A 72,089-nucleotide genomic window follows, 5' to 3' on the forward strand; every position below is an offset into this window, starting at 1 on the left:
CTCATATGGTTGGATGGAAGATCCTAAAAGAAAACATGACTTGGAGGAGGTAGTTGTATAAAGGAAAGCTAGATGTGGACTAGAATATCACTTTTTGATGAAGAGAGGGATGACATGACTGATATTGTTCTTGAAGGAAAGTGATGGATGGCTGATGCCCTATGAAAGATGAAGACTCCATAATGAAGATAATGTACTTCATGACATCGAAAGGAGTCCTACAAGCAACTAATAGTACCATGATCTCCACCAAGAAGCTAAGAGTTGTTGTTGATAACAAGTCCCTGATTAAGAGGGAGCTTGGACAAGTCCCTGGATAAGAGGGAGCTTGGGTACATTCCTTTTATGGGAATGGTTACATTCCTTCATAGGAATGGGTAAATCTTCCCTAGTTAATAGGGAGAGAAAGACACATCATTCTTGTCTTCATATTGAGAAGAAAGAATGGATGATGGGGTAGGTATCTAGCATTCGATACTCTTTGAGGATGTGGTAGGGCATCCAAGATAAGATTAGTAGAAGAGGACCAATATTCTTTAAGGACTGGGAATCCAAGATAAGAATAGTCTTGGAAGGACATACCCTATGAGCACCCGGATGGGATATGTGCCTTGAGAGACAATGATGATGGTGTATATCAGTCATTGGTCTTGCCAGCATTGTGCTCGAATCTTGTGGAGAGATAGAGTTATTAGTCAAGGCCTTGCTATGTGACAATGTTGGTTGGTATGATGAAAATAGATGGTTTACCAATTCGACTCTTCTTATGAGAATTGTTCGAATTGATAATGTCCAAGTACCTTGTATGGATTATGAATACGTCCCTAGTTAAGAGGGAGTGTTGAAAATATGTAACTGGGTTCAGTCTTCACAAGGACATATGTAATCATGATTTTATGTATTTGATATAATGCGAAAAATAAATTTATTATTGTTATTCTTGAGGCATGGGTTTCATGCTCAAGGAAATTTATTTTATAGGTCAAGCTCCCATTGAGAGCTTTTAGGGCTTGTCATTGAGTCTACAAGTCAAGAAAGTCATTGTTATGTATGAAAGAACCTTCTTGGGCATGTTACATATTGTAAAGATAATTTATTTAAGTCAAAGTTGAGTCAAAAGACCCTCCAAGAACTCGTCATGATGCGAAGTTCAAGTTGCCCTGCACAAGGTGACTTGTCGACCTAAGAGCAATGTCAAGTCGACCTCTTAACATGAGTGAGAAGCCTATATAAAGGGGACCTTGACCTCACTTTGAAAACTCTCACTCAACACTCACAAGTTCGATCGAGAAAGAGAAAGTAATACGAAGAAAAGGACGAAGAGAAGGAAAGAAAACAAAGATTTTTGGATTTGTTTTGGGTTATTACTCCCACATGTGCAAAGGAATTAGGGCATTTATTGCAGCAGAAAAAGGATGAGTTGCAGAAGTCGAGTTAGGGCATCAAGAAGGTCACTTTGCAAGCCGAATTCTATAGGAGAGAGAATCAACTCAAGCAAAGAGGAAATAAAAGTCTACCATTATTTTCCACACGTGCAAAGATTAGGGTTTTTGCTGAAGAATCTGTTGGGAGGTCAAAATCGTAGAAGAATTTGTTAGAGGATGAAGTTGTAGAAGAATCTGCTCATGGGTCAAAGTTGCACAAGAATTTGTTGGAGGTCGAAATTCCAAAAGTTGTTGAGGAATTGTTGAAAGGTAAACTCGTCAGAAAGGAAAGGTTTGACTTGGTCTTGGAGGGTCTTGTTCAAGGGTCATAGGCCTTGGAATTCGTCAATTGAAGTTCTATAAGAAGAGAAGAATTATTGTGGGTTTTCTCTCAACGAGAGAGGTTTTGGTCCTAACTAATCGCCTATATCTTGTGTCCTCCTGTTTTATTGTTTGGTAGTTGTTTGATGATAAAAACATAATAATAATCAAGTTGAAGAAGAAACTAATGAAGATAAGTCAAAAGACATCACAAGCAGTTATCAAAGTAAGAGAACTCACCTAACTTGCTGCCCCTAGATTTCTCAACATTTCATGCATTATGCATCTTTGATTTGAGATTTATTAAGAAATTTGATGGCCTCATGTTAGCATTAACTAATACAAAGAAGGATCAATTCAGTTGCACAAAAGTAGTGGTGGTGACATTGCAACATATAAAGAAGATAATGGTTTACAATCTTGTACTTGTACTCATAGATTTCTTAGAGTCCTCTGTAGTGGAATCAAATGTATGAGGAATCAACTTTGGGGCCATCCTCATGCAAAATCATTTGCCAACACTCTTGAAAGTTAGTTTTTTTTTTCCCAATGGAAAATACCTGTAATTTTATTCATCTTGAAACAGAGAACAAAATTATGTTATGCATATGCTGAACGCATTCCAATAGGTATGCCTCATTATGTTTGATCTAAACAAAAAAAATTGTAAAAAAAATTACAAATGTAAACATTGAAAGTTAAGTGTGATAATAATCACTTAACTTCTCTTTCTTGCCTTTCTGTTTTTGCACTTTTTGACATCCCATTGAGTTTCATTCAATGGGAACCATTTCCAATTCTCTTCCTGTTGCCTTTGGTGGGGATTCTTTGTCTGAGTTTGAACTCTCAGAAACATGTACTCTTTTTGTGCCCCATCCCATTTTCTGTATGTGCCTAATTTCTCTGTAGATCTAATGCCTAGGTCTCTTGTGTTTTGATGTCATTTTGTGAGTGAGATACATTTTCATTTTGGTCTTTTGCATCCACTTCTGCTTGGTTTGGAGGGTTCTCCGTGGTTTCTTCTGCTTCTTCTTCAAAGAAGCGGTGATCTAATGGTTGCCATCCTTTTGATTTGTGGGCTTGACCCTTTTTCTTTTTTGGGGACTTTTTTGCCTGTGGACACGTGTTCTATAGGTGACCTGATTGATAGCATATATGACATCTGAATGTCATGTTCTCATAATATAATTCTTGGTTCCATTGGATGTTTTTATGTTTCATTTGAATGTGATTAGGTAGAGCTTGGCTGAGGTCCATTTTGACACAGATTTTGGCGAAGGTAAATAGACCTTTCTTTGTTCTTTCATGGTCCTTCTTTTTGAATTTCCCAGTGCGTTTCCAATTTCCTCTAAAACCTTATGATTCCAGAAAGGGAGGGGGAAATTTAGTAGCCTAAAACATATTGATATTGTTGAGAGAACCATTTTTGTGGCATCAAAATATGGAAATAAAGGAGTGATGAAGAGCCCAACTCTTCCCCAAAACCAGGGCCCCTCATGTAGAACGTTCTCTAAATATTTTTGACTATCAAATTGGACAATATAAAAACCTTTAGAGCATAAATAGATATCACAGTTGGGGGTCCAGGAAGAATAGACCCACTAGTGTAAAGCATAAAATTTAGGGAAGAAGCCATTGAACCTACATATTATAGCCTTGGATTGGAGCAGAAAAATGGTGGTTTACCTCAGGAAGTTTGACCTCCATGGAAGGCGCTTGTTTCATTTGTTCAACAATATAGGGTCCAAGGTTGTATTGAGGTTGATTTACAGGGAGGGAAATCCTTTCTTTGCACCGCATCCTTGTAGAAGGTTGATCTGCTAGATATCTTGGGTCCCAGAGTTCCTTCTCCTAGCCTCTAGTTCAAGAATATGGTTGAGGTTCTTGTGATGCAGTAGTGTTTAATCTAGGAAATGTCTCAAAGCATATTCCCTTCAAATAGCAGGCATTGATTTTTTCAGGGTTGCCCAACGAAGCATGTTCCCTTCAAATAGCAGGCATTGATTTTTTCAGGGATGCCCAACTTGTTCTTTATGCACTGCTTCATGTTTTTGACTAAGTCTGAGCTCCCTGTCCAAAATAGGGTCCTTCACATTTATGTTTTTTAAAAATATTTTGTAGATTTCCTATTCCAACTCTTATTGTGGTTCATTCTGCTCAAACCTGTTGGGTGAATGTGGTCCTTTTGAAAAATCATCCCCACTTGTGCACAAGCGATATATCTTCAAGGGGTCTCAACTCCCTTGATGCTAAGAAAGTGTGTGAGTCCTAAGCAGGAGGGGGAGGGTAATCGAATATCAGTGCTATTAGGCTTTCCCATAGTGACCCCAGTAAAAGTACCAAATCAAAACCAATGAAATATATTTAGGACCATTTTTCAATCTTCATCCCTTGGGTTTAGCCTTATAGCAGTCTCAGACCTCAGAGGTTTTTGCAAGACTAGGCAGTGTCATGCCCTTGTAGGCCATATGCAAGTTGCAAAAAGGAGTTGGCTATTCCTCCATAGGCAAAAACTTATACACCCATATACCATCACCCAAAAGATTGATGGGGTCTGCAACTCCAATCCATGGCACACACTCATTGAATGGGTAAAAACCATAGATGTGCCAAAACTTAACTCTTGGTGTGAACTCCATCTCGTACTCCATTGTTTTTCATTCTTGAGGGAATTCTTTGAAAGCTAGAAGTTGATTAGCTATTTATCATAAATAATTGTTGACCTTTATGTATATTGTAGAATAAATCAAACAATATTTATTGGGGCAACACTTAATTATTTGGATAGATAAACAAAGCTCGAAGTACTTCTTAAGCATATTCTAGTTAGATAAGAAGTATTTCAAACTTTGGAAGAGTCTTAAAGCATATGTGAAAATTTGTTGGTTCATAGGAGACTTGTTAGTGTAAAGCAAACTTTGTAAGAAGTCTATAATTGTTGCAGGCCTTTGCAATTCCCAATAAAAAATTGGAATCCATTATTGTGGACTTCATCACATGTATGTCTCGGGTGTGAGGGAAAAGCTTACTCTTTGTTGTTAATTTGATTGTCTAAGTCTATTTTATTCCCATGGGTGCCACCAACAAAGGCTTAGAACTTGTTAAACTATTCATACAACATGTTGATAGGCTACATGGATTTCCAAAGACATTGTTAGTGATTTAGATATGAAATCATAAAAAATGATTAAAGCAAAACCTTAAAGTGGTAGAGGACAAGATGAAATGCTAGTAGGAATGACATTGAAGTAAGTGACAAATAAAGTTATAAAATTGGTTTTTTTTTTAGATTACAATCTTAATAATAAGCATAAATATCTCAAAGAGAAAGGGGCAAATAAACTTATGGCTAGATATTATGGAAAGGAGAGCAATAGCTTGGACACTCTAGAGGTCAATACTTTAATTGTCAGGCTGACTTCCATGTCATTAATCAACAATCACAGTTGTAGATAATTTCTACCAATTTTATTCGTCTTTGATTTTGATGAATTATGTGGATATATGTTACGAATTGTCCATTTATACTTGTAAATGTTGGATTTATTATGTATTTGCACATCTTTCTAGTTGTAACTTATGTTTTGAATATGTTATTTTCTATCGTAAAATTTTAAGCCCTAGATGATTGTTGTCCTATGTTTCCCTTAATTAAATAAATCATATTTGAACTTACTTTGATATGGATTGGATCATTATATTATTTTTCATCCATCACGATGGTTTTAGAGTGGAAAAATTGGAGGAATCAACTTACATGACCATGTTTATTGGCAAGTCCCAGTTTGGAGAATTGGGGTCTAAAACTTTCTAGAGGTAGTTTGAGGCATTAAACAAAGTTTCTGGAGTTAAAATACTATCTCTTGTGTCAAGCCCCTTGCGTTGTTCTACACTTACAAACCTTTCCAACGGTGGAAGAAAGACATCAAATAAAGTTTGTATACAATATTTATTCCACTTGAAAGTTGACCTTCTTGTTTTATCCACCATGATTCTAGAAGATGCCATGCCAACCCTGTTATTCATGGAAAAGGGGCTAGCCATGTAGAGACTATGAAGAAGACTCTAGAAAGGTCAAAGTTGTAACTCTAGTTGAGATTTGAAGGAGTGAAACTTAACTTCTAGATGACTATCAGGTTGTGTTGTAACTAGGCCATTGGCAGGAAATGGGATTCCATTCTATTCGAGTGCATTTTGTTTCATAATAGAGTAGAGTAGTTGAGAGTGGATAGAGAGAGAGCACAATAAGGGGGATTTGAATTTTGTTATCATTATAAGAACCAGATCAGACCAGATTGAACCGACTACTGTGACCATTTAAAAGTGAAAATTGGTCTGAACCATTGCCACAAACCTGAAATTGAAATAATGTTTTTTCATCATATGGAATTGGTTGGTTTCCTACAATGCAACTAAGGACCTTTGGAATGTAATTATTTTTTTAAAGCAATAATTAATAAGTGAGGTAGCCTAATACTCAACCATAGGGTCCTATTAATGCTATGCAATTAATGGTAATGTTTAATTCTTCAAGTAAAACGATGAAAATGACTTTTCATCCTTTTTACTTAAATTTTTAACATTACCATTAATTTTTTCAGGGTGTTTGACAGTGGTTCCAACCTCATTGTATTTCGTATGGAGAAAATAGAATTCTAGATTCCACTCAAAATCCATCAGACTTCAAAGTTTTCAAGATTTTAAGGTTGGGGGGATTGCAACATTTCAAAGGATTCTGTCACATATGAGCATATGGAATTAGCATATCAAGAGCATCAAGCCATCTATATCCCTTGATGTTGGTGGAATTGATTGTACAACTGTTCTATCATGACCTTAGTAAAAATGTACCCATCACTCAAGCAAATTCTCCATTTGATATGTTAAGCTTTTCCTATCTTATTTAATTCTTAGAGGGTGATATTGATGATGAGGATCCCAATATAGGCAATGATTTTGATGATATGTAGATATTTGTTGTAGAATAATCTTTTTGGGACTCTAGAGGCCAACTAGAGTCCTCATTTTTGATGTAATTTTGGCTCAGAGATGGATCACACTTTGTGCTATTTTGGTTATATGCACCCTTACTTGTTATATATATGAAAAAATTTGAAATTTGCATATCTGTGTATACTGGTTTGGATTCATGTGCATATATATGTTTTCTTCAAAGTTTTAATGTTTATGTATTTTTTGGTCAACTGGTTTTTTGGTTTTGTTTTTTCTAGTTCTAGTTTAATTCACATTTTTGGACTCTACTGGTTCAATGAAAGGTCTAGTTCTAATAATAGTGTATTCTATAGCAAGTCACGTACCACAAGTCTCAGTTAACTCCATGGAAAGCATTTTCTCTTTTGTATTTGTATTATTTCCGTTCCATACAAAAGAGAGGAAAGCAACCTCACCTTCCAACTAGTTTTTCTCTCGAAAGGGTTTCCCAGAGCATATCTCGATGTTCATTGTGATTGGTGTGTTTGTATTTCACTGTTCTCCATTTTCCATATTTGATATATTTCATGCATAAACAAAACAATTGTTGAAAATTGACAGCTCAGGGATGAATTTCATTAAATAAAATTCATTTTTGACAATTCTGGAGTGACTTTCTAAAAATAGAAAGTCATGTCTAGCATCTCAAGTATGACTTTCCAAAACGATTAAATCACCTTGTATCAATTGGTAATCAAGTATAGTTGATGGAAAATTGCTCAACTTATCATTAATCAATCCTAATAGTTCAATTTTGACTTAATTATCAATATTATCATTAATGTTATCATTATCCTTATGATACTATGGTATTATTATCAAAAAGAAATTCAAGTCACCTTACCTTCATACTTCACACCCCTCTCCTTAATGTCTCACATGACTCTACGTTACACTCTCTCTCTCTCATTAAAGTCTTGGCATATTCCTCTTATACACTCTTTAAAGCATATGTTACACTTTCTATTAAATGCATAAGTTACAAAGGCATGCATATCTCTTCTTAAATGGCATTCATTACCCTCTCTCCTTTATGGCATGAGTTACACTGCCTATAAGGGCATGAGTTAGACTCCTCAAGGCAAGCAAGATTCCTCCATTGAAGGCATGTGTTGCCTCTTTCCTTAATGGCTTAAGTTACTCTTACCTATTCGGCATACGAGTTACTCTAAGGCATGCTCCTTCTTTATGGAATTAATTTGTTGCTCCTCCTATATATGTGCCTCATATCTTCTCCCCTCACTACTTGTGCATTGTGAAATAAGGATTCAAAATTGAGAGAGAGAGTTGGAGAGACTTGAAGAAGATTGCGAGGAAGAGAGACTTGGAGAGTAAGAGTAAAAATTGAAGGTTGATTTAGTGTTTGCAGCCACTGTTGCTATCAAAGATCTTCATGCTATAGCTTGTTCAGAATTGGGTGAACTTACTCATTCTCTTGATCTCTCATTGTACTTTGTATCTCTGCTGAACAATTGATATTTAATAGAAGAAGAATTTGGTTGGGTTTTCCCCTTGTGGGTTTTTCCCTGGTCATTGGACCTAAATTTTTTATGTCTCATTTTGTTCTTGGCTATTTTCCATTGTGAATTTGGTTTATGTTCTATCTACAATTGCTTAACTAATATTGCTACATAAAGAAGTTTTGTAATAAGTGATTGTTACAACACATAACATCGGATTTTAACAAAAAATAATAATAACATATTTGGAATCTAAAGGATTTAACCCTTCATGATATAGATTTTGGTTTATTCCAATAGATTTGTTGCGGCAAAATATCCAATGGAATATCCACAACAATTTATAAATCATATTTAATCATAGAAATAAATATTTTTGAACATGCAACAATCAAACGTATAGCTAAAAATGAACAACGGAAGCATAAACAAGATTCACCTATAGTTACACCCTCAAATCAACTTTTCATTTAAATATTCTAAGCATATAGAGAAACCTCCACTTAGTTTACAATTATACACAAAAAATTAGATCTAGACTTTGTTGAAAATGTAGCGATCAAGGTCTTCTAGCTTGTACCTTAGCCAATGAAGACCTCAAGTTGTCCTCAAGAGAGAGATTTCAGTTGTGGTGAGTTAATTTCCAGTTATGGGAATACTCATCACGAGTTCATGCGTAGAGTTGGAGCTTTAGTTAAGTGGAAGTCTTCATCAGTTTGACTACAGGATTGGTTGGTAGATCAAGTTTAGTTAGAACAAGTTGGGTCGTCAACCTTGATTGAAGGAAAAGAGAGTTAAATCTCTAGTGTTGATTGGAGAGAGCACGAGTTAACAACTCCAATGATGATTGGAAGGAGAACGAGTAACACTCTCAGTTAACTCGCTATGAGAACTTGAGTTCTATATTTGAACTAGCCTAATTTAGCATGGATCGAATCTATAAAAGAAGGACGAAGGCACAAGGATTTCAGTGTTTCACAATTGTTTTGAGCACAAATGTTTCTAACAAGGCAAATTTCACAAGTTGTGAGAGAACCTTGTTTATGAAGAGTGCAGAGAGTTTGTGTCCTAAGTAATAGGAGATCACGAGTGCACTAGGATTTAGGAGCTGTGATCAAGGGTTAGCAGGGCAAGTCCAAGCTAGATCAGCAAGAGAACAAGTATATTCTCAAGGGGACAAATTTCTTTGTAATAGATTTAATTGCTCTGAGGATAATCAATAAAATAGCCACATCAAGTGAGCAGGTTTTCCTTATTGGGTTTCCTGAGAAAAGTTTGTCAATTTGGGCTTTTGTTTTTAGTATGTTGCGTATGAATTATTAAGAGACTTTGTATCTTGGTGAAAGTAAACCAGTCTCAGTTTTCAATATTCATCTAAGTAGTTGTAGAGTTTCGTGGAAATTTTATAGACTTATTGAGATAAATTTGCTTGTTGGACAATTGGGAATTTGCTTGCTTTTCTTCTCAACCTTAGCTCCTCTCTTGTGCTTTGAATCTACTCAATTGATCTCCATTGATTTCTTAAGTTTTCTTGTTTTACAAATATGTGTGTCTCAACTTCTCTCATATTGTCCTATTTATGCTTTGAGAGAGATATCTAATCTCTTCGATCCTAGCAACTAATCTCCCAAATTTTAGAAATTAATCTCCTTAATGCTAGCAACCACCTCATCTCAATAATGAGGTGTATACCTAAGATTAAAACAAATGTAACTCACTAATATTTCAGAATCTCTAAATTATTTAATTTAGATTTATAAGACTACGAGAATATAGGAAATTTGACTTTCACTTGTATTTAATTAAGTGAAATTGCAAGATGGTATTATTTCCCACTTTTAATAAGTGGTCATTAGAATTTTTCTTGAACTACTTCTTGTACATTCACACCTAACTTGTGTAAAAAACTCTTGCTTGAGCTATATTTCTCAAAACTCCCTCTTAGTGAGGAAGGAATTCTGCACCAATCTAAGTCTGTCTTTGAATGCTTCAAACTACCCTTTCGCAAAGTGTTCAATAGATTATTAGTTACTTGTTGATTGGTGGGAATATATAGGAGCTTCACTGCTTATTTTTTAATATTGTATTGAATGAAGCAACTCTATGTGCTTGGACTTGTCATGAAACATTGGATTCTCAAAGAGTTTGATATAACTCTGATTATCACAATATATCGTCGTGAGATCCAATTCCTGATCAAATAAACCTGCAATCAACTTATGAAGCCAAATGGCCTCACAACTTGTTGTACCAGCTGCCATATAATTTTCCTTTGTTGACATAAGTGCCATGGAAGTTTGCTCCTTGTTGAACCAAGGATAACTCTACAAATCCCAAGCTAAATCAACACTTGAGGTGCTTTTACTTCCTATTGCACTGCCTTCCCAATCTGAGTTTGTATTTCCCTGCAACTTCACTATAATCCACTGTACCCCACAAATATCTGAGCACATGTTTTGCTTCTATCTAATGCTCTTGCATTGGCTCTACTTGTATTCATTGCAAAACATATATGTACCTTGTTGTTGACCAAATGGATTATGAAACCTATTAATTGCTTGTACATTATGGGATCCACCAATTATGATTTTGAACTTGTCACCTTTTTCAATTTGGTGATCATGGGTGTGGCCATAGGTTTGCAGTCCTCCATCTGAAAATTCCTTAGCATCCCAATTGCATACTTTCCTTGCCTTAGGAATTTCTCACTTGATTTTTTCCAAACCTCCAAACCTAAGAAGTAGTGTATCATGCCAATGTCCTTCATCTTGAACTCAGTTTCCATTTCTACTGTGCACCTTCCAATGAGTTTCTCCACACCTATAAGAAACAAGTCTTCTATGTTAGAAAATATAAAGTGGCAACTTGATCTGATAATGAGATCTAAGACAATTATTAAGGTATTACAGACTCGTGCATGGATTTGCCTATGTTACTTTGTGCAATGGATCGATAAGATTGTGAAATACATAGACAATGAAGCAATTAAAGAACATAATAGACAAACACACATAAACACAACAAGTTTAATAAGGAGTTCACCCAACACTCCTGGGCTACGTCTCCTGGTCCAACCTTTAGTGGTGACCTCTCTATTATGTCTTCAAAAACGTTTTACAAAAGTATGAGCTCAATTTGAGTCTCAACACACAACAGTTACAACAGCAAGAGTTTTTCTTGAACCCCTCAAGCCTCTCTGAGTACACAGATCCTCTTTATCACTCTATATCTCTGTCGTAGCACTGCCTGCCTCTGTCTTCTGTCTTCTGTTGCTTTAAAGCCAATTTGCACTCTCTATTTGTTTCTCCTTCTAGGGCTCTCTAGCTTCCTGACCTTTGTCCGCTCAGATCCCCTTCTGAGCGTTAGCAATCATTGCTAAACGCTTTCAGGGATGGTGGCCACCTGTTCTATAACAGAATGGGTCATCGAGCCTTCGAAATCCCAAAAACAGTCGTTTTCTATTTACACAGAGAAACGTTGCAAAACACAGAAAAATCCGCTAAAACACTATTCGTCGGACTTCAAATATTATAAATCTGCCTTATAACTCCTATCGGTCCGTGTGTATACCGACATTGCATCTCCACCATTGATCTGGGAGATCCAAATCCAATCGTTGCGGTTCATTTCAGGCAGTCCTTTTGTACGGGGGCTAACCACTCGATAAGGGTGGTTTTCTCTCTCCTTGGCGTAGACACGTGGCATTGATTGTATGGAATCGGGTGGAGCCCGACCCAAACCATTTACCGCCATTGGCTCTCCCGAAATCCTGCCTGTTTTGTGATTTCCCTTTATATTTGAAAATACAAAAGAATATGAAAATCCTGCTTATATCGGACTTGAAATCACATACAATAGCATTAAGAAACCCTTTTGGGTCCAGTTCATCACATCAGCGCTTTATCCTTTGTATTTCATTTATTTAACAAAAATTGTGATTTACATTGAAAAAGTCCTTTTACCCCAATTAAACTTATATCAAATCTCGTTTATAATGTTATCGGATCTGGTTGTCACAATCCATATGTATATCGGCCCCACTCCATTTTAATGTGCCAACGCGATATTGCGATGCAACTTGGGCCGTCGATCTACGCACTTGATCGATGGTCCTCATTGACCCCGCTAATCGCTGTCGTGCATTCCTTATGGTCTCCGCCCATATCCTCCCTTTGCCACCGCCGATTGCGATTCATCAATCGGATTTGGACCGTTGATCGGCCAGATCCAATGGCTCCGATTCAAAGTTGCTTTGACCGCCGATATGCCTATTTTTCAATGTTTTCTCCATGTTTTCTCCTCCCGATAGTGTAATTCGACTTTTAATAGGCTCTTCTTTTGCGATAATTTTGAATGTTTGAAGACTTAGAGGGTTTTCTAGGATCCATTTGGATCACGCCTTCCCACTGAAAAGGCTTTTGGACCACCAAAAGTTGGTTTTTAAGCATCAATCAAGTGAGGATACAACTTCCTCACTTGCCCAATCTCTATCCATCTTGCACTGCTTGGTTTTGAACCTTTGAGTCCAATTCTGAGGTACTCAACATCCCCTCTGCGTGTAGTTCTCACCTTCCTGTCCAGAGCTATATCTTCCTGCAACCCATTGATATATTCAGGGAACAGATCATCAATAGAAGGCAACTGACTTTTCTCTTCGGGATCTTCAATCAAAAAAGGTTCAAATAGTCTCAAGTTCTCTGCATTAACTACTGAATAGATGTGCATGTAAACTAGCAAATCAAGGTGAAAAGTGTTCTCACCAATTTTCTCAAGTATCTTGAAAGGCCCATACCTTATTGGCTTCAGCTTCTTACCTTCACCTTGCATTTTGTCTTTGTTGATGTACAGCCAAACTTGATCACCAACTTGGAATTTATGCTCAATTCGATGCTTGTTATGCCTTTCCTTGTACTTGACTTGGCTCTTTTCCAGTTGTTCCTGCACTTCCTAGTGAATTTCTTGGATCTATTCAATGAACTTGGTTGCTTTGTCCACATCACTGTGTCCATCAATAGCTATGTCTTTACTAAAGACAAAATCCAAGGGAGACTTTGGTGTAAAACCAAAACAAGTCTCGAAAGGAGATCTTTGTGTAGAAGAGTGCTCAGCACGGTTGTAAGCATGTTGCACATAACACAAATGTTCATCCCAAAGCTTGGGATGCTTGCTGCAATAACCCCTGAGCAACTAGATCACTGTCATGTTGACCACCTCTATTTGGCCATCTGTTTGTGGATGAAAGGCTATGCTCTTCTTCAGTCTGGTGTCCATCAACTCCCATAGACTTGACCAAAACTTCCCAACAAATTGGGAATTTCGATTAGATACAATAGAAGTGGGTAACTCAAAATGAACCCGTACATGCTGAAAGAACAACTTTGTTGTTTGTCTAGCTGTAATCTGCTTGTTACAAGGTATTAAAATACACATTTTGCTGAACCTGTCCACAATAACATATAAATAGTCATGACCTTTTCTAGATTTTGGTAATCCCCCAACAAAGTCCATGGAAACACTTTCCCAAGGATGAGAAGGAACTAGAAGTGGAGTGTACAAGCCTAGTTTTCTATTGCTGGGTTTGCTTTTAGCACACATGGTACATCCTTTAATATATCTAGAAACTGTTTCATGCATTCTTGGCCAATAACAAAATCTTTGCAGCTGTGCAACTATTTTACTTACACCAAAATGACCTGATATTAGAGAAGTATGTGCTTCTCGGATTATGTTAACTCTTTCAGTTTGAGGAATGCATAAATTTCCCAAATGATACAAGAGTTGGTCCTTAACATGATAATCCAATTCTTCTACCTGTTTTCCATGACTTAAAGTTGCATATACATCTTTAAAATCTACGTCTTTGAGCATATTGTTCAATGTAGCTTTCATGCAATACTGAATTATGCTTAAGTATAGTAGATGCATTTATGATTGGTTTGGACAACACATCTGCAGCTTTATTGTGTATTCCTTTCTTATATCTGATGACTAGATGAAACTGTTGTAGGAAACCCATCCACCTATAGTGTCTTGATTGCTGCAATTTAGTTTGTGAGTGCAAATACTGAAGTGGTTGATGATCAGTATGTATAATTGTTTCTTTGCCCATTAAGTAATGTTTCCACTTTTTCACACTCTGTACTAATGCATACAATTGTTTATCATATGTGGGATAATTAACTATTGTAGAATTAAAAGTCTCAGAATGATAAAATATGGGTTTACCATGTTGCATCAACACTGCTCCCATGGCATAGTCACTGATATTTGTTTCAATCTCAAATGGTCTTTGAAGATCTGGCAATGCTAGTACTAGTGTTGTACTAATTTTTTCTTTCAAGGTATCAAAGGCTTTCTGTTGTTTTCCTCCCCACTAAAACACCTTATTCAATCCTATTAAAGCATGTAAGGGAGCTGCAATCAAGGAAAAGTTAGCAATAAACTTGTTGGAAATACTGAGAGGGGGGTGAATCAGTATTTCTTTTTCTCACTATTGTTTTACCAGTTAAAACAAATATATTCAGAACACAAGATGAACAGCAAGAATAAATGCTTTTATTAATATAAACTGTGCAGTAAAATAGATACAACATATAGATGGATATAATCAATTGCCAAGCTCCAACTTGGACTTCGATGAGGCTCCAACCTCCAGAGCACCAACTCTATTTCGCCAAGACAACAATCTTGGACTTAGGAACACCAACTCCCAAGGACTTCAATCCTTCCTGCTTCTGAGGCACCAACCCCAAGGACTCCAATCCTTCTTACTTGTCAAGATTCATTTGATAGTGTTGTTCTGCTCTCAGAACTCTTTTCTTCTGAGTTCTGTCTATTTACAAATTCCCTGTAGTCTCCAAACTACAGTATCAATGACAACCACGTCTTCTCATGAATGAGTCTATACAACTCTGCACACTGCCCACGCTAGTCTCCAATAGTCTTCATGCTCTCTGATAATGTCTTCACACAGCTCTAGTCAGTCTACTGTTAGCTGCACTAAGCTCTGCATAAAGAACAACTTCTTGTTCAAGCTTATGTTCTCTGTTGGCTACTTCTCCTCTTCGACTATCTGCTTTCCTGTTGGCCCTTCGGCCCTCTTTCTATTATGTTGGATCCTCTCGCTATCTCTGTCTCCTCCAAATTATTTCCACAGCGTTCAACAGCATTCACCGTTGCTACTTCTGCTATCTCACACTATGGTTCTTCACGATGCCAACAGTTCTATAGTCCTTTGTGTTTATTGTTTTTATACATTCCCACGCCTTTGTCCATTCGTTTCCGCTTACTCGCCTCTTGGACTTCCTCAACGCTCACTGTCATTTCCTCTGTGCTCGCTTGCTTCTTCAGCTTCCCGTCTTTCGATTTCCTCTGTCTATTCATGCATTCCAATATTCACAAGACACGTTCAATCAATGGCTAGGTCCAAATGATCCACCGGAGAACACATCTTCCCAGTTAAAACTGTAACAGTGCTCCGTTTGCAATGATGTCGGGCATACACAAATTTTTGCTTCATTTAACGGACAGCCACGTCCAATGGCAATTTGTATCGCCATGAATCAGCCTCTTGAACTATCGGGAGCGTTATTGTATTGCATTTCTACTTCCAAACCCCGCGCAGGTCAAATATCAAATTACACAGGAATATGATAAAAACACAAGCAAACACTAAAGGGCGGACTTTAGAAAATATCACACTCATATTTATTTTTGCATTGGGTCCGCGCTTAAATCACAATTGGCGATTCGTGACTCCCGGGGATCCTTTATATATCGCAACCATGACTTCGCCGATCGCTGATGGTCGATCCTCCACTGCTCCGATGGATCGGATGCGATATTGAATTAAACAACAGTTGATAACCCCGTCGGGTCCTTGTGTAATCGCAATCGGCGCTTCTAGTCGGACAGGCGATGGGCAGATGCGATATGGTATTATACCATAACATAATTCCGCAGCGGGTCCACACCCATATCGCAATCGGAGTTTTGTGGTGGACAGCCCTTTTATACATCGCGATTACCATGAATGTGATATAGCATTCAACTGTTTATAATAATTCCGTCGAGTCCACTGCTCCCATCACAATCGGCGTTTTCATGTGGCAGGGTCTTAACCACTTGCGATACCCGCTCCGAAATGCCGATGCGATAATCGCTAATCGCTATCGGCGATCACAACATATCGGCAGTCGCAGCAATCGGCAATCGCAAATCGGAAGTTTCATGTGGCATGGCTTCATGACTTGTGATATAGCGACGAATGTGACATTACAATAGGCGCGATATAAAAGGACCATCGGGTCCGCAATTGTATTCGCAATAAGAGGTTTTGGGGTGATGGCGCATAGTCGAACCGCCGATTAGCACTGTCGCCGATATTTACGCATATGCCCTTTCCGATAGTGTAAATGCCATATAACTAAGTCTTCGGCCACCGATAGTGTTGAATGCATATATGTATGGTTTTTGGCCTCCGATAGTGTTAAATGCATACTTATATGATATATGCTGCTCCACCTGTATTTGCATGCATATATGGCCTCTGATGGTATATTTGTACGCATATACGCCTCCCAATAGTGTTATTTGTGGATATATGGCTCCTTTAATTCTTCCTCTTGGTTCTTCTTTCCTCTGTCTGCACCTCTTGCCTCCTCTTAGCGTCGTCTACTCCTCTTCTTTGGCATATATGTATGGTCTATAAATATGGCTCCAATGGTGGTGCTTCGTGCTCTGTTAGCTCCTCTTCTTTGGCATATATATGGCATATATATATGCTCTATTCTGCTTGCTCTGATGCTTTGTCTACTCCTCTGTTGCTCTGATGGTTGTGTCCTACTTTGGCATATATATATTGCATATATATGTGGCTCCTCCTGTAGCTCCTCTAACTCTGTTAGCATATATATAGATATAGATATAGATATATATATATATATATATATATATATATATATATATATATATATATATATATATATATCTGTGTGTGTGTGTGTGTGGCTCCTCTTGTAGCTCCTCTTTCTCCAATGTGGCTCCTCTCGTTTCCCTCTGCTCCTCTGGTTGCTCTGTCTGCTCCTCTCGTCTCCATCTGCTCCTCTGGTGGCTCTGTCTGCTCCTCTCGTCTCCATCTGCTTCTTCGGCGTCTCGTCTCCATCTACTCCTCTGGCTTGGCAGTGTCTTTCAAAGACTTCCTTGCATATATGTCTGTTTCCGCATATATATATATATATATATATATATATGGCTCGGCTATCCTGATGGCCTTGCACCTGTCTCTTCATGAATCTGCTCTGCATCCCCTTGGCTTCATGTCATCCTCTAGTATACAGAATATTGCCATATTGACATCAATGACAACCTAGGTCAAGAATATCCCCCTTTGTTATTGATGGCAATATTCGTCCTCTCTCCCCCTTTGACATCAATGTCAAAGGAGTACTCTGGGACTCCCCCTATCAAACTGCTTCTATTCTTCATGAATGGTAGATCTTCATGGGTCTATGACTCCCCCTGTCATAGTGCTCTTCTTCTTTTTACTCAAGATAGAAGGATTGATGTTTTATCATCAATTTCCACATTATTCCCTCTTCATATCTCAGAACTGCTTTATCATGGCTTCAACAATGCTTAAGGATGCTCTACTTTAATGTTTTCATTCATATTGCAAATGGCCATACACCAAGTGTCCAAGTTTTTATGCTTCAATCCATATTGTTGTCTCCACAGGTAATATTGCGAGGCCTTCATAGTTCGAATCAGGAGAGACTACTGTTGAGATTGTCTTTCATGTTGTCTTTCTTCAAATCTGAGTTTATTTGTGTCTCTGTGCTTCTTCTTAACTCACTGCCATCCTTTCCTTGTGTTCTTGTACATATCTCAGCTAGTTATTTCCTCTTAGCAGATTTAGATATCCAATCTGTGACTGTCTTTTAAATACCATTGTTGATCTGCATCTTTTTGCAATGATTCAGTTTGTTATATGCTGCCAGCTGCTCTTACTTCAAACTCCATTCCAAATGTATCTGTTTGTTTGAAGACTCCCTCTATCAGTGGCCAGAATTTATCTATTCTCACATTTAATTCCTGAGTTAATACATAAACTTCTATGATAACAACACCATGGTTGTTTGCCCTATTTCTTTAACAACAGTCCAAAGAATGGTTATAGGATCATATGCTTCAATGGAGTGCTCCTGAGAAATGATCTTCATAGAAGAATGATTGTTAATATAGCTCAACAATGATTTCATAAGGACCCTTTCACTAATAGCTTCAGCAATAATGATCAAGAATCACAGGCTCCCCCTAATTGTATGCATCATCTCTTTTTGACAGAGTCTACTCATAAAATGCTTAGATTGGCAAAATTCAGGCCAATGACATATGTTGTTGGCTGAAGAACTCAAGGGACTTTCGCATTGTATTTCCTTCCTTCTCCACACTTGTGTAACTTTCTTCTTTTGCATGGTTCTAGCTTGTGTGAGAGCCCATGTTAAGTTACAATCACGTGCCATATGACCAATGTTATGACACTTGAAGCATTCTACATTGTTCATGAATAAGAATTCATGATTTCTTCCTGCAAAATTGTTTCTTGGAGGTTGTCAGAGACTACAGCATCTATCTTTATGATATGCTTTACAGTCTTTTGCCATGTGACCAAAGTTTGAGCAAGAATAACAATAACCAAAAAATGAACTTTGGTACCTGGGAGATGGAGGTTTCCTTGACGTACTTTTGAAGCCTTTCTTTCTTGAGATCCTTTGATGATAACCATTGCCTCTCGCATCTTTGACATCATCTACCTTTCTTCTTGGAGCTGGTTTTCTTCTTGGAGCAGGGTTTCTTCTTGGAGCGGGATTTCTTCTATTGTAGCCTTGATTTTTCTCCTTGCCTTTGCTGGAGCTGGGAGCATCACCATTTCTTTCTAACTTCTTCACTTCTCTTTTTTCTAACGAATTTTCATTCTTGTTTGAGGGTTCACCTACATACCCGAGACCTGATTTATCAGATGGACATCTGTGATAGCTGAGCATGTCATCCAAGGCCTGAGAGCTCTTCAAGATTTTTTTCATCCCTTCAACCTTTTTCCTGAGGAGGACAATCTCTTCTTCCAATCTTTCACACTCATTATTTTTCTTAGCAAGTTGTTTCTCAGTTTCTTCCTTGATACGAGTAGCTTCATCTGCTTCTATTTTAAGGGGGATGATATTTGACTTCATTTTGAAGATTTCTTCATTCTTTGCTTGACTACTCTCCATTTCCTTCTCAGCTCCTTGTGCCTGTTTCCTGGCTTCTTGTAATTGAGACTTAAGGGAGGAGACCTCTACCTTGTACTGACCAATCTCTTCTTCAAATTTGTTCAAGCTCTTGTGCCTTTGTTCAAGTTGGCTTGACAAGATATCTTCCTACTTCTTTGCTTTGTCCAATTGATTTGTCATGGATATGACTTCTTCATGATGCTTTCTTTTTCTTTGTTGATATTCCTTCTTAAGCTTGGCAAGCTCTTCATCCCTTTCTTGTACTTTAAGCTTGATGAGGTCAACTTTTTTTCTTGTTTGATCTTGGTCACCCACTGGAGCTATCTTCTTAAGTGCCTCATTTTCCTTTTTCAAATTGTTAATCTCTTCCATGGCAGTCATAAGTTGAGTGAGGAGTTCTTCTACAAAGTCTTTTTCATTCTCTTCATCTTCTAGGTCTTCTTTATCCTTGATGTCATCATTATCATTTTCAGCTTCTATGATGGGTTCAGGATCTCTTTCTTGATTGATGGTCATGGTCAGTGCTCTTTTTGAGTGAAGGTCATGAAGTTTGTCCCATATATCCTTTGCTGATGAATATCTTCCTAGATTGTTCTTTACAGAATCAGGTAGCCCATTCAAGATTGCCTTTACTGCTTTTGCATTGTACTTCTTGGATTCTTTATCCATCCTGCTATCTTCAATCACTGATTTCCAGATTTCAATGCCTTGAGTCTGTAAGAAATTCCTCATTCTTGCTTCCCATATATTAAAGTTCCCATTGAGCCTTGGAGCCTCTTCAAATTGATTGTCTTCTATTTTATCAGTGGAGGGAGACACATTCTTAGGAGGATTGGAGACTTTCTTCCTTGACCTCGCCATTTGTGTTCTAAATTTCGACCTTCAAGTTGTTAAGCTTTGAATGAAGGTACCGGCTATGATACCAATTGTTGGAAATACTGAGAGGGGTGTTGAATCAGTATTTCTTTTTCCCACTATTGTTTTACCAGTTAAAACACATATATTCAAAACACAATATTAACAACAAGAATAAATGCTTTTATTAATATAAACTGTGCAGTAAAATAGATACAACATATAGATTGTTACAATCAGTTTCCAAGCTCCAACTTGGACTTTGGTGAGGCTCCAACCTCCAGAGCACCAACTCTATTTTGCCCAGACAACAATCTTGGACTTAGGAGCACCAACTCCCAAGGACTTCAATCCTTCCTACTTCTGAGGCACCAACCCCAAGGACTCCAATCCTTCTTACTTGTCAAGATTCATTTGATAGTGTTGTTCTGCTCTCAGAAGTCTTTTCTTCTGAGTTCTATTTATTTACAACTTCCCTGTAGTCTCCAAACTACAGTATCAATGACAACCATGTCTTCTCATGAATGAGTCTATACAACTCTGCACACTGCCCACGCTAGTCTCCAATAGTCTTCATGCTCTCTGATAATGTCTTCACACAACTCTAGTCAATCTATTGTTAGCTACACTAAGCTCTACATAAAGAACAACTTCTTGTTCAAGCTTATGTTCTCTGTTGGCTACTTCTCCCCTTCGATTGTCTGCTTTCCTGTCGGCCCTTCGGCCCTCTTTCTGTTCTGCTGGATCCTCTCGCTACCTTTGTCTCCTCCAGATTATTTCCACAACATTCAACAACATTCACCACTGCTACTTCTGCTATCTCACACTCTAGTTCTTCACCATGCCAACAACTCTACAGTCCTTTGTGTTTACTGTTTTTATACATTCCCACACCTTTGTCCATTCGTTTCCGCTTACTCGCCTCTTGGACTTCCTCAACGCTCACTGTCATTTCCTCTGTGCTCGCTTGCTTCTTCAACTTCCCGTATTTTGGTTTCCTCTGTCTATTCATGCGTTCCAATATTCACAGGACACATTCAATCAATGGCTGGGTCCAAACGATCCACTGGAGAACACATCTTCCTGGTTAACGCTGTAACAGCGCTCTGTTTGGCAATGATGTCGGGCATACACAAATTTCTTCTTCATGTAATGGACAACCACGTCCAATGGCAATTTGTATTGCCATGAATCAGCCTCTTGAACTATCGGGAGCGTTATTGTATTGCATTTCTACTTCCAGACCCCGCGCAGGTCAAATATCAATTTACACAGGAATATGATAAAAACACAGGCAAACACTAAAGGGCGAACTTTAGAAAATATCACACTCGTATTTATTTATGCATCAGGTCCGCGCTTAAATCGCAATCGGTGATTCGTAACTCCCGGGGGTCCTTTATATATCGCAACCATGACTTCGCTGATGGCTGATGGCCAATCCTTCACTGCTCTGATGGATTGGATGCGATATTGAATTAAACAGCAGTTGATAACCCCTTCGGGTCGGTGTGTAATCGCAATCGACGCTTCTAGTCGGACAGGCGATGGGCGGATGCGATATGGTATTATACCATAACATAATTCCGCAGCGGGTCCGCACCCATATCGCAATCGACATTTTGTGGTTGACAGCCCTTTTATACATTGTGATTACCACGGATGCGATATAGCATTCAACTGTTTATAATAAGTCTGTCGGGTCCACTGCTCCCATCGCAATTGGCGCTTTCATGTGGCAGGGTCTTAACCACTTGCGATACCCGCTTCGAAATGTTGATGCGATAATCGCTAATCGCTATCGGCGATCGCAACATATCGGCAGTCGCAGCAATCGCAAATCGGAAGTTTCATGTGGCATGGCTTCACGACTTGGGATATAGCGATGGACACGACATTACAATAGGTGCGATATAAAAGGACCATCGGGTCCACAATTGTATTCGCAATCAAAGGTTTCGGGGTGATGGCGCATAGTCGAACCATCAATTAAAACTGTCGCTGATATTTACGCATATGCTCGTTCTGATAGTGTAAATGCCATATAACTAAGTCTTCGACCGCCAATAGTGTTGAATGCATTTATGTATGGTTTTTGGCCTCCGAAAGTGTTAGATGCATACTTATATGATATATGCTGCTCCACTTGTATTTGCATGCATATATGGCCTCCGATGGTATATTTGTATGCATATATGCCTCCCGATAGTGTTATCTGTGGATATATGGCTCCTTTAATTCTTCCTCTTGGTTCTTCTTGCCTCTGTCTGCTCCTCTTGCCTCCTCTTGGCGTCATCTGCTCCTCTTCTTTGGCATATATGTATGGTCTATAAATATGGCTTCAATGGTGGTGCTTCGTGCTCTGTTAACTCCTCTTCTTTGGCATATATATGCTCTTTTCTGCTTGCTATGATGCTCTGTCTACTCCTTTGTTGCTCTGATGGTTGTGTCCTACTTTGGCATATATATATTGCATATATATGTGGCTCTTCCTATATCTCCTCTAACTCTGTTGGCATATATATATGTGTGTGTGTGTGGTTCCTCTTGTAGCTCCTCTTGCTCCAATGTGGCTCCTCTTGTTTCCATCTGCTCCTCTCATCTCCATTTGCTCCTCTGCCTTGGCAGTGTCTTTCAAAGACCTCCTTGCATATATGTCTATTTGCGCATATATATATATATATATGGCTCGACTACCCTGATGGCCTTGCACCTGTCTCTTCATGAATCTGCTCTGCATCCCCTTGGCTTCATGTCATCCTCTAGTATCCAGAATATTGCCATATTGACATCAATGACAACCTAGGTCAACAAAACTTTCTCCAATATTGTGTTGCTCCTAAGAAACTTCTAACTTTTGTAACAGATTTGGGTTTAGGCCAGTTCACAATGACTTCAACCTTAGAGGGATCTATCTTCAATTCACCACCCCCTACTATATGACCCAAATAATTTAAAGATGTTTTGCCGAATTCACATTTTGATAATTTAACATAGAGGTTTTCTCTTTTCAAAACATCTAGAGTCTGCTTTACATGCTTTAAATGTTCTTCCCATGTTTTTTTTAAAACAAGAATGTCATCTAAATATACAATTACAAAATCATCAATAAAAGGTCGGAGTACATCATTCATGACTCTCATGAAAGTCGCAGGAGCATTAGTTAAGCCAAAAGGCATAACTAGCCATTCATACAACCCTTGCTTTGTTTTGAAAACAGTCTTCCATGCATCTTGTTCTGCAACTCTGACTTGATGGTAGCCACTATGCAAGTCCAACTTGGAAAAGTAAACAGTGTCTTTCAACTGATCTAATAGATCATCTATGCGAGGAAGAGGATAACGATTCTTGATCATTATTTTATTCAGTTCTCTGTAATCAATGCACATCCTCCACGAACCATCTTTCTTTCTCACCAACACAATTGGAGATCAGTATTGTGATGTGCTTGGTCTTATGAACCCTTTCTCGAGTAGCTCATGTACCTGCTTCTTGATCTTTGCATTCTCTAAAGCGGATAACCTGTACATTCCAATGTTAGGCAATGGAGCATCTTACTGCAAATGAATATCATGTACAATTTCCCTTTTGGGTGGTAGACCTTTAGGTTCTTGAAATAGGATATCATATTTTGAAACAACTTTTTCTAAATCAGCTTTCTGTTTAGCATCACAGCCATCAAATGCATTGGTTTTATCAGGGTATTTTCCTTTACAACCATTAGTAAAAATTGCTTGCATGAATTTACAATTCTTTTCATCTGCCCTGAGTTTATGAGAGTATAATTATTTTTGAGTTTATGAGCTCTTACAATATATTCTATTCCATCTTTGGTGAGTTGATACTTATTTTCAGCTTTATAGAAAATGGCTTTTCTATCATACAAGTAAGGACTTCCTAAAACAATTCCACATATATCCAAGGGAACGATATCTAACTCAACCTCATCTACAAATGTTGACCCAAAAGAAAACCTAAGTTTACATTGTCTAGTCACTTGTAGCTTTGCTTTATCACATACCCAACCTAATGGATATGGCTTCTTGTGAGGTGTGGTTAGTAATCCCAACTTCTTTACAATTGCTTCAAAAATCAAGTTTACTTGTGAACCACTATCAAATAAAGTATCAACCTTTTGATGCTTGGAAATAACTCTAATATGAAAAAGCTCATGTCTTTTCCTCTCATTTTCTTCATTATCAATAGATTGTGCAGAATTACTAGTAGATGCTTCAGAATTTTTACCTTTTATACCTGCAGTTGTGACTGTTGTTTCATCACCTGAGTCTGACCCCAAATCTTTCTGAATAGCAGCGGTAGTGTTCTTCTTGTTGCCATCGAACTTCTTGGGTTTCAGCTTCGGATGCAAAGACCAACAATGTTCATCATCATGTCCATCCTTCTTGTAGTGAGTGCATGAAGGTTTTTCTTTCTGTACAACGTTTTCCTTCCTCTCTTTCCATTTCTACTTCCTCTTTTCCTTTTTCTTGCTTGCAGTGGGTTTTGATGATCCCCCAATATCTAGGTTCACATTCTTGCCTCTAGCCTCTAGATGTGTAGCCTGAACGGATACCTCATCTATGCTAGCAAGGTTAAACATGAGAATGGTGTGCCTCAAATAGCTATGCAGACCACATATATACTTCAACAAAGTTTCAGGTGAGTCTAAAGAAATGCCTGGAATTGAAGCTCTTTTTTTGAATTCCTGGGTATAGCTTTGTACACTTTGGCCCTTTAATTGGCAAAGAGTTTGCCAACTCATCATCGCTTGCTGCATATAAGCTAGTGGATAGAACTGCTTTTTAATGGCAGAAACAAATTCACTCCAGGTAGAAATAATTTTACCATGCTTCTTCAAATTAGCGTGTGTCCTGCCTTCCCACCACACTAGGGCAACTCCTCCAAGGCGAAGGCTGGCCAACTGAATCTTCTCCTTTCTGAGTCAATGTTTTGCACCATACAATATACATCAATCTGTCTAATCCAGCTTTTCTGCATTTAATTCTCCGTCATATATTGGCAAATCAAATTTTACATCTAATTTAATCAAAGGGCTAGACGAGGTGTTGATAGAGGAGGCTCTTTCCCTTTCCCTTTGCCTTCAGAATGGCCATCTAGAAGAGGTTCCTCTGTTCCTTTGTCTTGTTTGGAGGTTGAAGTATCTTCACCTCGACCTTTCTTAAATTCTCGATACATCTCTTCTACCATGGCTCTCATGGTCATGAAACTGTCCATGAACTGAGAGTCTGATTCCAAGGGAATTTCTTCTGCCATTTTCCTCCTAGGATAGACTCTTCCTATTTCTAGGTTAGTCTCAACCAGTTCTCCTTCTCCTAATTTGAGCTTTGACCTAGTTAGCATTCAACAATCCAGCACAAGCTTGTCTAACCTTAGCAAACCTAAAGCTTTGATACCACTTGATCTAATAATGAGATCTAAGACAATTATTAAGGTATTACAGACTCATGTGCATGGATTTTCCTATGTTACTTTGTGCAATGGATCGATAAGATTGCGAAATACATAGACAATGAAGCAGTTAAAGAACATAATAGACAAACACACATAAACACAACAAGTTTAATAAGGAGTTCACCCAACACTCCTAGGCTACGTCTCTTGGTCCAACCTTCAGTGGTGACCTCTCTATTATGTCTTCAAAAACAAAGTTTTACAAAAGTATGAGCTCAATTTGAGTCTCAACACACAACAGTTACAACAACAAGAGTTTTTCTTGAACCCCTCAAGCCTCTCTGAGTACACAGACTCTCTTTATCACTCTCTGTCTATGTCTTTGCTCTGTCTCAGCACTGCTTGCCTCTGTCTTCTGTCTTCCGTGGCTTTAAAGCCAATCTGTGTTGTCTGTTCTTTTCACCTTCTCAGGCTCTCTAGCTTCCCGACCTCTGTCCGCTCAGATCCCCCTCTGAGCGTTAGCAATCATTGATAAACGCTTTTAGGGATGGTGGCCACCTATTTTCTAACGGAATGGGTCATCGGGCCTTCAAAATCCCAAAAATAGTCGTTTTCTGTTTACACAGAGAAATGTTGCAAAACACGGAAAAATCCGCCTAAGCATTGTTCATCGAATTTCAAATATTATAAATTTGCCTTATAACTCTTATCGGGTCAGCCTATATACCGACATCGCATCTCCACCATTGATCTGGGAGATCCAGATCCAACGACTATGGTTCATTTCAGGCGGCCCTGTCGTATGGGGGTTAACCGCCTGATAAGGTTGGTTTTCTCTCTCCTCAGCCTAGACACGTGGCAACCATTGTATGGAATCAGGCGGACCCTGGCCCAAACCATTTACTGCCTTTGGCTCTCCCGAAATCCTTCCTGTTTTGTGATTTCCCTTTATATTTGAAAATACATAAAAATATGAAAATCTCGCTTATATTGGACATGAAATAACATACAATAGCATTAAGAAACCCTTTCGGGTCTGGTTCATCGCATCGGCGCTTTATCCTTTGTATTTCGTTTAGTTAACTAAAATCACAATTTACATTGAAAAAGTCCTTTTACCGAACTTGAAATTATATCAAATCTCGTTTATAATGTTATCGGGTCCGGCTGTCGCAAGCCATATGTATATCGGCCCCGCTCCATTGTAATGTGTCGACGCGATATTGCGATGCAACTTGGGTCGTCGATCTGCGCACTTGATTGACAGTCCTCGTTGAGCCCACTGATTGTTGTCGCGTATTCCTTATGGTCTCCGCCGATATCCTCCCTTTGCCACCGCCGATTGCGATTCGTCGATCGGATCTGAACCATTGATCAGCCAAATCCAACGGTTTCGATTCAAAGTTGCTTTGATCACCGATAAGCCTATTTTTCATTGTTTTCTCCATTTTTTTTCCTCTCGATAGTGTAATCCGACTTTTTAATAGGTTCTTATTTTGTAATAGTTTTAAATTTTTTAAGACTTAGAGGGTTTTCTAGGATCCATTTGGATCACAACTATTATATCTTATTTTCTTTATCCTTGATACTTGCTTGTGAATCTCTAGTTATCTTCTTTATGTTCTTTTGTTATATCTTTTCATCAAATAATATCAAGAAACAACAACAACAAAAGAGGACACAAATATAAGCTCTCATCTAAGGAAAAACCCCTTCAAGGAGAAAACCCGAAAACTCTTCTTTTCTTAGAATCTGCTTCAAATGAGATACAATGACCCAATCCTTAGACCAAGTCCTTCTCCCAGTACCAAGATGGCCCTTCCTTAAGTCCTTTCTTTGCTTCTTCCTTATGACTTCAACCTGCCAGCAATAACACAACTACTTGACTTGCAACTTCGGTTTCCCAGCTACAACTACTCAACCTGCAACTTCGGCCAAACTACTTCGTGCTTGCAACTACTTGGAAACCCTAATACAACCTCCTTTTGAGAGCTACTTAGAGCAAGACAACTCTCCCAAGATCAATGAGGTCTCGAAAAGGGTTTTCCCTCTTACAACTACAGATTTTGCACTTTGTCCTCTAGCAACTCTATCCCACAATTTTGGCCTATTTTTGCAACCCAGAAAACCCCAAACTTTCACACGTAAATAGAGCACAAAGACAAGATATTTCAGCATCCCAGCGTCTTCCTGAACTTTGCTCTCATTTTCCCAACTTCCCAAGACTCTTTCCTTGATATATCGAACTTGTGAGTGAGTGTGTCCAAATGAGATCGAATTGCTTCCTTTTATAGTCTTCTCAAGGGGTCAATATCCCTCATTTAGGCCGACTTGAGGATCCCAAGGCCGAATTGTACTCTTGGAGATTGTGGGACTTTCTAGACTAAAAAATAGTTCTTTTTACAAATACAAACTGCCCACAAAGGTCTTATAAACATGATGTTGATTCCTTTGACTCATGACAATAAATCCTAAGACCTAACAAACCCTAGAAGCATGAAGAACATGTTTTTACTTAAAAGACCATCAATAATGAGCATGAAACCCATGATTTAATAATAATAATTTTTCTTTTCTTTTTCTTGTTTGTTACATAGGATAAATATTGAAATGAGTACAACATTTATGAAGAACTAAACTAGTTACATTTCTCAACATTCTACATATAGCATCAAAATAATCATATAAGTCCCAAGAAATATATAATATAAGTTAGGATTTGCTTTATTTTTTGTGAAGCTTGTTACCCACGAAAATGGGGTAACCCCTAGGAGGTAGCCTACGGGTTAATGACTATAGCTTGTGGGGTTGGATAAGCTATTTTGTCCTCCTCGAGCCATTTAATTAGAATAGGACATGACATACGTTTATTTGAAATGTTCTAAGATTTTCTTCAAGGTTACTCTTTTTGGACAAATACTTTAATTGGGTTTCAAAAGATTTATTCTTTGTAGAGATTTTTACCTTTTTCTGTTCCAAATCCAATGTTTGTATAATACCTTTTGATGATGAAGAAACATCAGGCACTAACGACGACCCAACATCTACTCCCTTTATGTTGCTTTCTTGTGAAGGTAAAGAAGAAGAAGGTATAGTGGTCCCTTGATTTATGTGGGTACCTATTTGTTCCTTGTTAGAAGGCGCGTGTAATGTAAAATAACCCGAGTGTGCTTTCACCCATGCGTTAGCTTGTTTTATCCTTTTTATTAGGCCCTTGTTCCGATCCTCAAATTTTTTCCAAAACTCTGCGTACACCTTTCCCCAGGGGGAAACTAATTCCGGCTGCCACATTTTTCAAATAAACCCTCTAGGCTGGTAGGAGCACTAGCTTAGATACCACTGTAATAACCCTTACGAAAAATTTGCCTTTAGGGTTGTAAAGAGCCCATGACAAAATTGTATCCTGAAATTGCATCACAGTATTTTAAATAGAGATTGTATTGAATGCACATAAGTGTAAACAAGTAGTAGGTCTTCAATAGTACATAACAAACCACCAATCTACAATCGTACTCCTAGTGCTGTTACACCAACTGATCTTGTGATATAGTAGTCATCAATTTATAACCAATGACAATCGTTCTCATATGTACAAATAATATAAGGCATCGACAACACTGTACATGGACTATTTCAATACACAACAACCAACTTACAAGACCATCGGTTTCCTTGTTGTCTCAGGGCACATACTAACAATACCTTTTGATGTTCATATTGCACCTCACTGCTATCCATGGTGCCCTAATGGAACAATCGATCCTCATAAGTGTGTCGCTGCCATAAGAAACACCTCAGCGATATTCCACTGACCATCCAAAAGGATCTGCTGTCTCCAACAACCCCTCAGTCAGGATCCACTGCCACAAAGTGATCCCCAGGAGGGATCCGCTGCCACCTCTAATCTCCAATGTTGCCACAAATTAGGGCGTTGCCACATAATTGTCTCAAACAATATTGCAGAGGTGAACCACTGTCACAAATGGGCCTCAAAACCCCTTGGCTGCTATAGGTAAGTACTTGAGGATGGGCCTTTGGCTCATAGAATAACTAGATGGCAATTCATTGCCCAAACAATTCCAGTTACCCTTGCTGCCACATAAGTTAGCGTTTCAGAAACCTTACGTTGACTTAGGAAATGCTGCCTTCTGCCCAATAATGCCTTGAGTTAATGCGTTGCCATAGGAGATCACATCCAAATGGGCTGTAACTTGAGGGAGAGAGAATCTGAGGTATTTTATTGCTAATTAGTGCCCTAGAAAGCATAGAAAACACCTCCACTGCCTCGGAAATACTTTGTTGTTCAAACAATACCTCATAACTCTAGTTGCCTCAGAATCCTTATGCTACAAGATAGATGAGTCTTGCCTCAAAAATTTTGCCAAACAGAGTAGAGAGGAGGGGTTGGCTAGGGTGGAATGTTTCACCACTAAAACCAATAAAAAAGAAAGGGGCTTTAAATCCCTCCAAGGGTCTTAGCTAAAAAATTAGAAAGATCCACCATCCATGATGAATAAACTTATTCTTCCCTCTCCTTTTTATAGGTTCTCTTTGGGGTCTTCTTTCCTAATTTTAATTTGAGGGGCTAACAAGCTTATCTCCATTTTGCTCCAAATTTGGCTTTTACCACAAGTTTTCTCCAATTACTCCAGATTACCCAATGTTACACCAGTATCATCAAATAATGGGTTTCCTCCTTTATAATTGACTATAGCTTATGGTGTTGGATAAGCCACTTCATCCTCCTTAATCAATTTAATTAGAAGAGGACATTACACATAGAGAAAAAAAAAAACTCTAGAAGCCAGATTCAGTGATGCCAGAAGACATACAAGAAATCTCAAAAGTAATTTTTCAAGAAAGTAAAAACGCAATATAAAATATGCAAAAGGAAGTTAAAAAAATCAACGTTGACAAAAATGAAGAAGTTACTCACCTCAAGGACCACAATGAAGAAGTTACTCACATCAGCAAGAGAGGAATTGGACCTTGGCACATGTTTATTTATTCTTGATTCTTAAATCTATATCTGTATCCTAAATTATATTGTTAAAAATTAAAACTTGAAAGCTTTCTAATTTTGTGAAATATCACATTCCCCATTTTCTAATTTTTGGGGGCCCATGTTTCCAGTGGGTTGTCATTTTAGATACGTGTTACTGTTTCCCCTACCTTGCAACTTAGTACAAAAGGGATATTTGTAGATACAAAATTGAGGGTCTCATCAATGATATGATAATTTAGGGTAGGTCTAACTACATACCCTGAAATAGGTCTACATCCTCATCATTTAAATATCTCAACCCTACATCGTGATCGTACTCATCTTCCTTGAAATCTGTCTTAAAGTCTAAAAATTCCCAGCTATGTATGATGGTAAATGAATGTCGTAAATCGTTTGACAGCATGCTATAGTCATCCTGCTAGCATTATCATATGCTATACAGCCTACAATCTACAGGTAATTTATAACTTACCTATACAGCCCACAGATTAATAATAAGTGATCTAATTATCTAACTAAAGTCTAAATAGAATAACTGCAGTAAACTCCTTTAAAAAATAATCAGAAAAAACTTAAAACTCAAGTTATTTGCGTGGGACCCGGTGTGTGAGGGTTAGGTGGCTCAATATCCATTTTGGCAGCATTGGATCTGTTCATGATTTTAAGGATCTGTTTATTTGGGGTATCCTATGTGGATCTGTATACATATCTGAAATGTGGGTCTGTGGATCCAACGTCAATACCCCATGGATCCAGTAACACAAATCCCCTGATTCTTGAATTCAGCAACAAATTCACGTGATGACCTTGAAGAAACACGCTTGATGAAAAATTTCGAGAACCCAAACTTAATGCTTGGATTAGAGTGCAAATATGGGTATGAACACCGCCCGTATTCCTTTTTAGTTCATTCCTTCAGATTTGCAGCTGCTGATTGCTAAAAATACGTGACAGGGTTAGTTTCCATTGCTTCATAGGTATATTAAATAGTTGAATTTTAATTGTCACGTTTTAGTATTCGTTTTTAAATTTTGTGGGGGATGGAGGGGAAAGGAATTGAACTGTAACTTAGGATAAAGTACTATTGCTTACCAAAAGAAAAAAAGAAGCTTATTAAGGCAATCATTCTATGGTTTTGATGAAGTATCTAGTTATGTCACATGTGGATGCGTACAAGAAACCCCATGTAGATGATGCTTGAAAAAGCGGATTGTGATGATCACCGTCTCATTGACCGTCTACGGATCACAGGAAACCCTTCATTAGAGAAAGGCACATTTGTGTCACAATGGAATTTCTGCAGCATTGAAAACTGATGAGCCAAAAACATAAGCATGGGTTCTTTCTATAGGTTACGTTTCATCTTCTCAAATAAGTCAGGGAAAGACAGTAACCATCATCTTGGAAATCAGTTTGGGTAGCATTCACTCTGTCCCATGCTACTGGTGTGCTTATTCTCTAACAAGTAGATACACCGCAAAATATCTCAGAGGGGAATAATTTTGAGTTTTTTTGTTCTTCTCTCGATGTTGTTTTGTACTATCAAGCGAGATCTAATATTTTGATTGATTGGGTGTACCTATCTAATTTTGAGTTTTTTTGTTCTTCTTTCGATGTGTTTTGTACTATCAAGCGAGATCTAAGATTTTGATTGATTGGGTGTACCTATCTATTAGCTTTTATATCTGTCACTGACCACCTTTTTTTGGTAATTTATGATTCTTTTCACTTAATTCATAAAATCCTTAAAAATGTTATTGTGCCCATTGGAGTTCTGTCTGTCATTGTATGAGAAACTGATGGTCACAGTCATAGATTAGCTGGCATATTTGTCATATGAAAATGTGGCATTATTTGTTTAGTTAACATCATGAATTATCTATTATTAAGCCTTCATATAAACTTGAATATTGTAGGCCTTGATACCCTCCTCCACGATTTTGTTCTCAATTTCCTGAGTAAAGAATTGTGATAGTTTGCTTGCAACTCGATGTCAATATTTAGTTATTTATTGTGTCTTCTATGCCTGCTGGTGACTGGTTTCACCATTCAGTTGGGATTCCCTTTTAAAATCCCATTAGGAATAATTGTATCAGACTTTCTTGTTGTTTGACTGGATATTGTCTTCAAGTTCTGCTAATAAGCATATTTTATTCTCATTGGGGCTTGTATATATCTTCTGCATCTGATTTTGATTACATGGAACTCTGTTTGGCTTTTAACTTTTGTGCAGGTGATGGAAAGGAGTTACAGACAGCTCTTCAGGAGTGGACAGGACAGCGGACTGTCCCAAATGTATTTATTGGAGGCACACACGTTGGTGGCTGTGATGGTTAGTGATTCAACTTGGATTTTTAGTTACTTATATTTTTTTTATCTATTTTTAAACTAACTACACTTCTAATGTTTCATTAAATATTTTTGTGCCATAAAAAACTGTCATCTCTCTATTCTCTTTTACCACTGGCTAAAATTTCATATCAATCAATTATGAAAACTAAATATAGGATTTCATCTGTGCATGGGTGACATAATTTTGCTTGTACATATGTGCTGAATGATCTGTAAACTACTGTGCATATTCCACTGGAACAGTTTGTCACAACAGATCTCATAAAAATAACTGAAATCTAAATTATGAAAGTTAGTTTTCCTTATATCAAATTCTTTAATAGCTGATTTTCTGCTTAAATAAATGAAATAGTTGAAATACAAAAAACAGAGAACAGAAAGAAATACACACACAAACACACACATCCACAATAGACACAAATATTTTCCTGGAAAATCGCAATGGAAGAAAACCTAGCTAGCAGGTGAGGCTGCTCTGCTCTCTTTTCTCTGGTATGGAAATATCCTATTGCGAAGGAATAGGTATTCTCTATGGAGCTACCTGAGACTTGTGACCTGTAAGGCTGCTACAAAACCTTAACCCCCTCTGTCCTGCCCTTCTCACTCCCAGCTGCTGTGCTCAACTATGGAAAAAAATACAATAAGCATAGAATGGAACTGATACTCATTGGAACCCTGTATTTAACATAGTTCGATAGCCAGCCAACTAGGGGTATGGTTTGATTCCCTCAAAAATATCAACTAAGTTACAGGTTTCCACCTTCTAGAGTTTTCTGAAAATTCCACATATGGCTATCTCTCTTTGCATGAGTAATGGGGGCTGATGCTGTTCTGCTCTTCTCACTCCTGGCTGCTGTGCTCAACTATGGAAAAAAATACAATAGCATAGAATGGAACTGCTACTCATAGGAGCTCTGTATTTAACATAGCTCGATAGCCAGCCAACTAGGGGTAAGGTTTGATTCCCTCAAAAATATCAACTAAGTTACAGGTTTGGACCTTCTAGAGTTTTCTGAAAATTCCACATATGGCTAGCTCTCTTTGCATGAGTAATGGGGGCTGATGTGGCATCATCATGTGCCATGGTGGTCAACATGGTAGGCAAACTTGCAAGAAACATAGTTTTTTCATACAAACTCCAGTTGACTTGATTCTTGCACCGTTGGAAAGGTACCAGGGTTTAATGTTAAAGTGGAGAAGTTTTGACTAATGTTGCATGAAGGCGGGACGAAGCAGGGATGCTTTTTGGAAGCTAATACGCGGAAGTGTTGTTTCCCAAAAATCTAGGAAGCGAAGTGTCTGCTATATATATATATATATATATATATATATATATTATATTTTTTTGCATTTATATTTAAAAAATCATCCAAAATACCAAATTAGTTGTAGAAGATATGGAAACATGCATATTTGTACATAAGTCAAGATAGATATGGCGTCCATTGTACATTAGTGATTAATTATTTGAGCATCAACTATCTAGATGCATCAACCATCTAGAATCTTGATTCTTCTCCTCTTGTCTAGGCTTTGCCTCTACCTCAATTGTCTAGGGATATTAGTCAACATTGCCCAATTTTGAACAAACTACCTAATCCAAGCCTTAAAATATCATAGAAAAAGCTTAACATGCTTGATCAATGATTTTGACTTGATTGAAAAGTAGTTTATTGCTAAGGGCATGACAAAGGAGTTCAACAATTAACACCACAAACACTAGGGTATATACAAGGCTTGGTACTTTTGATTAAATGCCAATCACATACCCTCATACATGATATAATCTAATGAAATGCCACAATCCCATTGATCCTAAATTTTTGAAAACTGTTAAATCTGCTGAATTTTGAATAGGATATGAAATTCTATTTTCTCCTATGAAGTCTGATGAGGTTGGATATTAATTTTAGGTATGTTCTATACGTAGAGCAATTTATTTCAATTTTCACGGTTAGCTCAATATCTTTTCCAGATTAGCAATCACATTAGCGTTAAAGTAAATTGCAGATAGAACATAAACATAGATCGCAGAAGACAAGCCAAGACAAGAGGACACAAGATGTGGCACGAGCCAGGGACAAACCCCAATGTGGGGAAACCCTTGATCAATTCTTCTTATATGTTCTTCAATAGTTCAGCAGAGAGAGAGAGATAATACATTTACAACAGAAGTCAACACTTTGACTTATCTAAATAAGAGCATAGATCATCTCTAAGAAGATGATACATGAGATGGCTGAACTCAGTTGAAGACATGTTGCTTCAATTGATTCTCCAAGGTGACTCCTTCACCTATCATTGTGTTGCATCTCATCATCATGCTGCACCTCACCATGTTGCACCATGTTGTGCTGGACCTCATGACCATGCTGCACACATCATATCGATGCACCTTATGCTGCCATTGGTGTCCCATGTGCCATTGTTGCACCATGCTACCACAGTTGTTCCATGTGCCATCGCTGCTGTCCCACTATTAGTGACATTGCCATTCCATGTTTGGCATACTACTGTCCCATTTGCTATGCTCCAACAAACATCACAACCTTGCTGTCCCATTAGCTTGCTGCACCAAGCACCATTGCCTAGCTGTCCCATTTACCATGTTGTACTAAGCACACTTGCCTAGCTGTCCTATTTGGCACGATGTACCTTGCTGCTGTCCTAATGAGTTTGCAACACCATGCTTGCTGCAATCCCATTGCATGATGCCATCATACTATTAGCACTACTGTCCCATTGTTAGTGACATCGCTGCTCGTATGTGGCTGTATCCAACACGTAAGGAACCCCTCCACATGGCTACTAACAGATTCTCCAAGTGTCTAATAAATCACTATAGATGCTGCCACTGGTTAGGGCATCTAACCACCAAGTCTGCCCCTCCACTTTGGTTACTACAAGCTGCAAGCACATCTCATCCAAACAGATCCAAAATCTGTTGAAAATAGCAACAAGAAATGCTAAAAATAGCATTGTTATAGATAGCATTTCAGGATATATTCCAATTTTAATTTGTCCTTGAATTAAAATTGAGAATTAAAATTCAAAATTAGTCTCACCAGCTATTTGAAAAATAAATAATTAATTCATCTTGAGTTAATTAGTTGGTGAAAATCAAACATGAAGTCTTTGTGAAGATATGCAACAGTTATCCCTTTGATTGAGGAAGTTATCCCTTAATTAAAGAGATAAGGATGAGTTGTATTTGAGTTGTAATTAGTTAGCTCAGGTAACTGAGTTAAGTTCAGTTAAATTAGTTCCAAACAGTTTGTGGAACTAATTGTGAGTTTAGTCAGTTAATGCATGCATGTATACAACTAGTGTTCTTCAGATAACTGAATATTCTCTCATAAATAACTCATGCATGTCAGTTCAGACAAAGACCTAGTTGAGATTAAAGGCAGGGATAATGTACTATCAATTGCTAGAATATTCCCATGTGAATATCTCTTGCATGCAGAAGGAATTCATTACTTGAGGATTGCACAGTTACTACAGAGGTCAGAGCAGTGTGTGAGGTGAGAATCACACAGGTGGTAGTTGGAGGACCCAAGAGAAACTGTGCAAGGAAATAGGAGGCTTGGAGGACTGAAGGAAGGCATATGTGTTGTCTATTCTGTCTATGAGCAGCAGTGAGGGATTGTACTGAGAGCTAAAGCTTTCTGTAATCGTGAGATATTTCCACTTGTATGATAATACAGATAGCGAGATTTTAGCTGAGGTTTTCCCAGAGTATTCTTCTATGGTTCATGTGTGATTGAATCTTCTTCTCTGTTATATGTGTTCTGGTTGATCTTGCTCAAAATCGATTAAGCTTCTGCAAGTTTGATTGTAGAAGTAGATTAAGTATTTTGCTTTAGTACATTGCATAATTAGTTTAATCTACAGTGAGAATTTCTACATGGTATCAGAGCAAAGGTGATCAAAGCGGAGAACAATATACAAAGAAATTCGAAGTTCTTGATTGTAGGTACAAAATCAATTTCTTATCACATCTCAAAGTTCACCAATGGCGTTCAATGGCTTGAGACTCGAGTATGCCTTGGATGGCAGCTCAAATTACATAGCATGGAAGGATCGCATGGAAGCGGTATTAGAAGACAACGGTTTGAAGGACTTCATTGATCAAGAAGTCCCCAAGCCAGCAGTAGCTAATGCCCAAGAATTGGCGGAATGGAAGAAATGTGTGGCGAGAGCGAGGAGGATTCTTCTGGAGGGAGTTCGAGACCATATTATCTCAAGTCTCCATGGGAAGGAGACTCCATTTTCAATGTGGAAGACATTGAAGGATCTATATCAGAACAACAGCGACCAGAGGAAGCTGGCGTTGAAGGACAAGCTTCGGAAAATCAAGTGTGAAAAGGGCGACACGATCTCTACATATTTGAACAAGCTCACCACCTGCAAAGATGAGCTTGGAAGTGTAGGAATCACGACAGCTGATGATGATATGGTGAGTCTTGCTCTCCTCGATCTTCCTAAGAGCTGGCATAACTACCAGGACTCAGTGAATGGAAGAGAGAAACTGCCAGATTGGGAACAACTGTGGTTGGATCTGATGTAAGAGGAGATCAGGAGAAGCACTAGAGATGGTTCTTCATCTAAGCATGATGATGAAGAAAATCTAGCCTTAGCAAGTAAGGCGCGGAAAGGGAAAGGGAAGGCTTCCCATTCCAAATCGAGTTCTTCCCATGGTGGGAAGAAGATTGACAAATCTAAAGTGAGATGCTTTAATTGTCATGAGGTGGGCCATTATGAAACTAATTGTCCATTGAAGAAATCCAAGAAGGGATCCTCGAAAGGATCAGATGGTGAGGCACTGGCCTCACAGTTCGAATTGGATTTTACCCTCATCGCATGCATGGTTTCATCGATGGTGGGTTGTGTTTGGTACCTGGACAGTGGAGCCTCATTCCACATGACCGACGATAAGAGTTTATTCAGTACCTTGGAGGAGAAAGACCTCTAGATGCGCATCGAGATGGGCGATGATGGAAAGTATCGTGTTTCAGGTGAAGGTACGGTTGTGTTTTAGAGGGAGCATGGAGCTCCTCTCACCTTGACTGATGTAAAATATGTGCCTGGATTGAAGAAAAATTTGGTATTGGTCGCGATGTTGGAAGACAAAGGCTATGATGTAGTCTTTAGTAAAGGAAAGGTGTTCTTGAGACACATAGCCACGGGTTAGACCAAGAGGATTGGGATTTGAGTGAAGAATCTCTACAAGCTGGAGGTAGATGACTGTGCTGCAATGAGTTCCAAAACAGAATTGGTGCAAAGCCAAGATATTGGCGAGTTATGGCATAGATGGTTGGGCCACTTGCATCATGGGGCCTTGAAGATAATGCAACAGATTTCTACCGGACTTCCCAAAGGTAAACTTGAGCAAGTGGACACATGCAAAGGTTGTACCTTGGGTAAGCATGCAAAATCTTCCTTTCAAGATCGAGACGGTCGAGCTGAAGCAATCTTGGTGTGAGTTCATGTAGATGTGTGTGGACCATTGTAAAGTTTTGTAGATGTTCTATGCTAAGAGCAATTTCACTTTTCTCACAGCAATCATACAAGTAGATAAGCAAAATGCAGATAGAACATATAAGCAGATCTTACAGAAGACAAATCAGAAACAAGAAAAATGTATGTGTTTGTTTCGGCGGTCAACAGGATGCTTCAACTAGCAAAGTCTCCTTTGGTCAGCCAGCCCAGCATGTGTCACAACAACCCTCCAACCAGTAGATGAGTCAACCCAAGTCAGTTCTACAAAAGTCAACGTTGTCCTGAAAAGTCAACGCAGGGGCAGCAAGCTAAAAGTCAACGCAGCAGCAAAACGGTCAACCCTTTGACCTCGATTTTTGTGCCAGGTAGTATGGCCTTCAAAAATCGAACCTCCCACAAGTTTTCAGCTTGTTTGGACCAAGCGTTGACCAAAGTCAACGCTGGTCAAACTTCTGCGAAACCCTAGCAGCAGAAACCCTAGCAGCAGAAAAATCCTCTTCGTCCTTCCCACGTGTGGCTGAAATTCGTCCTCCAAGTAGCTCGTACTTTTTAGGATGAGAGAGGAAGATGTGAGTTGTGTTGTGTTCAAATTCTCTCCAACTTTTCCTGTATATATATATCCATCAATGAGGGTGTGTGACACATCTGTTGGGCATGTGAGCCTACATTACAAAACTGGCTGACCTTTGCACATATAATTTATTAAGAATAATAAATTCAAAATATAAGTTCTACTCATCGGATTAAGACTATTTTTATATGGATTTTACACCTCTCAGAAAGAGGAATCCAACAAAAATATTAGCCTCTTAATCTGAGCATTAGAACATGGAGTTTGGACCTAGTTGTCCAAATTTAACACTCCCTCTCAACTAGGGAGAACTCCATCTATTAGTGCAATTAACATCGTGAGTCATCCCGCCGAAACTTGCTTTGCTGGCTTCTTTATTTCAGAACAGAAGTGGGTCAGTCACAAAGACATCATTCCCCGACTGACATAATCAGTCCAGAGGTCCCAGACCTCACAAATCTTGATCCCAGATCAAGTGGTTGTACCATGCCATCCTAGATAGAGAGTACGGCAATCTCTGATGCGTCCATCAGTCTTTGATAATAGTCTCTAGCTTTTCCACACCTCATTGGCCAAATGAGAGGTACTTCCCATGAGCCCTGAACTCAATGGGTAGGATGCATACGGGGCACAGATTAAATGAGTGGCGAACCAGCTCAATAATCACAAGGGTGGGGCAGAAGCATTATGAGTGCTTATAGCTCCGAGAAGCTATCCCCAAAGCCCCCCAGAGCTCCCAGAGCTCATCGTCCAACAGGACCCACATCATAGGGTCTTTCCACGACACCAAGACTCTCACGGAAGGTTAGGAACTTGACCTTCCCCAGGGGCTTAGTGAGAATATCCGCGACCTGCTCATCAGTTCCTATATGATCGAGCCTTACGGCGCCTCGCTGTACCATATCCCGGATAAAGTGGTACCTGATATCAATATGCTTGGATCGGTCGTGGAACACAGGATTCTCAGTCATACGAATCCCACTCTGATTATCACAGAGTATTACAGTGGTATCTAGCACATGTTGGAACAGCTCACTAAAGAGCTTCCTCAACCAAACTGCTTCACAACAGGCCATACTAGCAGCAATGTATTCGGCCTCCGCGGTGCTCAAAGCCACCGACTTCTGCTTCCTGCTCATCCATGAGATCGAAGCAGAACCAAGATTGAAACAGCATCCAGATGTGCTCTTACGATCCACCACACTGCCAGCCCAATCGGCATCAGTATATCCCCGGAGTATCACACTCCCGGCAGTGTATCTCAGCCCATGGTTTATCGTGCCCCGAAGATATCTCAAAAGATTCTTGGCACCAACCCAATGAAAATGATGAGGCTCAACCATCTGTTGACTCAAAGTATTCACTGCAAAACATATGTCCGGACGGGTGTTCACTAAGAACATCAAAGCTCCTATGAGTTGACGATACTCAGTAGGATTGGCCAAGATAGGCCCTGCAGCGCTGCCACTCAACTTCTTAAAGTTGAGTTCCATTGGTGTCGACACGGACTTACAGTCCACCATCCCAAATCTTTCCAGAAGCTTCACAATATACTTTCCTTGAGAAAGGAAAATCTCTCCAGGTCTCTGCCAGACCTCCAGGCCTAGGAAATAGTGCATCAGTCCTAGGTCTTTCATCTCGAACTCAGCAGCAAGCTCCCTCTTACATTGATGAATGAGAGGGTCATCACCTGTCAGGAAGAGGTCGTCCACATACAGCACTAGAATGAGAGGCTTTCCTTCCTCAACCTTAAAGTAAAGGTTTGGATCAGCATTGCTTCGAGTGAAGCCCAGCTTCATCAAGTAACTATCCATCCTATCATACCAAGCTCTAGGTGCTTGCTTTAACCCATAGAGGGCTTTCTTCAACCTGCAGACATAAGTGTCTCGATCTTGAACTTCAAATCCCAGAGGTTGTTCTACATACACCTCTTCCTTTATTGCACCATGCAGAAAAGTGGTCTTGACATCCATCTGATGAAGACTCCATCCTTGCGTAGCAGCAAGGGCTATGATGGATCGGATGGTGGTATATCGAGCCACAGGTGCAAATATATCGTCATAGTCAATTCCTTCCTTTTGAGAGAAGCCACGGGCAACAAATCTTGCCTTAAACTTTTCAACACTCCCATCAGATCCATGTTTAATCTTGTAGAGCCATTTAGCGGTGACAACAGATTTGTCCTTCGGTCTCGGGACCACATCCCAGACATCATTCTTCATAATAGCCTCATATTCTTCATGCATAGCATCCTTCCAGACTTGATGCTTGATGGCTTCTTCAAAAGATCCAGGTTCAGATTGTATAATAGTACTCATGGCAGCTAGATACCCTTGGTATCTACACGGCTTCTTGCTTTCTCGGAATGTTCCCCTTGGGGCAGCATGACCCTTAGCATCTTCGAGGGTGTCCCTGAGCCATGATGGCCTCTTTCCTAGAGAAGGGGAAGGATCAATAGGGTCCATTGGCCCTTCAACATCAGGAATAGTCTCATCCTGGGGTTCTTCCAGATTTCCAGGTCTTTCTTCATGGTTTTCTTCAGATCTAGGAAGATCTACTACTTTCTTCAGGGAAGCATCTTCGTCAAAAGTGACATCATGGCTTATCTCTACTTCCCTTTGACCAAGTACATAGGCCTTAGAAGTCTCACTGTAGCCCACAAACATTCCTTTCTTCCCAGTAGCATCCAACTTACTTCTCTTTTCTTTCGGCACATGAAAATAGACAGGACATCCAAAAATTCTAAAATGTGAGACATCAGGTTTCTTACCAGAGAAAACCTCTTCGGGAGTTTTGGAGTCCAAAGCGGAATGAGGGCATCGGTTTTGAATGTACACAACAGTATTTGCAGCTTCTCCCCATAGAAACTTTGGAAGACCCTGGTCACATAGCATGGCACGGGCAGCTTCCACAATAGTCCTATTCTTGCGTTCAGCAACACCATTCTGCTCAGGAGTATATGCAGTGGTAGTCTCCCTCTTAATGCCAGCTTCTCTGCAAAAGTCTTTGAACTCATTTGACTCATATTCAGTGCCATTGTCAGTCCTCAAAATCTTGATCTTCTTTCCGGTCATATTTTCCACCAAGGCTTTGAAGGTACGGAACCACATGAAAGCCTCATCCTTCTTCTTCAAGAAGTATATCCAGGTTTTGCGAGAGAAGTCATCAGTAAATGTCATATAGTAAGAACATCCCCCCAGGGATGTTACAGGCAACATACCGGAAAGATCAGAATGGACCAGTTGCAATATCTCAGATGTCTTTGTGACACTTGAGGGGAAAGGTCCCCTTGTATGTTTTCCTTCAGCACAGCCCTTACATACACCTTTATGATTATTTCCAAAATCAGGCATCCCTGTCACCACCTTCCTTGCTTCGGGAAGAGCCTTGTAATGAAGGTGTCCAAATCTTCAGTGCCATAGTTCGGTTTGACGGATAGTATCACAAGTCATAGCTCCCAACGGACTCCCTCCAACCTGGTAGAGTGTACCAACTCTAAAACCAATTGAGATAGCTTCCTTGAAGCTCTTCTTCCACATGAGTACCTTTCCATCAGAGAAAGTTACATTGAATCCTTTGTCTTCCATGGCAGATACAGACACAAGGTTCTTCTTCAATTTGGGTACATAGAGTACATCTTGTAGATGGAGGACTTGTCCTTGAGACAAGTGGAGGGTCACAGTCCCGGTCCCTTTCACAGGATAAGTGGCATTCTAGATTAGTATCCCTTTCAACCATGTCAGAAAGTGCTTCCTTGAATCCGGTGATGTGTCTTGAGGCACCACTATCGATTAGCCAGACATCCATAGTGTCGGGCGGAGATGCAGCTGAGAGAGCAGATATTAGAATATACTCATTTCTTTTATCAACAACATTAGACTCCTCATACCTGGTATTTCTGGTCCTTTTAGAAGGTGGATGGTTTCCTTCAAAGTGAGCCTTCCTCTTTCCTTTGGAATTGTCATTTCTTTGATTCCCATTCCTTCGGTTGTTGTTGTTGTCGTCACTATCGGGAGAATTCTTCTGGAAGGGGCATTCTCTAGCATAGTGTCCAGTCCTATGGCAGGTGAAACATTTACCCTTCTTCTTTTGAGTCTTAGTCCTTCCTTTGTCCTTGGAACCACCAGAGTTCTTCTTTCGGGAATGAGCAACATAGGCAGCATTTCTTTCATTATCAAATTCCTTCATCCTTGTTTCTTCTTGCATACATCTAGACAGAAGCTCATCAAAGTTAGGGATGGTATTATTGTTGAGAATGGTAGTTGTGAATACTTGCCATTCATATGGAAGTCCTCCAAGTGCGGTGAGAACCATCTCACGATCAGCTATTGTCTCCCCAATAGCTAGCAGATTGTTCCTGGTTTCGGTCAACTTCATAAAGAAAGTTTGAATAGACTCGTCTCGGCCCTTCTTCATATTCTTCAACTTGTTCTTGAGGAATAGCACTTGGTTCACATTGTTTACTCGGAACATAAGTATCAGTTTGTCATACATCTCCTTGGATGTGCCTAGTTCAGATATGTAGGCAACCAGACTCTTATTTATGGATTCCCTGATCAGCAGTTTTGCTCTGATTTCTCCCTTCTTATACTTGTGTTTAACAGCAGCAGAGGCATTTGATGGAGGTTCTTGAATCTTCCCTGTCACATGATCTAGGAGATCATGATCTTCTAATTTGAGATCTAATAACATCTTCCAGGCATGGAAGTCATCACTTCCAGTCAGCTTGTCATTCTCCCTGAATTCAAGCTTAGAGGAATCCATTTCCTTCGATGATGATTGCTATAGATAGAGTTTGTCTTCACCTCAGCTCCGATACCATGTAAAGTTTTGTAGATGTTCTATGCTAAGAGCAATTTCACTTTTCTCACAGCAATCATACAAGTAGATAAGCAAAATGCAGATAGAACATATAAGCAGATCTTACAGAAGACAAATCAGAAACAAGAAAAATGTATGTGTTTGTTTCGGCGATCAACAGGATGCTTCAACCAGCAAAGTCTCCTTTGGTCAGCCAGCCCAGCATGTGTCACAACAACCCTCCAACCAGTAGATGAGTCAACCCAAGTCAGTTCTACAAAAGTCAACGCTGTCCTGAAAAGTCAACGCAGGGGCAGCAAGCTAAAAGTCAACGCAGCAGCAAAACGGTCAACCCTTTGACCTCGATTTTTGTGCCAGGTAGTATGGCCTTCAAAAATCGAACCTCCCACAAGTTTTCAGCTTGTTTGGACCAAGCGTTGACCAAAGTCAACGCTGGTCAAACTTCTGCGAAACCCTAGCAGCAGAAACCCTAGCAGCAGAAAAATCCTCTTCATCCTTCCCACGTGTGGCTGAAATTCGTCCTCCAGGTAGCTCGTACTTTTTAGGATGAGAGAGGAAGATGTGAGTTGTGTTGTGTTCAAATTCTCTCCAACTTTTCCTGTATATATATATCCATCAATGAGGGTGTGTGACACATCTGTTGGGCATGTGAGCCTACATTACAAAACTGGCTGACCTTTGCACATATAATTTATTAAGAATAATAAATTCAAAATATAAGTTCTGCTCATCGGATTAAGACTATTTTTATATGGATTTTACACCTCTCAGAAAGAGGAATCCAACAAAAATATTAGCCTCTTAATATGAGCATTAGAACATGGAGTTTGGACCTAGTTGTCCAAATTTAACAACCATTCTTGACAGCCTCCACTGCTAAATAAAAGTATTATATGATTTTCATTGATGATTTTTCTCGTAAATGTTGGATCTCTTTTATGTAGAAGAAGGATCAAACCTTCTCAAGGTTTTGTGAGTTCAAAGCCTTGGTTGAGAAAGAATCGGGAAAGAAGATCAGGGCCTTAAGAAGCAACAATGGTGGGAGTATGTCTCTCAAGAGTTTAAGGACTTCTATGCAACGGAAGGAATTAAAAGGGAGTTGACGACACCTCTTGTTGAGATTGCAACAAGATGATGGAGCTTAGTGAAAAGAGTCGCCTTCACTAAGTGGGGCCGCAGGCTATTTTTGGCGCAAGTCTATTTTTAGACTATGTCTATTTTTATACATATGGATCATGTCTATGGATTGCAGGTTGTTGTTTATGGATGATTGGTCAAGTTGGGAAAAATAGATGGACTTCTAACGATTGTGGGGGCAGCTCAGGCGATGTTGCATGACCAAGGCCTACCACTTCATTTGTGGGCTGAGGCATGCAACACAGCGGTTTACTTGCAGAATAGAAGGCCGCATCACATACTTGGGATGAAGACACCAGAGGAAGCTTTCTCCGGGTAGAGACCAGATGTGGGTCTCTTCAGGATCTTTGGCTCATCGGTTTATTGCCATGTGACCAAGGATGCCCGGAAGAAGCTAGAGTCGATAGCAGAGTTGGGGATACTTGTGGGGTACACTGATACTCTCCACAACTATCGGGTGTATTTTCCTACTAGTCAAAGGACAGTGGTTCGCAGAGATCTTAAGTTCGATGAGCTGAAGGCCATGTGAGTTTTCCTTGAGAGGGAGCTCAAGTTGCAGGCAAATGAGGAACTTTTGGTTCCTAAGGAGGAGGAGCCTCAGTGCTACACTTTCATCATTGTGCATCTTGAGAGTTTCATATTGAATTCTGAGAGTTTGCAATTTAGCACGTTTTACCTGAGAGTCTCCTTTGTAGCTTAGAACGATTTTGTCCCATATTTCTTTCGTTGATTTCAGCTGGATAACTTTGACAAACTCTGATTGTGACAGACTTCCCAATAATGTATTGAAAGCCTTGGCATTGGTTTCATATTGCTTTTTACCTACTGCGTCTGTAGGAATTGCTGATGGAAATGTATATCCTCCTTCCACGATTTCCCAGACATTTGTTATTGAAGATAGACTGTGGTTCTTACCTTCCAATAATCAAAGTTGCTCCCATCAAAGATTGGCAGTCTGATGGATCCCCTGCTTTCTTGATTACTCATGATGATGGATCTTCCTTCAAGCGATCAAGCTTCTTCTGAAGGACCTACTCCGATACCAATTGTTGGAAATAATACTGAGAGGAGGGGTGAATCAGTATTATCAGATCAATAATTTAATTTTCAAAACAGATTTGTATACGCTACTTCAATGCAATGAACTAGCATGTATACGCAACTATACTTAATGAAACTAGCGTATATACAGAGATCCTTTTGATTTACCCAAATTATCATGTAGTGATATTTAATCAGTATATCAGCAATTCATTAGATAGTGCAGTAAACGCAGAATAAAGCATTACACATAAGCAACACACATAAACACCAAGATATAGGGTGGAAACCCAATGTGGGTGAAAACCACCTGTTGCAATCGTCTCTGTCTTCTTTTAATAATAAGATAATTATGTTTATAATTTTGTACTAGTGCAGCCTTAGCAGGCTTCTACCTGCAGAAGGCTACAACCTTCTCTCGTTCTCCAGCTTCTACTGGAAGGGAGCTACAACCCCCTAGCTCTTGTACTAGCTGATATGTTTACTAGTACGTAGGTGCCTGCCTACAGAGGGCTACAACCTTCTCCTTTCTTCCAGGGACCACGTTTCATAAATTTTTAGACTAAATCCATCAACAACATCATTCAATCATCAAGTATATTTGCATGAACCAATCTCCTATTGAACCAACCATAACCGAATCAATCAATCATTTTGACAGCCCATCAATCTAATCATTCAAGATACTATCACCAGAATATAGTAACCAAAACCCAAGCCAAAACCCAGAATACGGCAATAGCAAACAGAAGCAACTAAAACACATTTTATAAGGTATACGCTACTTCCATGTGTCGAACCTGCGTGCATATGCGCTTTCCTCAAGGCGAACCTGCATACAGTTTTGCAAATCAAATTTATGATGTATACATTGTTTCGATATGCAGAACCAGCGTATGTATGTGCCTTTTCTAAATTGAACCTGCGTACAAATCTGTAAATGATGATTTAAATATTACAACAATCCCAGACTTCAGTGATACCCAGATCATCACATTTACAGACTACAACATGCGCCAATTATTCAGATAAATGATCAAACCACATAAAGATAATTCTCTTCAATCCTTAAGATCTTGATACATCGTTAGATCTTATCCTTCATCAAGCGCTAAGGTTCGTCCTTGGTTCAGATCCAGCGATGCACCATAACCCAATAACCTGCATACTAAATCTCACCCTTCATCAGATATTCAATGCTTGAGTGTCTTGGCCTAATGATCTTCTCCTCCTTTTATAGTTATAGGCATTTTCCAATACCATGGACCAAAACCATTTAGGACCAATACCTTAGATCAAATACCTTGGACCAATACCATGGACCAAATACCTCGGACCAAAAATTTAGTTTTCCAAGGTATTCCTTCTGCAAAAGTGCGTGTGTACGTATATGCATCTTGAATACAGTTAACCCGCGTGTACACGCGGCTTGGCCAATGGTGAAACCTGCGTACACCTCTCTTTCTTCATTCGGTGAAGTCTGATCTATAACTCTGTGCTGTTAACCTACTGCGCTGTGATCTGTCATCTGAGAGAGTTGCCACCAAGGACAACACCTGTGTCATAATGCCAACAAGGGTCCTTGGCAACAATGTACGAAACCGGACAATTCAATGCCGAACCAGCCAGTTCAATGAAAAAGGCCAGTTCGGTACTGAAATGGCCGGTTTCGTACAAGAACCAGTCAGTTTAGGACACCTGTTCGAACCGGTTTTCGCCTCAAACCGGTTGGACCAGCCGGTTCAGACCAATTTGGTGCAGTCTTGATAACACTGATTTAAAGTTATTATTTTGGTTTAAGCCCATTTATCTCTTGTGTGGGATAAATAATTTACCCAATAAAATTTATTCTATTAATTTTTAAAATAAAAGTTCTTAAATTTTCTTCCTCTAAAGGTTGCCATAGAGCCTTGGATCCCTCCTAAACCCTATGCTAGCTTGACTTGTGTGTAGACCAGCTGATTTCTTAACCTGAAATCCATGTGGCTTAACCAACATTAGATACATCAACTGATTCTCAAACAAGCAGAATACCAAAATGCATTGTCGTCAATCAAGATGTTATCTTATGTAGCAACATATACCTAACGTGATCGTTAACCTATATCTATACACCCTTATCATACTCCAACCAAACCTTTTTCTTGTTCTTTTGATCCTCTAAAAGATGTGATAAACTCTAGTTTGTGGGACAGCTACATCTTTGTATCCATATATCTGCTATCTAAATAGGACTTTGTAAATTGTACCCCAAAACTTAAAATCCTTCAAAGTCTTGCCCTGATTCTAAGAAAAAATTATAATATTGATTCTTTTGAGCCCATTATGCACCATCAAATTGACCCTTTTTTCTATTAATTCTTTCCTGAACAGCCATAGGAATTTAATCAAATCTGATTTGCTCATGTCTTCAGAGAAAGGAACCAGACAGCGGATGCCTTATCCAATGATGCTTTAGAGCTCAAGCATCGAAAGTGGATTATCTTGGAAACTTTAGGTGGACATACCTGCTAAGCTGATCAATTTCCTTTTACTTAATCTCTATGTATCAGTCTGAGATTTTTACCTGTAAAGTCCTTTCGAGGACTTCTTTATTTGTAATATGATGGTACTCTGTCACGACTTTGCTGAAAGGACTTTTAGCTTTTGTTCAACGCTGAACTAAATGATGCATACCTCTATGTGACTAGTGGAAGATAACGGAAGAGATATGTCAACAGTTTATAAGCTGGTTCTCTTGTTTCTCTCCCAAATTCCAAGCTCCCTATCACAAGGAAGAGACCATGAAAAACATATTTTGGTTTTCATTTTTCCTTAGTTACTGTGGGAATGGCCTCAAACTTATGAATCAATGCCCATGGAAATTTGCAATATTATTGGTAAGATCCCACATGCAATGGATTCATGTAGCATGTCATCTTGTTAGAATGGAAATACAATCTTGAATCTTAAGAGAAGTTATGTTCACAACAAGCTCCTCTTGAAATCGATTAACTACGATCTCATATTTATATCTAATTATTTTTAGAGTTAATTCATCTCAACTAAATCCCCTACCATCTCATATTTGAAATCCCCTACCATCTCATATTTATATCTAATTTTTTCTAGAATTTATTCATCCCAACTAAATTTCTAAACTCAATAAATAGTCCCAATATCAACCAATAAATAATCCAAACATCACCCTTTGTAGGCATGATTCATATAGCTCACATAGGAGTTTGGAAGTTTGTTCTAATGTTTTCACTTTACAATCCCTAAAATCCTTTCAGGTCTTGGTAAATCCCACAGCTATCCAATTCATCGGACTCACGAGTGAGATATTGTTGTTTTGAATTCAAAGAATTATATTTATTTTTGTGATGGTAGAATGAGTAATTAGGTTGGGTTTTTAATTTGAAAATCATCACTATAATTTTCAATCATATTTATATAATTCACAGATTTATTTACACGTCTTTACTTCATATATCCTCAGTGATAGAATATGCATTTCAGGAAAATTCTAACAACACTATCACAACCAAAAAAATCAGGTTTATTTACACATGTTTTCCTCATATATGCTCGTCATCTGTACCTTCATATTCATAAGTTTCCTAACCGTTTTTCAATTTCCTAAGGCTTAAGAAAGCCTGATTGCTTTTTTTTCGAAGGGTTGTTGTTTAATTTGCTTCGCAATGCATCCACAGAACCAAAAAAAATCCTCATCTTTAGTAAGTTTCCTAACTGTTTTTCAGTTTCCTTACGCTTAGGAAATTATAATTGTGTTTTGTTGCAAAGCGTTGCTGTTTTACTTGCTTAGCAACGCATCCACAGAACCAAAAGAAAATCATTCATGATCAAGTAACTTTACCCAACAGTATGAAATATATAACTGTTTATTGTCTATTTTACTAGAAAAAAATTGATTATCCATGAACTGAAACAGAATATAAGCTTCAAACATTACACTACACGGGCCTCTACCATCAATCAAGTAATCATCTCAGCCAGGAAATAAAAATAGATCGAGGCAGATTAGATTATTGTTATGATAAGGTGTGAATCATAAATCAACACATATATATATTATTATCTTGTAGCTACAAAAAACAAAACCGGGAATGGCAACCCTCATATCTCATTATTTGAGTTTAAACCATTATCATAAAACCCACTGTTGTCAAAAGGATAAATACCATTGTGAGGCAGAGGATGAAACCCCACGTCACTGTGATGTTGTTATGCATCAAAATAACTTCAAGGTCAGTTATCATTGTTTTCATGTGGAAGACCCTGGGTAGTCATCATCTACGATCCCTGCTCTCAAGAACTGTATTTCTTCAAAGGTGAAAGTTGGAGTCATAGCATCATCTGCCTCTATATTTGAAGGTTGGTCAGCTAAAGATATACTTACAGCCATGTCACCTGCAGTCATTGGCTCTTTGATATTTGAGGGGCCAGATGGATGAACATTGACTATATTTGAATCATTCGTTATGGTATCTGCAATCAGCGGTTGCGGTTTATCTTGATACTTCATGTTTGAAGGCCCAGAACCATTGACTTTTATATCAGAAGATTCACCAGCTAGAACAGAAAGAAAACAAGGAGAAAATTAAGATGCATAACCTAAAAAAAATTAACAAACTTAAACTTAAATATCCACCAAAAAACCAGTTGGAAAATTACCTTGAGTCATAGATATTATACCTGCATTGCCCTGTTCCAGGAATTTGATTTTATGATCTATTTTACTACTTTTGGTTTCCAAATAATTTAGTAGTCGCTGTAGCTGTTGCTCGCTGTAACTGTCTAGAGAAGGGTCCCATGAGGGAAGATCGTCTTCCCCCTTTTCTCGCTCTTGGATTTCAGGGATATTGGGCCTATTAATCAGAGCACTGCTTCTGGAAGGGGAATTGGGAAATATGGTGAGATCAGGTTCACCTTCATGCAGATGGCTACAGGAAATCATGAAAGCTTCAATGTTGGACAGAGTAGTGATCTCCTCCAACTTTTTTGCCAGTTCGCCGAGACCAGCACCATAAGTTATGGGTTTTCGACCCATCGAATACCACAAAATTTACCAGAACATCCACCAAGAGAAGCCAGAGGGAAAAATCAAACATAAAATGGGTCAAATCCGACCCCTTGCACCCCAAATTAAAAATTAAAACCGACCCCTTGCACCCCACAAAATCTCCCACGGAAAAATCAAACATAAAAAGGGTCAAATCCACCCAATTAACACTTAAAATTGTGTGTTTTAAAGTTGAAGAACATTGGCTCGTCTTGAAGTTTTCTTAAAGTCCACTTACACTGAACAAGCTAAGTCCACCGTTGCTCTTTGACATGCCTACAATCGAAAGGCTGGCATACCGCGCGGTGACGTGGCTTGACTTGCAACGCTGGCACAGAGTCTAAACGGTAACATTCTCGGCATTTTAAGATTTTTCGTTATTTCGTTAAATTTGGTAGGAATTTTCTAAAAATAAGGCTATGGTAATTTTTTAAAAATCAGGTTATAGTTATTTAGTTAAGGAATTTAGGGTTTCCAAAAGATTTTTCGTTATTTTGTTAAATTTGGTAGGAATTTTTTAAAAATAAGGCTATGGTAATTTTTTTTAAATCAGGTTATAGTTATTTAGTTAAGGAATTTAGGGTTTCCAAAAGTTCTTAGTGATGTTTATTTTTATGTTAAAATTATGATAGAAAATACTAAAAATTTAAGCTTATGAAATTCAAATATTACGAAATTTTTATTTGAAAAAATATTCCAAATATAATATAATAATATTATATATTAATTAATAATAAGTTAAAATAATTTAGTAAACAAATCAATAAAAATAAAAATTAATAAAATAAATTAAACCATATCAATAATACAAGTATAGTTATAATGTTGTATATCGTACATTAAATCTTTTACTGTTATTTATTATTATGAATTAATTTGGTTTCCAAAAAAATGATTAAATAGCAGTTTACAAATTTTACATTATAAATTAATTTAATTTATTTTTAAAATATTTTTTTTTATCTATATTTTGATGGAGTTGTCTATAATGTGATTTTTTGGAGATTTTGGTGACGGAATCCCGCGGAAGAAATTGAGGTTAAATCTTGATTTGTTGCAGTTAAAATAGATTTTTTAACTGCATATTTGGATTCAGCGCCATGAAAAACCCCTGGGACGCCTTGATTGTGCAGAAACTAGCTATCAAACTTGCTATTCCAATAAATTGCTGCCAGATTTTAACCGGGAAAATCCACCCGAAAGACTTCCAAAAAATCTTATTATAAACAACTACCATTTTAATTGGTTACAATTTTTAAAGTCTTATTAAATAAAAATAACATTGTACTAAGTAACAAAGTGACCTGCAAATCACGCTTGCTACCTAAAGTTCAGATTCTCTAGATCAGGAATGTTAATTTTGGGTTTTTCAATCCATAAATTGAGAGTTTCACATTCAAATTCAATAAATTCATTGAACCTCTAAACTTGAGAGATGTGTTCTCTTTAAACAAATTTTTAATTTAATCCCACTTCATATCAGTTATGGTTTGATGGCCAAATTTACCAAAACAACGACATTACTTTGGTTTTTTTTTGTGGTTTTTGAATTCAATAAATTCATTGAACCTCTAAACTTTCGGAGATGTGTTCCCTTTAAACAAACCTTTAATTTGATCCCACTGCATATCAGGAATTTACCAAATCAAAGATATTATTTTGACCCTTTTTTGTGATAGTAATAATGAAGATATTAATTATTTTCTATTATCAAATGTTAGGCTAGTTGTTGTTTATATGCAAAATGACTTAATTTTTTGTTTCATTAAAGTTTTAGAAAGAGAGAAAAAGAGATTATAATATTGAATAACGTGGTTATAATTTTAAGATTTTAAATATTAATATTTTTATTATTAAAAAAAATTACTTAAATAAAATAATTTATTGATAATGTCTAGAATTAGATTTTTTTTTAGAATATTTTCCCTTTAAATTATTAACTTATATTTTTATATCTCATTACAATTACACTTTAAAACTGAAAAATTATTTTAACTAATAATTAATATCAAAATATCTCTTTACTTATAGCTAAAAAAAATAAAAAATAAAAATCATATAATAAAATCATGTGATATCTAAAATATTTAACATTCAATTTCATATATAAAACTTGGATATATATACAAATCTTACTTCAAGACTAAAATATTATTTTAAATAACGAGGCTAAATCCATTTTAACTTCGGATCTATTTAAGAGTCTAGAAGGATAAAATCTTTCAAGGTGTAAACTTGAACATCAAATCTCTCAAAGTGTGAATCTGCAAATGGACCTAGAAGGATCAAATCTTTCAAAGTGTAAGCATGCAAATCAAATCTCTCAAAGTGAAAATCTGCAAATCTTGAACAGAGGTTTGCACCTCAAGAGATTTGATCCCTCTAAGTAATTAGAGATCCATACTTAAGATAGATCTAAGTTGTTTATATGTACACATTTAAATAGGTTATGATATATGACATATATACCTAAAGAAATATCTTATATATCTAAAGCATTGTGATACTTAATTTATTATTTTATTATTATCATTTTTAAATACTTACATATTATTATAATTTAATTTTTAAAGCAATGCCCCATACTTCATTTATTATTTTATTATATAACCTATTCTCACTATTAAATATTTACATATTATTATAATTTTAAAATACAATTTATTTTATTTTTTTAACATGCTTACATGGTTGGAAATCTCAATTTTTAGGTATGGTTTTAAGTCTTAAGGTAAGTAAATTTTATTCAAAATTGTCTTTTTTAAAATATGAAAAACTTTAGGTATTAATGAATGTGATTGTTTCTATTTAATAAACTAATAGTATGAATTATAAAAATTTGATTAAATGGTTTTTTCAAAATTTATGTTAATATTTTTTTTGCTAGTTAGGTTATGTGAATTTTGAGATGGCTAACATGTCTAATTTGTGGCTTGAATAGTTGCAACTCATGAGCATTGAAGTCATCAAAATCACTCAAGAATCGCACCCAGTTTGGGCTACACCAGCGCTTACCACGGCTTTATTTTTTCTTACAAAGTTTCAAATGGGTGACCTTTACACCACCATTAGAGAAATTTTGAGGTAAAAAATGGGGCTCAAAATAAAAATGTACAACCTAAATCAACTTTATAAGAACCAAAAAGATTTAATATGGTGATGTCAACCATGGGGGATAATTCACCATTTTTGGAGTAAGAAAGTATAAAGATTAAAAATAAAAAATAAAAAATAAAACTATTTTTTACACTCATATTTTCAACGTATCTCGCTACAGCTTTACTCAAATTTCTAGGGGAAACACTCATTGGATGAGTACCTATATTGAATACTTTCGATTGACCTTGCTACATTAAAATGAGAAATACATGAAAAATATGATTACAAACATGTTTATCAGGTTTTTTCATGTATTTCTCATTTTTCATGTAGCAGGGTCCATCCAAACTATGCAACATGGGTACTCCTTGGATGAGAAAATAAATTTTTCATCCAATATGTGCTCCCACTCGAAATTTGAGTAAAATCATAGATAGATACGGTAAAAATACAAGTTGAAAAGTAGTTTTTTTCTTTTTCCTCTAAATTTGAGGTTGTAATCTAATTTTATTTTATTGTTTTCACTATTATTTTATAATATTCCTTAGGAGGACCATTTTAGACCTCAAATTTTCTCTAATGGAAGTGCCTTAACATCTTTAATTTTAACAATGTTTTTTCATATAATAAATATATTAATGAATTTTATCTATTTTTCTTACTTTTGTTGGTTAATCACTAAAGAGTAAAGGGTTATTTACTTGTTTATAAAATCATGGTGAGGATTTTTGTTTAAAGCATTCCATAAATTTGTATGAATGTGCGTTTAAATTTGTATGAATGTGGGTTGGTGCATATTGATGATGGTCTCTCAAAGCATTAGTTATAATGAAAATATGGACACAATGATAGATTGATTCATATAAATAATTTATAATATCTAATATTTTTATAAGTAATTTGAATGTGGTGTAAAAGACAAAATATAAGAAACAGAATTACCCAATGCAATATAATTTTAATTTTTTCTTATATATGTTTTGTTTGAATGTATGAATTTTGGTTTTTATAATAACATGTCTTGCTCTTCTTCCAAAATACAATGGATATGGTCACATTAATGCAATAGTTGAATATCCAAATGATGATTTTTTCTTACACAACTATAGTCAATAGTTTGTTGTTGTACATAACTGTTTTTTCAAAATATTTAGTATAATTTTACATTTTAAATTAATAAAGTTAACATATTTCTAAAATTGTGACGTGAAATATTAATGCGTGATTTCTAATAGTACTAGTTTGTAGCAATATGAAAAACATACAATGTATAGATATCTTTAATTGGTTAAATAATTAATTAATTATATAAAAGGTGATAAAAAGTTATAGTAGGAAAGAAGAATTTTGTGTTTTAAAATTATGATATATGATAAGAAAAATAACTAAATAATAGCAAACAATATTATATTTTTTAGTTATTATATATTTGGAATCTACATAATCATATTTATATGTATGTTGTTTCACAGTAATGGATTTGTGTTTCCTATTTTAAAATAACATGGAATAAATAAAGATATTGAAAGTGATTCAATAAAATGTAGGTTTTGTTTATTTTATAGCCTAGACCACCAAAGTTGTTATGTTTTAATTTAATTCAAAGAAACCAAGTTAGTAAATATGTATGTGGAAATTTTCATATTTTGTCAATAAATTTTTAAATTCTAGGAATGCATATACATCCTAGACTTCATAGGAACATGTGCATGTTCTTATAACATGTCCACATTATTTTTACCATGTTGTATTTTAAAACATACAATACCATTATTCCTCAACCCTTATCAAAATATATTCATTAATGCTATAAGTTACCCTTAATAACTAAAGGTCTAATTTTCACCCTATCCACAATCAACCTCCCTAACCCATCCCTCTTGTGCAGAACTTGTTATTGGCATTCACAATATACTTAAAGCATAAATATCTCTTATGCATGCATGTGTAATGAATGAAGCCTATCCACAATCCTTAATCCAAGATATTGAAAGTGATTCAATAAAATGTAGGTTTTGTTTATTTTATAGCCTAGACCACCAAAGTTGTTATATTTTAATTTAACTCAAAGAAACCAAGTTAGTAAATATGTATGTGGCAATTTTCATAGGTTGCCAATAAATTTTTAAATTCTAGGAATGCATATACATCCTAAACTTCATAGGAACATGTGCATGTTCCTATAACATGTCCATGTTATTTTTACCATGCTCTATTTTAAAACATACAATACAATTACCTCGACCCTTTTCAAAATATATTCATTAATGCTATAAGTTATCCTTAATAACTAAAGGTCTAGTTTTCACCCTATCCACAATCAACTCCCTAAACCATCCCTCTTGTGCAAAACTTGTTATTGGCATTCATAATATACTTAAAGCATAAATATCCCTTATACATGCATTGTAATTATTTGAAGCCTATCCATAATCCTTACACTTATAAGCTTTATTTAGGCCCAAGGCCCTTGCTTTCCCATCTCAAAGACTGAGTAGGCCTTAAGAACCATGCATTCTATGCAAATCCTCATAATAGCACTTATGTCAAACTTTAGTAGTGCTTTGAGGGATTTTACACAGTGATTAAGCTGTAAAGTTTTCATTTAAGGCTTAAATTTTGACTTCATATGACTTATTGCATAATGGGTTCCTAGTCAGAGGTATGACATCATGCATTATGGGTTCCCATTTTTACAGAGGGTCCATTTTTCTCTTATATTCTTTGTGCGACTTTCGTTACATGTTTGACTAAGTTGTCCCATAGTATGAACCTAGTGTATCGAATATTCTTGTGTTCTTAATGTAGGCCCTAAATGCCAACCCAACATTCCAAGGTGCGAAGATTGAAACAATCACTAACAAATCCATGACTAAAGCAACAATTTGATCTGGATTTAAACAAGAACGCAACAAATTACAGAGATAACCATATACACAAAGATGCAGCGGAAATAATATTTCATTTCATTAATGGAAAATACTGAAATATGCTTACAAACAGAAATGGCAATAAACTAGCTAGGGCGATGGTAGCTTATCTCTGAGAAGAGATGTGATGGCTACATGCCTCTGAACTGTTCCGAACTGTATTACAATGAGGCTCGAAGGCCTATTTATTGTTGAGAAACAATGGAAAACCCTTCATATCCCGAAACCTAACCCTAGAAGATGAAACGCCAAATTGTGGGCCCCGTTTGGGTAAATTGGTACATCAATTTCCCGGGGTCGTAACTTTGGCATACGATCTCTGTTTGACGCGTACAATAGCTCGTTAGAAAGATCTATCCGAGCACTACCACTTTGGGAAGGGCAACATCGGTCCATGGACCCACGTTGCCCCCAGATTTCCCAAAAAACGTCGTTTAGGGCCTCAAAACGGCTCCGAAAGTTCAGGACCCGAAAAAACTGCTAAAAATAGTAAACTGTGCTACAATTTAGGAAACTGAAAAGAGTGAAAGAGACAGTTGTGGGGGTCCAAATGGGTTGGTGGGTGGCCACCAACATCCACCTGGATCATTCCTCCCCCCTTAGGAAGCAATGGTCCCCATTGCGTTGAGTTCCTCCATCTGCTGAACTTGTCCTGCAATCTCTGATGTGTCCAGTGATGGTGGGAAGCATGGTTGCCAATGGTCCACGTTGAACATTTGGTGCAGGCGAAAGAATGGAGGAATGTTGTGCTCCAAAGCATTGTTCCCCATAGCCTTGGTACTGCTGTAAGGACCATGTCGGCGTTGCCTGAGTTTCTGATGGGTTCTGGTAAGGCGTTCTCTCTATAGATGTAACCAAACTTTGTCGCCCACCTGAAACTTGTGTGGTACCCCTGTGGATGAGGAGAAGTTGTTCCTGTATTCTGTCATGACCGTATCCCTTTGCTGCTGCTGCTGCGTGGAGGAACCCTTTGCAGGGGTCATGGATGTAGCAACGATCTTCCCCTTACTTTGGGGGTGAACCAGACAAATGAATTTCCTGGTCTGTGATATGAGCTTGCTGCCTTTCTTAGCAGTGATCAAAGATGTGGCAGTAGGTGGAGCTACCTCTGGTATCCTGTATAATGAATCACCCAAAGAAATAATGACAGCACGAGGCCTGTACTCATACACAGCATGTCGCCTCCACAAGTATGGCTGGCCTAATAGTACATCACAAACATCCAGAGGTGTAACATCACACAATACCTCGTCTGTGAAGGGCTTGATGCTGTAGGGAAGGCGGCACTGCTGGCGAACTTTGAGATCTCGTCCTTCATGAAGCCACCCAATACTGTACGGCTGTGGGTGCGGTGTAGTCGATAAGCCCAACCGCTTCATGACCTCTGCTGAAACCAGGTTCTTTTGGCTGCCACTGTCGACAATGAATTGTAGCGGCGAACCCTTCACCCACATCTGTGAGTGGAAAAGACGCTCCCCTTCCTCTGGATTTTCGGGCTCATCTTTCTGAATCTTGGCAGTGGCAACAGTGGCGCTAGGATCTGCATCAATGATCTGCTTCCCTTTGCCATTCCCCTTCTCGAGTTCTGGCTCAGGGTCGGAACATGCATCTAATTCGGAAGCCTTCAACTCGGCCACCAGCGACTGCTTGGTCCGACACTCACTTGTGTTATGAGTGGGACTCTTGTGGAACTCACACCACTTTCCTGTGTCCTTCTTCGGCTTCATGGTGTTGTTCTTTTCTTGCGGCTTCGACGGGTTGTCTTGGGTCACCCCGCCTTGGCTTTGTCCTTTGGGCTTCGGATTTGCAGATCCAAAGTCTCGCTTCTTCTGTTTGAACTTTTGCTCGATTTTGACAGCGTATCGGTATGCTGTGCCGAGTGAGGAGATGTTCAAGAACACCATCTCTTCCTGGATGTACTTGTGCAGGCAACCACGGTATTTGAGTACCAGATGCAGCTCAGAATCTTTGATACCCAACTGTGTGCGAAGGGTATGAAAAATGTTTGTGAACTCCGGCACATCTTGGTCTCGTCCCTGCCGCAGTGTGGTCCATTTGATGTATTTGTCCTCATAGCTTCCGACAGGGTAGTATTGCTCCTTGATGGCATCCCGAAAGTCATTCCAAGTGGGTGCGGCTGAAAATAGTGAGCCTGTACTTTCATCCTTCTGCTCGCAGTAGGTTTCCCACCAGTCCTTGACGTGGGGGGCTGCTTTGAGAAGAGCAAAAACAATCTTTTTCCGACTTGAAAATTCATGAACAGAAAAATACCCATCGAGAAGATTTAACCATTTATCTACGGCATCTGCGTCTATTTGACCCTCGAATATGGGGATTTCAAAATTAACTTGTACCTTGAAGGGTGTGGCATTTCCAGAGTCGCTGCTGGAAGCCGATGCGTCGCCTCTGGGTAGCCGCTGAAGGATCTGCGCAAAGCTATCCATCATCGCGTTCCTTTGCCGCTCGAGTGCTTCTTCGAGCAAGATTTTGATAGGATCTCCTGCCCCCTCGTCTTTCTTCTCATCCGCCATGGGAGGCCGTCGAGATTTGCGAGGTTGGTCTTGCAAAGGTTCGACCAGTTCAAGCCCTAACTCCTTATATCCCGACCTCGTTGGGGACATGCAAAGAAAAACAGAGAAAAAACAGACCGCTCTGATACCACTGATCCGGATTTAAACAGGAACGCAACAAATTACAGAGATAACCATATACACAAAGATGCAGCGGAAATAATACTTCATTTCATTAATGGAAAATGCTGAAATATGCTTACAAACAGAAATGGCAATAAACTAGCTAGGGCGATGGTAGCTTATCTCTGAGAAGAGATGTGATGGCTACATGCCTCTGAACTGTTCCGAACTGTATTACAATGAGGCTCGAAGGCCTATTTATTGTTGAGAAACAATGGAAAACCCTTCATATCCCGAAACCTAACCCTAGAAGATGAAACGCCAAATTGTGGGCCCCGTTTGGGTAAATTGGTACATCAATTTCCCGGGGTCGTAACTTTGGCATACGATCTCCGTTTGACGCGTACAATAGCTCGTTAGAAAGATCTATCCGAGCACTACCACTTTGGGAAGGGCAACATCGGTCCATGGACCCATGTTGCCCCAGATTTCCCAAAAAACGTCGTTTAGGGCCTCAAAACGGCTCCGGAAGTTTAGGACCCGAAAAAACTGCTAAAAATAGTAAACTGTGCTACAATTTAGGAAACTGAAAAGACTGAAAGAGACAGTTGTGGGGGTCCAAATGGGTTGGTGGGTGGCCACCAACATCCACCTGGATCACAATTGTACTCCACATTTGATCAACATACATACATTGCATGTGCCACTAGAAATTGAGGACATGTTATTATGTAAAGAGGTAATTGGTTGCAGTTAGAGACTTATTATAGAAAGATAGTTAACATGGTTTTAATTCCATATTTCAAGTTACACAATTACTTGATAGTTTTAGTACACTGAGATATAGCTTTAATATGTAAATTTAAATTATCACACCCAATAAAGGGGAGTTACCCGATAATATATCCTAATTAGATCTGCTCTCATTTGGTGTGACAACTTCTAACCAATATGTAGGCTCAATTAGCCACCTAAGGAAATGAAATCAAGTTTATGTTGATAATCTTAATCTAATTCATCCGAAAAGAATATATATATATGAGTAAGTTAATATTAATTATCATAGATATGAGTATAAACTAAAAGATTAAATACAAAGTCAAATGATAAATCAATCAATTAAAAGAAATAATTCATTAATTTCGAAAAATATTAAATACTTATACATATATCATTTTCAAATAAATAATTATTCAAAAAATATTACATACATTTTCATACTTAATTAGTGACCAATAGAAGAAATTAAACATATATTGAAAATAATTTGATATAAAAGTAATAAATGATTCGGGTTGTACCCATTTACAAAAATGCAAGAATAGAATCTATTGCATTCAACTAGCAAGTTCATCTAAAAGAAAGAAAACACAGACTAAGGGACCTACGTACATATGAAATTATCACACCCAATAAAGGGGAGAGTTACCCGATGACATATCCTAATTAGATTTGTTCTCATTTGGTGTGACAATTTCTAACCAATATGTAGGCTCAATTAGCTACCTAAGGAAATGAAATCAATTTTATGTTGATAATCTTAATCTAATTCATCCAAAAAGAATATATATATATATATATAAACAAACCAAAGAGATTAAATACAAAGTCGAATGATAAATCATTGAATTAAAAGAAATAATTCATTAATTTCGAAAAATATTAAATACTTATCCACATATCAGTGTCAAATAAATAATTATTCAAAAAACATTACATCCATTTTCATACTAAATCAATGACTAATTGATGAAATTAAACATATATTGAAAATAATTTCATATAAAAAGAATAAATGATTCAGATTGTACTCCTTTACAAAAATGCAAGAATATAATCCACTGCATTCAACCAACGAGTTCATCTAAAAGAAAGAAAACACGGACAAGGGGACCTGCCTACATATGCACTGTCATTGACAATTAAGGGACTAGCAAGTAGAAAGCCTAATGTATATACAAAAGGGTGTCTAATATTCATTTCATCTACTAAAATGGACTCTTTGACTTCCTTGTGTCTCCTCATTTAATCTCCCTGCATATTATTTACAAATTATTTAGAAAGACATAAAAATCCCAAAGGAACGTGTGTCCAATATTGCGTTATATTATGAAAACCCAAATTAATACACTATTTTGAATTAATGGCATCTAATGTAAATTACCTACAACATTAGGAGTTTCGATTATGAAATGTGAAATCTAGAAGTGATAATTTATTAAATAATGATGAATCCTAATCTCGAATGATGAATTAGAATTTATGTTAAATAACAACCAACTCTAGCTTTGTAATTTTGTTGTCACTTGTTACTCTTGCAAAGTTTGAATATCTTATACATGGATGAATTGGTAAAACTCTATAAGCAAGATATCCTAGATTTGAATGACTAGAGTTTGGTTGTTGGAATCTTTGTAAATTTTATTTAAAAGTTATTACAGGATATAAATGTCACAAATTTATGTTGCGACAAAATCATTATCAAAATGTTGGGATCCATGTATCCAATAAAACCAGAATAATTGAGCTTAATTCATTGAAGTGTTTGGGATCCATGTATCCAATAACTAGAATAATCAAACTTGATTCATTAAAGTGTGGCATTCATCTAGATGATCGAGATTTGGATATCCAAGATTCTTGGAATGCAATATGAAGATTATCCTAAAGTCAAATAAATGAGTATAGTTCAAGTAAATGAGTATGATGTGTCAAAAGAAGAAATCTAAATCAAGATATACAAGTTGTAATAAGATATTTTTAAAAATAATTTCAACAATTTGTACACCAATTTAAGCGAAAAAAAAAATATTAAGTAAAATGAAAGAGAACTATTTCTTGGAAATCTATTATATCAAATAGAGACTAGAATTGGAAAGATTGGAAAAATTTTAGAAACAAAACCACACAAAATAGAGAAAAGAAAATAAAGAAAATTTCTCTCGAACTATTTAAAGACAAGAAAAAAATAATAACTCACTAAACCAAAAGTAAAAGAGGAAAAAACAATAAGAGCCCCAATATTTTATGAAAATGTCATAAAATAATCGGAGTTGTTGTAGAAGTCACAATGTGTACTTGTACATGTAAAACATATAGGTCGTTACCCCAAATCATATAGCCAAGGGCCAGAGCTTTGTAATGTAAACAATGTATATCATAATGATAATAATAAAATATAAACTAGTTGCATGACAAAAGGACAAAATGAGTAAAGGGCCATGACTCCACAAGGGTTGAACAAGAGGGTGTTAAAGGGAAATCAAAGGAGCTAAAGCCAAAGTCTAAAATAATATTTTCTTATATTCTAAAGTCCCTTAAGATTAGAGGAAAGCAACCTTGAGGAATTATGCCAAGTGGTTGGGAAAATTTTTCCCTTTGTGCCAAGTGGAAAGTTACTTGCATGCAAAGGTTTTAAGCTTTGGAAAAGGAGAGTTAGACATTCATTCACTTGGGGGGACTAGACCTATGATTCAATCATATCAATTTGTAAGGTTGAGGAAGTTAGGAAGGGAAAACATTACAGAAAGCTAAATTTCATGAGAACTAGCGTTAAACTACCATAGAAGTATCCCTAGTGTCCCGACATGGAGATTTTATTGTCCAATGTGCATCAACACCCTAGAAATAGAATTAACTTGAGGCATTATAGTTGCAAAGAAGCAAAATCCCCTAAATTAGTGATGTGTGGGCTAAGGGGGAAAAGTGAACCAATGAATTGGATGGTCATTTGATTGAGTGAATAATTGTGTATGAGAAGGTATTGGGATGAGTTAGAGTGCTCTTTTTAGCCCTTGTGGTTTCATAGCCCCAATTCAAGGTTGGCTTACTATTAAGAGTCATTGAACAGCAATGACTCAGGTTGGGAGGAACATCATTAATTAACACCTAGATGTGGTTCCTCATTAAGATAAGTATTTTACTCTTGTGTTATCTTAATGTGATTGATTATTAGTAACTCGTATGCTAATTGTTATTAATATTTTAATGCATACACTTTATTGTAGAGCTTGTTAATAATATTTCAATTTTGCATAAATTATGTTTGTTAATGTAGAATATTAGATCTGTATATTTGTGCATATGCAATGTATACCCATTAGTTGGTATTATAAATATAATTTTGAAATGTATAGCCAGAGTATGAAAAAACTATGAATTAAAAGGTTCAGAGTGAGTTGGTGGTAGTATGACTCAACCTAAAGATGGTTGGGTACATTACAAAATGATATCAAAGTGAGCTACAACATTGGGCATGGGCTAAATGCAACAATTGAGAGAAAAAAAAAATTCTAGATGAAAAAAATGTTTTCTAGAGAATGTCTACAAATTATTTGACAAAATTATTATAATGGAATTTGAGAATTTTTATGAAAATTTGAGAAAGTGGGGTTCAAAGGGGAAAATCCCCAATTTTATTTTTTTAATTGAGAAAAATTGGGGCTATAATATTTGATTTTTTTGTTTTCATATACACATCCTTGGTGGAATTTTGGGTAGCCAAGGCAAAATTGGGGAAAAATCTACAAAAACCACAAAGCTTTAATGGTAAATTGCTCAAATTCAAGCCTATAAAGCATAGAAAGGGAAAGAATTACATCCTTAGAGGCCATCTTTGATGTGTGTAGCACCAAATTAGGCATATCAACCTCAACTTAGAGTTCCAATGGCAGCACGAGTAGAAACTTCCAGAAATGAACGAATTTTGATATTGAGAAAAATTGTGTTCAAAATCTTTGAAATTCTTTCATGTACTTGGTCACATGGAGGCCATGTGGATACCAGATGCCAGATGATGTGGAAGTGACACAGTGGTAGGCGACAAGGCCACAGTGGAAAAGATAGAGGTTAAGCATTATCTCTCTCCATGGACATCAAATGATGATTGGGAAAATGATCGAGTTCAAAGATCATAGAAGTGGAGAGGCATAACAATGTGGAATGCAAAATGCAAGAGTACAAGTGCCATTTCCCCACATGAGAATCAAATGAGATTCAAAAATCAACTAAGTCCAAAACTCATAGAATGTGAAACACAAGATGTAGAGATGCGGAATGTCATTCCTCCATATGAACATCAAAGGATGTGGAATATAAATTAAGTCCTAGGACTTGTGAAAATGCAAAATATTGAATGTGAAGATGCAAATTTCCATTCCTCCACATGAGCATCAAAGATGTGGAAATAGACTAAGCCCAAAACTTTCAAAAACATGGAGTGCAAAATATGGGATGTAGATATGTCGAGGTGACGAATGTTATTTCTTTGCATGGGCATCAAATGATGTTGAAAAATAGAATTATTTCTACAACTTGCAAAGATGTGAGTGTTATTTCTTTGCATATGCATCAAATGATGTTAGAAGATAGACTTAGCCCCAAGACATGTGGAAATGTAGAATATAAAATGCAGCATGTAGAGATGTGGAATACATAATAACCTAACATTGGTACAAAGACAAGGGCTTTGCATCTACATAAGGCCCGAAATAAGCATAAAGAAAAGAAAAGAAAAAGTGGGGGGAAGGAAGGAGAAGGAACTAAAGTAAGAGTAGGGTGGTCATGTGATGTCGAAGCAAGCCAAGTGAACTTGGGTGGTGACATGGCACCATCCCAAAGTGCCACATGGACTTAGAAGCCACATCAACAAGTATTGTATAAATTTTCTTATAATTTTTAGGTTATAAATTTTAGGAGAATTTTTTACGCCCTAAACAACGTTTTTAGATGCTAAATTTTGACAAGAATCGTGTATTAGTGATATATATCACCTCTATATCCTAGATGAAATAGTTCAAAAAGCGCTTTCCAACGTGATATTTTGAGTCTAGAACAAAGTTAGGATGTTCAAGTTACACATGAAACAATGTAGGGGGATAAATGAGGTACTAATTCACTCCCGACGAGCATCGCTACTAGCTCAGAGCTCAAAATGAGACAGAAAAATAGTTAATGGAAAACTCTTGAATAGAGAAATCCAATCATGGAATCAAAATTTAGATCTAGGCACTAAAATCATCAAGGAAATAACAAAAAGTCTCGTGTAATATTATAGGGATAAATTGAAAAAATAGGTCAAATTTCAATAGGTCGTAAATTTAAGGTCAATGCGAAAATTTGGGCATATGAATAATCACTAGAAATTTTATGAAGAGAAGAATTTATTCATTAACTTAGAATTTTAATTTAAGCATCATGATTTTCCAAAAAATAAAAGGAATGCAATGAGGATCTTCAAGATCTTGAAGAGAAGAAGTGGTAGGAGAGGGATAATCAAAGCGTTGGAGTATGCAATCCAAAATTCAAATGAAGACATAAGGATAGTTGTTGGAAAGGTAATTAGGAAGAGAATGTGACAATATGATCCATTGTATCCAAGATGTATTTGGTTGAATCTAAGAGTACAGGAATAAGGATATTAGGCTCAACGAGTTACGTAAATGTCACTGCAAAAAATCCAAAAGCAATGTTATTATTGGAAAAGTATTTTCTGGTAGCAAAGGTGCATACCAAATGTGATTGTGGAACACAATAGGTTGTAGATGCCTCATAATAGTGTTTATACAACAATAAAGATGTATGACTAAAGACACAAGAGCAAGGCAATGAAGATATTTGAGTACTTGCCACTAAGGTAGTATTGATTATCAATATGGACATTCAAAACAAGGTGATTTCGAAGAGTTATTTTAGATGATCAGAGAGTATGGATAATAGTGCCCAAGCCTATTTTGGAGCTAATCTCATATTCCAAGGAAAAAGTTTAAGGGATACAAGAGAGAATGAATTTAAGCATTTAGTGTACCAAGTGGCATGTGAAAATCAAACACTAATAGAAGTATTAGGGAAAAATCTAATCACTATGATTAGCACTCCCTGAGCTAAGGAATGATGATGGTAATGCAAAGCCCTAAGATATCCTAGTAACTAAATCTAAATTTCATGCTACAAGAGACTGCTCAATAATGGTATGAAAGATGCCTACATAAAGTGAAAATAATGATAAGTATCACAACCACAGCAATTGATTCTTCAACATAGCCAATGGACCATACTAGAGAATAGGAGCTTGGAGTAAGCTAGTTGAAGAATAACTCCATTAGTGTCTTAACCCTTAGTTTAAGGAAAAGTTAAGCAAGGGTGACTGCGGTGATAAAATTATGTGTTGTTCATGACATGGAGGTACTGTAAGTATGGGAATGCTTATGAACACAAAAAGAGTTGGTAGGAACTCATGAATTGTGATTAAGGGAAATTAGAACAAAAGATGCACAAGTAGCATTAAAACGCCCAATGGAAGCACAATTCAGAATAAAACAATCCCTAAATGAGATAACAAAGAGTCATGCATGATAAAAAGTGCAATAGAGATAAGGAAATGCCTTATGTGTAGATTGGTTCTATTCAGAGACAATTAGACTACAAAAAGGAATTATCCTATTAATAGAAAAAGACACCAATCAGATCGAGTTCAGAACCATTGGAGATATTTGCAAAAGATCGCATGATATGAATGTTCAATTCGGCTAAAATATGAAATAGAAGACGACCATAGATGAAAATTGCTGACATGTAGGAAAAGCTGACTACATTGATCAAGATACTAAGAGGTAATCCCTGAAGGAAGAGCATATATAAACAATGCTGGTATAAATGGAAAGGCCACTGGAGGAGAGATATTTTGGATCTAAAATGACATCAATTGCAACATAAAGTCCCTTTGAAGTGTCAATTGAGTGTAAACAAAGTTGCTATTATGAAGTTGAAAATAAAAAAGAGGGCAGCAAATGGCATCACCGTAGTGTGTTAAAGTGTGTGAGGAAATGAAATCAAAGCTATGACTCAATGAGCCAAAAGGGAGAATAGTTTGATTAATGATAATGGCAAGTAGCATTCAACCACAATTACAGAAGTTACAACATTAAAGTGCTGAAATGTTTAAGTAAAACAATAAAGTGCTGAAATGTTTAGGTAAAGTTGGGTAAGTGTAACTCAGAAAAGTAAACAAATGATGTATGATCAACATCACTAAAATATCTTGTTGAAAATACAAGTGGCCAAGTTTCACTTGGCGAGAAGGAGCTTAAATAAAGGAGAAACAGGGCAATCAGAGTAAGAGTACTTGAAGTTTAAAAAGTCCAATGGAATTTCTGTAATAGCAGAAGTTAAGAAGCATGGACAAGGCAGCTATACTCACAAGTAAAATTTTGTTAATCCATCACTTACTAACTAAACATATATTTCTAAAATTAATAAGTTGTAATATTAAATAGTTTAAAGCACAAATGTGCAAGAATAAAATCGCTCAAATAAAAGTGCACTTGTAGAAATGATAAGAAGGATACATAATGCATAGAGGAAAGTTTAAGCGCACACTTCATGATTCTAGACTGCTATATCTAGTCATCGAAATGCATGCTTATTAGTTGTATTTGATATGGATGGTGTATCTAAGAAAAAGGTTTAAGCGTGGTTGAAAATGTCAAAAACAACTAAAATGGAGATGATGGAATGTTGATCCAATGGTTGGTGGAGTATGTGGACCTTAACAAAATACCAACTAATCATGTGGCATTATATGAATCTACAGTAACCACGCATATGTAATTAATATGCTTTTATATAAAAGGAGGAATTAGACAAGATTTCCCACTTTAAATTTGATATGAATAAGTAATTTAAATGCAAGCAGGTGGATGGTGGCTGGTCTCCCACGTGGAGAAATAAAGGCCTTGAAAATGTAAATGATGCTACTTCTTGTATACATTCGTATGAAACAAAATATTAAAATATGATGCCTTCATTATGAGTTAATAACCAAAAAGGATCAAGAGATACTAGCCAAATGTGGAAAAGACTACCTACATGATTAACCTTGCATTCATTATGAGTTAATAACCAAAAAGGATCAAGAGATACTAGCCAGATGTGGAAAAGACTACCTACATGATTAACCTTGCAGGAGGCCATTGGTTGGATATGAAAAGACTTTATTACTACACAAGTATCCAATGGTCCCCCTACTTGTATAGGGGTCCTGGATTGCAACCTTCTAAGCCAACACAGAAGAGCACTATGAGGGATATCCTTGGTGTTGAGTTGAGCTAAAAAGCAAGGTGTCCAAATGGTGATCATGTGTTGGAAAGGTGTTGAGTTGAGCTAAAAAGCAAGGTGTCCAAATGGTGATCATGTGTTGGAAAGGTGTTGAGTTGAGCTAAAAAGCAAGGTGTCCAAATGGTGATCATGGGTTGGAAAGGTGATTGGATGATGTGTCAATGTTACTAGACCTTCCAATTAATTATAGTGGTATACATATTTTAAAAAATAGCAATATGAAATCAATGCAAGAACGCATAGAGTTCGTTTGCATGAGTACATTGAAGAAGTGTGCAAGTGGGCTTGATTGTGGAAAAAACTCCACAGTTAAGCGCGCTTGAGCCAGAGGAGTTCTGGGATGGGTGACCTCCTGGGAAGTCCCGGTTACCGGGTGCAAGCCCCGGAAGTGATGATTGATGCTATGTGATTCGTTCTCCACATTTCACTAGTTTCAATCCCACTTCTTCACCCCTGTGAGCATCACCCGATGCAATGAGTGCTAAGTGAACTATTCAAAAATCATGAGAAATTAGTCAGTTACGACTACCTCTCATGGAAATGGTCATACGTTTGAATGACTTACTTAACGCAGTTGAATCCCAAAAATGATATCTAATATAATGCACTGCGTAAATCCCCATACTTAAATTCAAAAAGAGTCAAGGGATCTCTACTTGAATGGTTCATGAGGCACAATACTTGCTAAGGTTTTGCAAATGGGGTAGCAAGCTAAGTGGGCTTGATTGTGGAAAAAACTCCACAGTTAAGCGCGCTTGAGCCAGAGGAGTTCTGGGATGGGTGACCTCCTGGGAAGTCCTGGTTACCGGGTGCAAGCCCCGGAAGTGATGATTGATGCTATGTGATTCGTTCTCCACATTTCACTAGTTTCAATCCCACTTCTTCACCCCTGTGAGCATCACCCGATGCAATGAGTGCTAAGTGAACTATTCAAAAATCATGAGAAATTAGTCAGTTACGACTACCTCTCATGGAAATGGTCATACGTTTGAATGACTTACTTAACGCAGTTGAATCCCAAAAATGATATCTAATATAAGTGTGCAAGTTATTAAATGCATGTGGATGTTTTGTTATAATTTATTAAGAATTAATATACGAAAGTTCAAATAATGACATTGTTGCTAGCTCATACATTTAAGATGATTTCAAAATTGTTGCTATAGTGAAGCAATACTTGTCAAGGTAGGAACATGTAGATGAACTACATGAAAACTTTATCACGGGAATTGAGCTATAAAAAAATATTGATGGCAGACAAGAAAAATAACTTGGAATAAGGGTGAAGGAGACTTACAAAAGAATATTGATGGCTGAAAAGAAAAACAACTCGGCATGAAGGATGAAGGAACCTTGTGTTTGCTGATTGTGGAATTAAAAGCTAGGCAATTAATTGCTAGGTGGTAATATTAACACTCTCATTGCATGTGCATGCCTGGACAAGATGGATTGCCTGAGAAGCTGTTCAGCAGTGAAGGGAATGCCTGAGCCTAAAAGGGTGTGTGCGGCAAGGGCAAGGCAGCTTACATAAAAGAGAATTGATATAGAAAAATCATGTGCTAAAATGGTTGAGAAAAAAAGGGGCTTGTCTCAAAAGTCGATGAGATAAATTCACACCTCAGTAGCTTGATGGGCAAGAAATTGAGCATAGATAAATATTCAATGCAGATCACATATTTATTTTAAATATGTATCTATAACATGGAGTTGAGGAACTCCCTTGAAAAATATAATTATTGTAGAATTGAAATCCTCAAGCACGCAACATAGAATCAAGCATGTAATATATTGAATACATTGTTTCCACCTACAAATTGAATACTCTTCTCAAATATACATTGTTGAAAAACACTCCACATTATCTCTAAATATAACTCTAACTAGATCTAAATAAGAAAAGCCTACATTATCTTCTTAAATAATTTGAATACGAACACTCGAAACAAGCTTCTCAAATGTGCTAGTATAAATTGTAAATATCTGCCCACTAACAAGATAATGGATACCCACTAACTGATCAAGAAGCTAAAGTTGATAACACAGAGACCTTTAATCCCTTAAAGCAGACTGTTCTAAAACATTAACTTCGTTCTGTTTACCTCGTAGCTCTACCTACCTGATAGCATATAACAATCAGAGATTCCACCCACTTTCCAATCGTCAGTTTGATAATAAAGAAAAAATGAGACTTTATTAACCATCTGAACATTTAACTATAATCAACACAAATTACATCCAAGTGTCAAGTAATAGCAAGATGATTGCTTTGCAGTCGTCATTTTGATAAAAAGACAATGGTATTTTATTACTCATTTCAACATTTAAGTTTATAACTATGATCAACACAAATTACATCCAAGGGTCGAGTAATAGCAAGATGATGATCCACTGACTTCACCAACCTTAACTTAGGGGCCATCTTTGCTCAGAGCTCTATTTCTTAAAAGATATGTTTAAAAAAAACACACACACACAAAAACAAAAAAGCTTGACTTACTTGAGACCATCTTTGCTCAGAGTTCTAATTCTTAAAAATATATATGTTCCTAAAAAACACAGCAAAAAACTTGAGTTTCAACTCAGCAGAGTTGTCAAGCAATCTATTCTTCAAAATGCTGAAGATAGCATGCAAAATTACTAATGTCATGACCTGACAGAATAAGAAACCCGGTGCAAACATTTGAAAAATAAAATAAGTCTTGCAGCAACATAAAATGACCTTAACCAAAAAAGTTGCTCCTAGCTTACAAGGAATCAGCATAGCCATAAAAGATTGAAATGCTTCGGCAATTTAAAAAGGTAAATCGGTCCATTATCCTAATATTTGGGATGGTATGTCCTCTAAATTATCATATAGAGGACCAATCTGGATTCTGTCCATAACGCTACCATTTTGGATGGCATATCCTCTAAATTATCATACAGAGGAACAACCCCCTACACTTTGCTTTAAATCTTTAAGAAAGAAAACACACGTAAAGCTGAAGTGACAGCTTTTTACAACTTAGCAGGGTTGCTAATCGAGACAAAAGTCTGTAAAGATTATAGGATTAATTAGCCCCATCTAGTATGAGATTCAGGTCAA

At 37.4% G+C, this 72,089-nt stretch overlaps 1 protein-coding gene and 1 long non-coding RNA gene across 12 annotated transcripts; one reads left to right on the top strand and one right to left on the bottom strand.

Moving 5' to 3' along the window:
* The first annotated feature begins 31,367 nt into the window (after window positions 1-31,367).
* On the top strand, window positions 31,368-54,975 carry LOC149248979 (uncharacterized). Of its 10 annotated transcripts, none has more exons than XR_016266717.1 (3): window positions 31,368-31,716; window positions 32,973-33,071; window positions 48,578-49,039. It is a non-coding gene; the product is annotated as an uncharacterized LOC149248979 (long non-coding RNA). The 10 variants fall into 10 exon arrangements; XR_016266716.1 differs by lacking the exon at window positions 48,578-49,039 and adding an exon at window positions 54,170-54,975 and having other exon boundaries at window positions 31,370-31,716; XR_016266711.1 differs by lacking the exon at window positions 48,578-49,039 and adding an exon at window positions 54,170-54,975 and having other exon boundaries at window positions 31,372-31,694.
* On the bottom strand, window positions 50,096-51,373 carry LOC149248980 (uncharacterized). 2 transcript variants are annotated; one of them, XM_089456146.1, is made up of 2 exons: window positions 50,841-51,373; window positions 50,096-50,738 (listed from the first exon to the last, which is right to left on the bottom strand). In XM_089456146.1, the coding sequence occupies exons 1-2, from the start codon at window positions 51,214-51,216 to the stop codon at window positions 50,431-50,433; spliced, it is 684 nt and encodes a 227-aa protein (XP_089312272.1). In that variant the 5' UTR covers window positions 51,217-51,373; the 3' UTR covers window positions 50,096-50,430. The 2 variants fall into 2 exon arrangements, with proteins under 2 accessions (XP_089312272.1, XP_089312273.1); XM_089456147.1 differs by having other exon boundaries at window positions 50,097-50,738; window positions 50,862-51,373.
* Window positions 54,976-72,089: the final 17,114 nt, after the last annotated feature.

This window comes from Pinus tabuliformis, chromosome 7 (assembly GCF_031772625.1).
Source record: "Pinus tabuliformis cultivar Carrire ecotype Pingquan chromosome 7, CPIR1, whole genome shotgun sequence".
Lineage (NCBI taxonomy): Eukaryota > Viridiplantae > Streptophyta > Pinopsida > Pinales > Pinaceae > Pinus > Pinus tabuliformis.

Bases quoted from the DNA above. Each gene is read 5' to 3' on its own strand.
- LOC149248980 (XM_089456146.1), bottom strand. From the start codon at position 51,216: ATGGGTCGAAAACCCATAACTTATGGTGCTGGTCTCGGCGAACTGGCA. The intron at 50,739-50,840 runs GTAATTTTCCAA...TTTCTGTTCTAG, and splicing joins TATAATATCTATGACTCAAG to CTGGTGAATCTTCTGATATA.